The sequence below is a fragment of the Labeo rohita genome, chromosome 1 (assembly GCF_022985175.1).
Source record: "Labeo rohita strain BAU-BD-2019 chromosome 1, IGBB_LRoh.1.0, whole genome shotgun sequence".
Classification (NCBI taxonomy): Eukaryota; Metazoa; Chordata; class Actinopteri; order Cypriniformes; family Cyprinidae; genus Labeo; species Labeo rohita.
Genome location: NC_066869.1, coordinates 31,401,622 through 31,470,796, shown reverse-complemented (window position 1 = coordinate 31,470,796; position 69,175 = coordinate 31,401,622). Strand labels below are relative to the sequence as shown.

The 69,175-nt window shown below is 37.5% G+C and overlaps 2 protein-coding genes across 2 annotated transcripts; one reads left to right on the top strand and one right to left on the bottom strand.

Moving 5' to 3' along the window:
• Window positions 1-26,055: 26,055 nt before the first annotated feature.
• LOC127168747 (protocadherin-8) lies at window positions 26,056-30,212 on the top strand. Its single transcript, XM_051115808.1, has 3 exons — window positions 26,056-28,720; window positions 28,804-29,008; window positions 29,876-30,212. Exons 1-3 carry the CDS (start codon window positions 26,282-26,284, stop codon window positions 30,109-30,111), a joined length of 2,880 nt encoding a protein of 959 aa, XP_050971765.1. The 5' UTR covers window positions 26,056-26,281; the 3' UTR covers window positions 30,112-30,212.
• Window positions 30,213-34,287: 4,075 nt separating this feature from the next.
• Window positions 34,288-67,050, bottom strand: sugt1 (SGT1 homolog, MIS12 kinetochore complex assembly cochaperone). The gene is made up of 13 exons (XM_051115944.1): window positions 66,919-67,050; window positions 66,776-66,824; window positions 64,388-64,478; window positions 54,003-54,072; window positions 50,588-50,658; window positions 49,634-49,687; window positions 44,981-45,009; window positions 44,719-44,744; window positions 44,486-44,582; window positions 38,280-38,387; window positions 36,093-36,183; window positions 35,788-35,960; window positions 34,288-34,800 (listed from the first exon to the last, which is right to left on the bottom strand). Exons 1-13 carry the CDS (start codon window positions 66,930-66,932, stop codon window positions 34,699-34,701), a joined length of 975 nt encoding a protein of 324 aa, XP_050971901.1. The 5' UTR covers window positions 66,933-67,050; the 3' UTR covers window positions 34,288-34,698.
• Between the last annotated feature and the right edge of the window lie 2,125 nt (window positions 67,051-69,175).

Sequence of the window (69,175 nt, the reverse complement as noted above, 5' to 3'; positions counted from 1 at the left end):
GTGTAGCCCACATGCTTAAAAATGGCGATAGCCATTACAGGCAGCACAGTAGATGGTGGGATGCCTGCTGGTTTTGAGGGTGTGGATGCTGTTGACATCTGGCTTGGGAGTGTGGGCTCTGCATGGCTTGGGAGCGTGGGCTCTGCGTGGCTTGGGATGTCAGCTGATACGTGACGAAGCTCTGGGGGGTCAGCTGATATGTGACTAGGCTCTAGGATGTCAGCTGAGACGTGACGAGGCTCTAGGAGGTCAGCTGAGACGTGACGAGGCTCTAGGAGGTCAGCTGAGACACAATGAGGCTCTGGAAGATAAGCTGAGACACAACAAGGCTCTGTTAGGAGTGCAGCTGTTACTTGACTTGATTCAGGGAGGTCTGCCGTGACTTGACTTGACTCAGGGAGGTCTGCCGTGACTTGACTTGACTCAGGGAGGTCTGCCGTGACTTGACTTGACTCGTGAAGACCAGCTGTGACTTGACTTGGCTTGTGAAGGTCAGCTGTGGCTTGACTTGGCTTGTGAAGGTCAGCTGTGGCTTGACTTGGCTCGTGAAGGTCAGCTGTGGCTTGACTTGGCTCATGAAGGTCAACTGTGGCTGGACTTGGCTCGGGAACAACAGCAGTACCTTGACTTGGCTTATGAAGATCTTCTGTAACTTGGTTTGACTCATGGAGAACGGCTGTATCTTGGCTTGGCTCATGGAGAACAGCTGTATCTTGATTTGGCACAGAAAGTGTAGCCCCGACTTGACTTGACACCGGAGGATCAGGCATCACTTGATTTGATTTGGGTGCAGCAGACATGGCGAGATGAGATTTGAATGAGATGATTCTGACTTGATGAGGCTCAGACGGGGCAGCCATCTTGTGAACAGGCTTGGGGATGACGGCCATCTTGTGAACAGGCTCTGGGATGGCGGCCATCTTGTGGACTGGCTTGGAGATAGCAGCCATCTTGTGAGTTGGTTGTAGGAGGGCGGCCATGACAGATGCAGACTCTGGACGGGCAGGCATGGCGTGAGCAGGCCCTGGAGCGGCAGGCATGGCGTGAGCAGGCCCTGGAGCGGCAGGCATGGCGTGAGCAGGCCCTGGAGCGGCAGGCATGGCGTGAGCAGGCTGTGGCTTGGCAGACGTGACGTGAGCAGGCTGTGGCTTGGCAGACGTGACGTGAGCAGTCTGTGGCTTGGTAGACGTGACGTGAGCGGGATTTGGCTTGGTGGACGTGACTTGAGCGGGCTTTGGCTTGGCAGACTTGGTAGGGGAAGGCTCTGGCATGATCGTAACAATACCGGACATGACATGTGTGCACTTGGGTGTGGCTGGAACAGGAGGATGGTAGGGTTTATCGTTGGCGATCCCTACAGTATATGCCGATCCAGCCAGCAACAGAGCATAGTCAATGTAATGGATTAGGGACCAGTGGCGGTGATGACGTGGCATATTTACTGTAATGTCCTTGTTCAAACCAAAGAAGAAAATGTCCTTAAGAAAACTGTCTTGAAAGTCCACCAAGTGACAAAGCTCACAAAAATCCATAACATACTGCTCAATGTGCCGGTTACCTTGACGAAGTTGAACGAGGCGTGATGCTGGGTCCATGGTGATCTGTGTATGAAAGCCGCTGGATCTTTGGGAGGCGAAGTATTCTGTAATCAGGCGGGACTCGTAGGAAGTGTGTAAGATCCAAGTGCAGGCTTTATTCAAACAGATCGTGGTCAATACAGGCAGGGTCGATATCCAGACAGACAGTGGTGTCGAAGACAAAACAATATCGTGGTCCACAAAACAGGCACAGTCCAAAAACCAGAGAGAGCAGTCCAAAAGAAACAAACAAACAAGGCAAGGAACGAAAAAACTAGACAGAACTATGGCGAGAAACAAAAAGCAAAACTATGACAATAAAACTAAACCGTGGCAATGACAAAAACAGGGAAAAACGCTCGGTAGAGTCCGCAAGAGCAAAACAATACTTCGCAGCTTCCTGTTTGAAAATGGCCTCCTTTTATGGCCACCAAACAGGAAGTAACAAACGAAGCAGCAGAGGGAGCAGCAACAGTCAGTCAGTGGGTGAGGGCTCCCTCTGCTGGCGTGGCGTTACATCGTGTTGCATTGTGGTCTATGGAGAGGCCTGAAGTGTGCATATGAAGTAGACGATAATTTTGAAGTTGGTAGAGAAAATGAAATGGGAGTTTTTCGACCTACCCTAACTGTATTGACCCGGATTACACAGAGTGTGCATACCATCGCAGAGCTAGACAAGACGAGCATTTGAGGTTAAAAAGTATATCAATTGTAATTAAATAAATAAATCATTTCACTAGATAAGACCCTTCTTCCTGGGCTGGGATCGTTTAGAGCCCTTTGAAGCTGCATTCAAACTGCATTTTGAAAGTTCAAACAAAAACCAGGACTGTCCCGGAAAATGGGAATGTCTAGTCACCCTACCAATATGCAAATGATTGTCACGTCTTGTTTGTGTTCTAAGTTCAGTTGATCACTTCCAACTAAACTAAAAGCATGGAAGTGAAGTTACCAAATCAGTGTTCTTTGTTTCTAATGGCTGAATTTATCTCTTTAATGTCCAAATTGCAAACTAATATGCATTTTTTAAGAGCCCGTTGTTAGGTTTTAACCTGAGACCAAATTAATAAAATCTACCCATCTGCTCATCTTTTTACACTTCTTCAACACTCCTAACAAGCAGACTCACATCAGCACCCTAGTGTAAGGCAACTGATGCCTGCCAATCACCTTCATCAGGCCCGTGAGAAGAGTACGCACAGGTCACACATACGACTTGAATAGTTTTGCACCCATTAGTTTGTCCACAAGGTGGCAACACTGGCTCGGGCCATTGTTTCACAGCCGAAAAAGAAAAGGAAGAGCCACAACAACAATCTAAGGCTGTCTAAGATCCGAAATCTAAGATCTGAAATCTAAGATCCGAAATCACCCCCCTTTTTATCTTGTCAAAATCAGCCCTTTTTAAAGCAAGCTGTTTTGTTGCATGTTCCTTTAAATGCTAATGAGCTCTGCTCACCCCTCCCCTCTCCTCTGTGGAATGACAATCCATAATTTTTATTTTATTTTATTTTTATTTTTAAGTACCATTAATCCTCTGCGTCAGGCCATTCTCAGCTTCTTGTCGGTGTTTAACTTCACACCGACAAAAAGCTGAGAATGGCCTGATTTGAAAAAGGGATATTACTTATAAAGATTAAAAAATAGCACTGGGTGGATTTTTATCATTATAGGGTGGTTGTGTACACACACTGCCTACTCACATTTATGTTCAAACAACATGTAAAATTTAGTGGTGTCTGAAATTATAGTGGACGTTCTCGAGTGCTCTCATTCAATCCCACAATGCACCTCAAAAACAAGGGTACAAGCAATGTACACTCAACAGCTAGAGAATATCCATAATGCACTGTAAGTTTTGTAGCTTGAATAAAGATTAATCTATATAGTTTATGCATATATTATATTTTATGCGAAGATTGTTTTAAGTTCTCTTAAATTACAAGTTGTTATATTTTTTAGAGCCTGTTAAATATTAAAACAATACCTTTTGTCACTAATCCGGTCCGTGGCTGTAACGTGGACGCTGAGGCGGAAGTTGAAACCATGTGCGGAAGTTTATTAACAGAAGCAGCGTACAAATAAACAGGCAGAGGGTCAATAACCGGAAGGCAGTCCGATAGCATACAATACACAATCGTAATCCAAGCAGCAGTGAGTTTAAGCAGGCAGTGGGTCAGATAACGAGAGAACAGTCCAGTATAGCAAACGTAACAATGGGGGTAATCCAGAGAGCGATAGTCAAAAGGCAGATTGGGGTCAAACCTTGAAAACAGTCCACACAGGCAAACAATCCAAACAAGGGTGATCCGTAAACTCAGTAATCCAGAGACAAAGCAAAACAGCAACAGGTAATCCAACAGAGTAATATACACGCTCAGTAAGGCAGGTTAACTGGCAATACTTCGCAAGTGAGTGAGCACATGGTGAGTCCTTAAATACTGCCAAACAGGAAGTAGCAGTAGAAGCAGCAGAGGGAGCGTGCAGGCAGTCCTGGGGTGAGGGCTCCCTCTGCTGGCTTGGCGTTACAGTGGCTTTCCATCCACTTGCCACCAGATGTCATTACATTCACTCTCGCACTACACAAACTGTTGCATGTCACCCTAGACTACATTTTCCATCATCCATTGCGCTGATTACACACACACGGCTGCAACCAATCAGACACACTATATAAGCCTTGGACTTCCTTTTCCTATTGCTGAGTATTGTATTGCGTTAACACTCACCTAGTGTTAGCATCTTTACGAAGCCATCTCCTAGTTATCCTGTATCTAGTTTATTCTTGTTCTTGCCTTGTTTTTTTTTTAAGTTTTGTTTCCTAGCCTATTATCTCGTCTTGTCTGTTTCGCTGCCTGCCCTGGAACTCTTGCATATTTATCGGAACACCCTTTTGCCTAGCCCCCTGGATTACGTTCAACATTGATCGACCATCGCCTGTTCGTGGATTATTGTGTCCTGCCCTCTGTATACCTGTTTGCCGGTGTTCGACCCTGCCTGTATATGACCATGCCTCTGTCTCCGCACAATAAAAGCTTGCGTTTGGATCCGCCCGTTTCACGTGTCTGTCACTCTGTAACACCTTTAAATTATACTGTAATGTTGAGTGGCTATAATTAATGGCTAAAAATGAGGGAAAATTCATTTATAGTTTTTCTCAATCAATTTGACGTTATTCTCCAAACTCAGGGCACTGTTCTCAAAACTGTTAACACAGTGAGCTGAACACTCTGTAATTGTCCTAAACAGACGTTTTCATTAATTTATACAAATTACAAATCATGCAAATAATTTTCTCAAACAATGTGCACAAAACTCTAAAATGTTTCACAATGGTTAAAGGAGAACCAAAAAATACAGATAATGTACTCACCCCCTTGCCATCCAAGATGTTCATGTCTTTCCTTCTTCAGCTATAAAGAAATTGTGTTTTTGAGGGAAACATTTCAGGATTTTTCTCCATATAATGGACTGGTATGGTGCCAAAATGCAGTTTAAATGCGGTTTCAAACGATCCGAGATGCGGTTGTAAAACGATCCCAACCGAGGAAGAAGGGTCTTATCTAGCAAAAAGATTCAAAAAAATCTTTCAAAAAAAATACAATTTAAATACTTTCTAATCTCAAACACTCGTCTTGTCTTGCTCTCCTTGTTCAAGACAGTTATGTCAAAAAACTCCAATTGTATTTTCTCCCTCAACTTCAAAAATCATTTCAAAATCATCCTACATCGCTGCAGAAGCACCGACCCAGTCTTTGCAAAGTGAACATGCAAAGAAGATCAAACACCCCTAACAAAAAAGGTTAACCAGCGATATAAGACGATTTTGAAGTTGAGGGAGAACATGAGATGGGAATTTTTTGACATGCCCTAACTGTCATGAACTGGAAAAAAAGCAGTTTAGGCAGAGCAAGACAAGCGTTTGACATTAAAAAGTATAGAAATTGTATTATTTTTATGAAAATAACGATCGTTTCACTAGATAAGACCCTTCTTCCTTGGCTGGGATTGTTTGAAGCCGCCTTTAAACTGTATTTTGGAAGTTCTAAATCGGGGCATCATATCAGTCCATTATATGGAGAAAAATCCTGAAATGTGTCACAAATCTGGCCGGTGACCTTCAGTCCCCCCACCACCAGATGACACCCTCTCATTACATTCACATTACACAAACTGTTGCGGCACACCCCGGACTACATTCCGCATCTTCCATTGCGCTCATCACATGCATTCAATCAGACACTGTATATAAGCCGTGGACTTCCCTTTGCCTTTTGCCGAGTATTGTATTGTGTTTACATTCGTACGCAGCCTTTCCCTAGTTACCTGTGTTCTGTGTAGTTCTCTGAGTTTTGGTATTCTCGCCTGGTTATCTCGTCTTGTCTGTTTTGCTGCCTGCCCTACGGATCCCTGCCTGTTTTATGACCATGCCTCTGTCTCGCTCTAATAAAGTTATGCAGATAGATCCGCCCGCTTCACGTCTCCCTCATTCCGTAACAGAAATGTTTCCCTCAAAAAAACATAGTTTCTTTACAGCTGAGGAAAGTAAGACATGAACATCTTGGATGACAAGGGGTGAGTACATTATGTGCCAATTTTTGTTCTGAAAGTGGACTTCTCCTTTAATGCAACCAACCAATACTTTAAAATATCTGAAAAAAAGGTTTAACACAAGTCACAAACATTTATGTACCATTTGTCCAAACACAACAAACAAAATTCTGTCATTTGTCATTCTATCATTCTATCAATTATATTTTCAGCTGGCCCTAAACTGATAACCTTTCGATTAATCAGAAACTTAACACAGTAAATGCAGTTTTACTAATCATTTACACATTTATCACACTTGCTTTAGAATAATAATAAGGGAACATATACAAAGAGCAAGAACAGGTGTTTTGAGAAATTTGGTAAAAATTGGACCAATGGTCTAGGAGGAGTTCGAACAAGTAGGTTTTGTACATTAATCAAAATGACGGAAAGAAAGTTCTTACAATAGGCTTATGCAATCAGAAGTTATTAGCATTTTTGTAAATGTCATTATTAATATTTAATGAATGGTGTATTACTTCTGACCAATAGGTGGCGCTGTTACTGAATTGATGTGGCGTGGTCAGTGTGAGGCGACAACAGCACACATAAACTTTGGTGTCAATATGTCAAAGCTTTCCAGAGATACAGCCTCAGATGTAGTTTGGCATCTTTCCATCAAATTCGTTGATGCGCTAAACAAAAACCGTTTTGTATATCAACACAAAATCCATAACTTTTTGCCAACAAGGTCTGAAGATGATCTGAGTCAAATTTGGTGAAAATTGGACTAACAGTCTAGGAGGAGTTCGAAAAAGTAGGTTTTTGACATTAATCAAAATGACAGACAGGATGTTTGGCCAAGTTTGGCATAATGGGTATCAATGTTCTCAGCATGACCCAAGGAATCTATTGAGATCAGATTTTATAACCTTTGGCCACAAGGTGGTGCTGCCAAACTGTCAGTACTGTCAGGGCATGGTGCCGACGAGACATACCGAGTTTCGTAACGATACGTAAATGCGTTTGTAAAATATAGAATTTTTTGACTATATTCAATATGGTCGACACCCAAAATGGCTGATATTGGAAAATTGAGTATGGTCTGACTCGGCATTATGCACCGAATCTAAAGAGACCAGTTTTGTGATTTGGCCAAACCATTTAGAAGTTATAAGCAAAAAAAGGCCATTTTTCATATCTCCTTGCCACTAGGTGGCACTGCGTTGAAACACTGCATATAGCCTCAGGTCATACTTGTTATAACGCACACCAAGTTTGGTCTCAATACGCCAAACCGTTGCAGAGGTATAGCCTCACATCCATTTTTGCATGCTTTTCGTAGAATTCGTTCGTGCGTTATTCGAGAATGGTTTGACTAATCAACTTGAATTCCATAACTTTTTGCCAGCATGGTCTGAAGATGATCTGAGCCAATTTTGGTGAAAATCAGACAAACGGTCTAGGACGAGTTCGAAAAAGTAGGTTTTGCAAATTTGCTATGGTTAATGTTGAGACTGTCTTCTATCAGTGTGCCAAATTTCACAACTTTCCGACAAGCAGTTCTATGGGCTACCATAGACTTAAGAGCGGAAGAAATGGAAGAAGAAGGAAGAAGAAGAATAATAAGAACGCCAACGGATACAATATGTGCCTTTGCACCTTCGGTGCTTGGCCCCTAGTAATATGTGATCCTGGACCACAAAAGCAGTCATAAGTGTCAATTTTCCGAAACTGAGCTTTATACATCATCTGAAAGCTGTATAAATAAGCTTTCCATCAATGTATAATTTGTTAGGATAGAACAATATTTGGCTGAGATACAACTATTTCAGTATATGGAATCTGAGGGTGCAAAAAAATCAAAATATTGGGAAAAATCGCCTTTAAAGTTGTCCAAATTAAGTTCTTTGCAATGTATATTACTAATCAAAAATTAAGTTTTGATATATTTACAGTAGGAAATTTACAAAATATCTTCATGGAACATGATCTTTACTTAATTTCCTAATGATTTTTGGCATATTTGACCCATGCAATGTATTTTTGGCTATTGCTACAAATATACCCCAGCAACTTAAGACTGGTTTTGTGATCCAGGGTCACATATAATATAAATATAAATATATATATAAATAAAATAAATAAAAATGGGGGGTGGGTGGTGGAGGGGGGTAAATGTTATCATTAAATCTATAGTTGTGTTCTCTGTTGATTATAAAACACTTTCAGCTGTAGATGCAGCTGAAAAAAACGTCTCGGTTACGTCTGTAACCCTCAGGGAACGGAGACGTTACGTCATGACTGACGTCTATAGGGTCTCCCTTGGGAGCCCGATCACCTCCGATCTTAGAAAAAAAGGCCAATGAAATTTGGCGAGCGGAATTTGCATGACTCGTTCAGGGAGTAAAACAGCTGGCAGTGGGAGGATTCTGGGGAAGCAAACAGGCCTACCTGAGCTTCCCCCGCAGCACCAGATGAAACCAGCGAAGAGCGAGAAACACTGCCAGCAACTCGAGGCAAATGATGTGCCACCACAGTCGAGGTCCTGTCCAGAAGCCTGAGGCTGCTTGCGGGTTGCATACAGCACCCCAGCCCATCTTGGAGGCATCTGTGTTGACAATCACATGCCTCGAGACCTGGCCTAAGGGCACTCCTGCCCGAAGAAAGGCAAGGTCTGACCATCTCTGGATCCGGCTGTGGAGCTGGAGCAGTCTCATATGAAGCAGAACGAGTGGCGTAACGGCTACGGCTACCATATGCCCCAGGCAAAATTTTTTAGAGGGACTGCTGTCTTGTGCCTGAACAGGTTCAGGCAGTTGAGCACTGACTGCGCATGCTCGTCCGTGAGGTGCGCCATCATGTTGACCGAATCCAGCTCCATACCAAGAAAAGAGATGCCCTGGGGAGACCTTGCTCTTTTCCTAGTTGACCTGAAGCACCAGGTCCCTGTGCTCGCACAACAGATCTTGCGAGTGAGCTATTATCAGCCAGTCATCGAGAGTATGCGGATACCCTGCTCCCAGAGCAGGGCGAGGGCACCCTCCGCGAGTTAGGTAAAGACCCGGGGAGACAGGGCCAGTCCAAAGGGGAGGACTTTGTACTGATATGTCCGACCCTTAAAAGCAAACTGAAGAAACGGTCTGTGTCGAGGAAGAATCGAGACATGAAAGTACGCGCCCTTCAGGTCGATGGCTGCGAACCAATCTCCCCCCACCAAATAATATAATAATATTATTATATTATTATAATTCTTCTTTTGTTTTGTTTTTTTGTTTTTTTGCATATGTGTTCTTGCTCTTTGTATACATCCCCTTTTATTATCACTCTAAAGCAGTGGTTCTCAACTCCAGCCCTCGGGGCCCACTGCTCTGCAAATTTTGTGTTTCTGAATCTGACACACTCAGTTAAGTTCATGGATCTCTCTCCTAACGACCTGATGATCTGAATCAGGTGTGTTAAATGAGGGAGACATATAAAATGTGCAGAGCAGTGGGCCTCGAGGACTGGAGTTGAGAACAACTGCTTCAAAATTGTGATGAATGTGTAAACTATAAGGAAAACTGCATTTCCTGTGTGGAGTGTCTGATTAACCGAATAGTTATCAGTTTAGGGACAGTCGAAAATATAGCATGTTGATAGAAATGACAGAATGACAGAATTTTGTTTGTTGTGTTTGGACAAATGGCACATAAATGTTTGTGATTTGTGTAAAACCTTTTTTCAGATATTTTAAAGTATTGGTTGGTTGCATTAACTATTGCAAAAACATTTTAGAGTTTTGTGCACATTACTTAATGCGCATACTTAACAATAAAATAACTCACAATTAGTGAAACTTGACACTGAAGGAGCAAAACCTCAGCCCAAATCTACACAACTAAATCTCAACAAAAATGAAAGGCAGTGTTGCAGTAAGAGGAAGAGAAATAGGTAGAAACATCTTTTGCTACAAAGCTATTTGAATGTCCCAGGCCAATGTGGTGGTAACATCACAATATAAGGTACTATCACGCAGAATATAAGGCCCTTACAACACAGACCATATACTCACATTTTTAGACAGACTAAGTATTGGACAGACTAGGTATTGGACTAATGCAGGGGTGCCCAACCCTGTTCCTGGAGATCGACTTTCCTGCAGAGTTTAGTTCTAACCCTAATCAAACACACCTGTCTGTAATTATCAAGTGCTAGGACCAGGGTTGAGCACCCCTGGACTAATGCAACAAGAAACTACTTTCATTCAGTACCTTCCACAACACTCTCCCTTCCTTTCCTTTTTCCTTTATATGGTTTAAGGAGGGAGACGTGGAAGGTGGGGTGAATGCGGTACCTGGGTGGGAGCTGAAGCTGGAATGTCACATCATTGATCTGCCTCAGGATTTTGAATGGACCTATGTAGCAGGGACTCAGCTTGCGGTAGGGCAGACGCAGACATAGGTCGCGGGTGGAAAGCCAGACTTGATCCCCTGGTTGGTAAGTGGGTGCTGCTCTCCTTCTGGCATCGGCGAAGCTCTTGTGCCGGCGAACTGCCCGCTAGAGATGGTGATGTGCTGAGTCCCACACTCTCTCGCTCTCTCGGAACCAGTGGTCGACAGCTGCAATATTAGAGGATTCCTCCGTCCAGAGAAAGAGCGGAGGCTGATAACGGAGTACGCACTGGAAGGGTGTTAAGCCAGTGGTATGTTGGCGGAGGGAGTTCTGTGCGTACTTGGCCCACGAGAGGAAACTGCTCCAGCTGTGTTGGTCCTCGTGACAGTATGACCAGTGGTAACGTCCCAGCTCTTGGATCTTTCTCTCTGTCTGGCCATCAGTCTGTGGATGGCAACCGGAAGAGAGGTTAACTGAAATACCAAGTAGCTTAAAGAAAGCTTTCCAGACATGAGAGATGAATTGAGGATCCCGGTCCAACACAATCTCCTCCGGGAGGCTGAAGTGACAGAACACATGCTGGAAAAGGTGTTCTGCAGTCTCCAGAGCTGTTGGTAGTCCTTTCAAAGGGATAAACTTGCATGATTTTGAGAATCAATTGACCAGAACACATGTGTTACCTTCAGAGTTAGGGAGGTCTGTTACAAAGTCCACTCCGATGTGGGACCAGGGCCTCTGTGGGATGGGTAGTGGTACCAGTTTTCCTGTGGGTAGTTGGCAAGGAGTGTTAGACATGGCACAGACAGAGCAGCTTTGGACATACCTGATGGTATCACAGTGCATACTGGGCCACCAGTAACTAGTTTGAAGGAGCGAGAGGGTCCGTCTGCTCTCTGGATGTCCAGAGCCCGGAGATTGGGGAGCTGCGCCCAGAAGGGGTTGACGCTGGGAGCGGGGTATGTAGATCTTCCCTTCTGGGCATTCCTTCGTAGCGGGCTCCTGGAGGGTGGCTTGCTGGATGTTCTGATCCTGGTTCCAAATGATGGGACTGATTATCAGGTTTGGTGGGATTATGGGTTCTGGTTCAGAGGGGGAGTCGGAGAGAGCATCAGCTGTAACGTTCTTGGAGCCAGGACGGTATGTGATCTTGAAGTTGAACTGTGTGAAAAAGAGAGCCCAACGGGCCCGTCTAGGGTTCAAACGTTTGGCTTCTCGTAGATCCTAGAGATTTTTGTGATCTGTGATGATGGTAAATTGGTTGGAGGGGGCAGCTCATCAGTGACGCCAGGAACTCCCGAAACACCTCGTTCATAAACGTTTGGAAGACGGAGAGACTGATGGATAAACCGTACGGCATGACCCGGTACTCATAGTGCCCCGTGGGTGTTACAAAGGCAGTCTTCCATTCGTCTCCCGCACAAATATGAACAGGTTATAAGCACTCCACAGGTCCAGCTTCGTGAAGATTCTGGCTCCACGAAGCTCTTCGAGGGCGGCAGCGACCAGGGGGAGAGGATAGGGTTGTTGGATGATTTGGGAATTGAGTTGCCTGTAGTCTATGCAGAGACGTAAACCTCCATCCTTCTTGCCCACGAAGAAGAAACTCGAAGCGGCCGGCGAGGTGGATAGTTGAATGAATCCTTGACTTAGAGCCTCCGCAATGTATTCCTCCATCGCCTGGCACTCTGGGATGGACAGAGGATAGATACGTCCCTTGGGTAGCTGGGCTCCAGGCAGCAGCTCAATAGCACAGTCCCATGGCCGATGAGGTGGAACATGGGTGGCTGCTTGCTTACTGAACACATCCTGGAACGTCACGTACTCCGCTGGGAATTCTGGAGTGAATGTTGGTTCGGGGCTTTCCACTTGGGTAGATGCTATATGAACAGGAACGCGTCGAGGATGAGGCAGGTTGGTTAGACATAGATATTATAACACTGTTCACTCCAATGAATTACGTCACAGGGGTCCCAGCGGAGCTCTGGAAGATGTCGACGAAGCCACGGGCATCCCAGGATTATGCTTACGGTGGAATCCTCCAGTACCAGAAACCAAATTTCCTCCTTGTGAAACAGTCTGACTTGCAGGGTGATGAAGGGTGAAGAATGACGTACCTTCACACGCCCGAGTGGTTTTCCTTGTATTGTCTTTACAGAGAAAATTTGGAAATCGTGACAACGGGAGAGTTGAAGTTGGTTTAAGCATTCCTGTGAGTTGCAGGAGGAGCCTGAATCAACCAGAGCAGAAACAGATAGAGAGTGTTCACTAGTATGCAGAGTTACAGGCAACAGAGTAAGACTAGTAGTTTCAACCTCGGATTGTATAGTACTCACCACCGGGCGTGGGGGTCTGATGGGGCAGGTACGGATGAGATGTCCTTGATTTCCACAGTATAACCATAAGCCCAACATGATGCGGCAATTTTGTTCTGCACGTGAGAGACGAGTGGTGTCAACTTGCATTGGTTCTGGTACTGGGTAGCTAGCAGCCACCAAGGCGGGCTGAGGAGCGGTTACCGGTGGCTGGCAGGCAGCTAGTCGCTGGGAAACTCTGGTTGTTCGCTGTAAGAAGGACTCCAGTCCAATGGTATCGTCGTACAGAGCTATAGCAGTGCGAATCTCTGGGTCGAGTCCTTGCCGGTAAGCGCCCAGCAGCGCGATCTCATTCCAGCCACTAGCCGCCACCAGCGTGCGGAAGTGGAACGTGTACTCGTTCACCGAAGAAGAACCTTGTTGAAGACGGAACAACTGATCGGAAGTAGTGAGTGTGCCGGTTGCCGTGCTGAAAACCTTGGAAAAGTGACTGGTGAACTGTTCAAAGGAGTTAATGATAGGATTATTTGAATTCCAAATTGCCTTTGCCCATTGCAGGGCCTTTTTAGTGAGGTGGGATATTAGAAAGGCGACCTTTGCGTTCCCTGACAGAAACTGTTGTGGTTGCATCTGGATGTATAGGTTGACTTGTAGAAGAAAACCGCTACACTCAGCCGCCTCGTCAGCGAATGTAGCTGGCATGGCCATGGGACATCCTGAGGCAGGTGGTGGAGTTGGTGCTGGTCGTAAAGCCACTTTAAAGGCATTCACCAATTCTGTAAGGGGGTTGGATGCAGTTGGTGTTTCGGTGCTCAGGTTCGGTTGTGGTCTGGTCTTCTGTCACGCACACACAGGGATGAGACCAGAAGCAGAGGTAAGTTGCAAACCAAACCAGAGTTTTATTTAGAGAGTTGAGAACAACAGAATGCAAGATGTATTGTAATTTAGATAACCTTAGCTGACTGTCTTTAGGTTGATGAGCAGGTGGTAGTCCGAGGGTGAAAGCAACGAGGAAACCAGAAAGCACCGGAGAGTCCAATGGAGGGAAATGCATAGGGTCAGGAGCTATCGTCAGGGAGGTGAGCAGTAGACCAGACAAAGAAGAACTGGAGAAAGGAGTCTTATATATGGGGCGTGGCAGGATTGGAAACAGGTGGATGCAATTAGAATTCCGGTGATGAGCAGAGTGGACGGTGCTACTGGTGGCATGGTAGGTGGAGGTGGCTGTGGTAAATGCCTGACAGTTTTAAAGCGATTGTTTGATTTTGCCAGAAGAGTCAGGGGTTCAGTGAATTAGTTTGAACATTTGGATTTGTGTTTTGAGAAAATGAGTGATGGTTTCAAAAAATGTGTTTTAGCATTTCAGAAAAACTGTAATTTAAAACTTTACAATAATTTGACAAAACCCAGTTTTGATACCGTATGGCACACACACGGTTCATACAGTTGGATTCTGTTTGAACCACTTATACACTGCTGTGCTTAATCTTAAACACATTTCTACCTTCCTAATGATACAGTCTGGTTTTGATTTTTCCCTTCTTTTGAGATATTGTTAAAGAATATGAATATAATGACCAAACACAACACACGAGACAAGTACTGCGTTCTCACCACATTGTAAAATCTTTCATTACTTCGTTGTGATTAGGATGCATTTTGCACTGAAAATCAGAACATATTCTAAATACAATATAGTACATAAACTTTTGTGGAGACAAAAAAAAAAAAAACATCATCTCTTTGTGTAGCTGGATATAGCCACTTCATCCACATTACAGGCAATGTCCTCCCTCACTAAGACAGCAAGGGAAGAATCTTCTCGAATGGCGACTTCATCCTTGCCCAGACTCGGCTTCTATTATGTCACACAGGCCTCCTCCATAGCTTGAATGAGGGGTATAGCATAGGGCCGGAGATCAAAAACCTTCCAGTGCCATGCGAAGCAAAAAAAGGAAAAGAAGGAGAGTGTTGTGGGAGGTAATTGGAATAATGGAAGCAGTTTCTGATTGCATTAGTCCAATACTTAGTCTGTCTAGAAATGTGAGTATGTGGTCTGTGTTGTAAGGACCTATTTTGGCATGCCAGTGGAGGACCCCATTCTGCATAATTGCAGCATATATTGTGATGTTATGACCATGTTGGCCTAGGACATTTAAAATAGGTTCTCCCTATTCCTCTTCATCTTACTGCAACACTGCCTTTCAGTTTTGTTGAAGACAAAAATTCACCTGTTTCCTTTTTATAGTGCTTAAACCTTGATTGTTGAGTTTACAGTTTGTTTACAGCACCTAAGTGTTTGCACACCAGATGGCAGTGTTTGATAATTGGTTCATATGTGTAGTATTTTGGAAAGCAGTGCCTTAAAATGGCAAAGAAGTGACCTTATGTTAGATTTCTGAGTCTAATGTAGAGAAGTGCGTTTAGTGAATTGCAAAACAATGCGTGTAGTGTTTTGTAAAAAGTGTGAGGCTGAGAATGTGCTTATAATTTTGTGGATTTGGGCTGAGGTTTTGCTCCTTGGGTGTCAGGTTTCACTAACTGTGTGTTATTTAAAATTTTAGTGTGTAAGCAATCGTAAAAAACTGTAAAGCTATGGAGGAGGCCTGTGTGACCTAATAGAAACTGAATCTGGGCAAGGATGGAGTTGCGAATTCGAAAAGATTCTTCCCTTGCAGTTTTGTGAGGGAGGACATTGCCTATAATGTAGATGAAGCCATATCCAGCTACACAAAGAAATCATGCTAAGGTGTTTTTTTTTCTGTCTCAACAAAAGTTTATGTACTATATTTACATTTACATTTAGACATTTAGCAGACGCTTTTATCCAAAGCGACTTACAAAAGAGGACAATGGAAGCAACCAAAATCAACAAAAGAACAATAACATGCAAGTGACAAGTCTCAGTTGGCCTAACGCAGTACACGTAGCAAGGTTGTTGTTTTTTTAATTATATAATAAAAGAAAACAGATTTAAAAAAAAAAGCAAGCTAGTGTTAGAGGCCTTACAAAAAGAACAGAGAAGCTAGTGTTATTTTTTTTAAGAAAACATGCAGTAAATAAATCAATAAGATTTTTTTTTTTTTTTTTTTTACTGTAAGCATTTGTGGTTGTGAATAATGTATTACACAGTACGAAAGAAAAGAAATAAACTCCCAGTCAAAAGTTTTTGAACAGTAAGATATTGTTTTTTTAAAGAATTCTCTTCTGCTCACCAAGCCTGCATTTATTTGATCCAAAGTAGAGCAAATACAGTATTTTTTTTATTATTATTTTTACTTTAAAATAATTGTTTTATATTTGAATACATTTTAAAATGTAATTTATTCCTGTGATTTCAAAGCTGAGTTTTTAGCATCATTACTCCAGTCACATGATCCTTCAGAAATTATTCAAATATTCTGATTTGCTGCTCAAAAAACATATATTATTATTATTATTATTATTATTATTATTATTATTATTATGTTGAAAACAGCTCAGTTGAATTTTTTTCAGGTTTCTTTGATGAATAGGAAGTTCAGAAGAACAGCACTGATCTGAAATAGAAATCTTTCGTAACAATATAAATCTTTGTATCGTTACTTTTGATCGAATTAAAGCATCATAAAATAAAATTATTTCTATAATTTCTTTCACCAGGAAATAAAAGTAAAAATACTGACTCCAAGCTTTTGAATGGTATAGTGTATAATGTTACAAAAGCTTTTTATTTCAGATCAATGCTGAACTTTACATCTTTTGATTCATCAAAGAATCCTGAAAAAAATGTACTCAACTGTTTTAAATATTTATAATAATAAATGTTTATTGAACAGCATACTAGAATGATTTCTGAAGCATCATGTGACACTGAAGACTGGAGTAATGATGCTGTAAAATGTAACTTTTTGTATATATTACAATATATTACTTTTAAAATATATTCAACTATAAAGCAGTTATTTTAAATAGTAAAAATATTTTACAGTATTACTGCTTTTGCTGTATTTTGATCATATAAATGCAGGCTTGGTGAGTAGAAAAGAAATACAAATAAAAATAATAATAATAATAATAATAAAAAACCTACTGCTCAAAATTTTTGACTGGTAGTGTAAATCAACCATGTGTAGTTGGATGGAAACCAAACTTTAAAATTTTTAAAAAAGGTGATTATTCCCAAGCATATTCCAAGGCCTATTCTAAAGCCATGACTGGTTGGTGTTAAGTAAAGCAATGAGTGTTTGCACAAGTGAGGTGTTAGTGTGAGGCACTAATGAATTAGTACAGCATTTTGATTGGTTGTGTTTGAAAAAGGAAATCAAGATAATTCCTGTTACATTTTTGTGTGTTACACAGAGAATTGTTTGTTGTATTTTGCAAAAAGAGTTTTATGAAATTGAAAACTAAGACAAAGGCAGAGAATTAACGTATGGTTTTGCAGATTTTGTGTGTGGTTCTGGTGTTTAAGTGTCAGGTTTCAGAAACTGTGTGACAAGAAAAGATTTTGTGTGTAAGCAGTTGAAAAAAACTGTAATAATTTTATTTAAAGACATTTTAAATTGATCAAAAGTAAGGATAAAGACATTTATAATGTTACAAAAGATTTCTATTTCAGATTAATGCTGTTTTTCTGAACTTTCTGTTCATCAAAGAAACCTGCAAAAAAAATTCTACTGAGCTGTTTTCAACACTGACTGGAGTAAAGATGCTAAAAAAATCACAGGAAATAATTAAAATTACATATTAAAATGTAAAAAAAAATTGCTTTCTTGTTAACTGTGAATTTTTCAACATCTCTCTGCCAATTACTTTCAATCTTGTACAGAAATGTACATAGGAGCTCATGAAAGAAGAGCTTTAAGTTTTGATTCACTGTGTGTATATGATATATCCAAAAATATAGTATTAAGGCAAAGGTGTTAGCAACCTAAGACAAATGTTTGCTTTTGAGATGTGTTTGTGATTTTTTAATGCAGTGCTTCATTTTGCAAGAGATGTAAGGCATTTTGCATTTTGTGTGTGCAATTCTTGGATTTGTGTGTAAAGATTGAGCACAGCAGTGTGTAAGTGGTTCAAACAGAATCCGACTGCATGAACAATGTGTACCAACAGTACCAAAACTGTGTTTTGTAAAATTATTGTAAAGTTTTGAAAGGAGTGTTTCATTCTGCAAAAGATCTGAGATGTTCTGCTGCTTGTGTGTGTAGATGTTTGAGTTATGTGTAGTGTTTTGACAAAAAGAGCCTTGTTTTTAAAAATGTACCTAAGCAACTGTAAAAAACTGTAGGACAAATACAAAGTGTTCAGCTTACTGTGTTAACTGTTCTGAGAACAGTGCACTGAGTTTGAAGAGATGTGTCAAATCGATTGAGAAAAACTGTAATGTATACAGCAAACACACACACGAATATATGCAAATATAGAGTGGTGGCCAAAATTAGGCTATTAGAACACTAGTATTTTCACCAGCTACAGGGGTGAGCGGGGCACATAGTTGTAACACGCGTGGTTTAAATATTTCCAAACACTCTAGCGTAACCAAATTTATGGCGTTTACTAGTTGCCATAGCAACACTATACAGAGAAAAAAGTGCGCCAAAATTCAAGTTGCGCTGCGCTCGCTTTTACTACAAGATAGGCTGCATTATTCGTGCTATCTAAACATAAAATGGATGATCAAAAGTTCGGAGACTATGCACATGATAAACAACGTTAGTCTGTTTGTGTAATGATGCAGTAGCGCTCCTAATTTGACAGACAGCTCTCGTTAAACCCGTAAAGTGAAAGTGAAATCCGTCTCCTTGGTTACGTTCAAGCTATGGACAAAATAAAAACAGTTTTGGAAAGGACTTGAATCCAGCTTTCATATTGTATCAAAACCTAAAAAAGGTCAAATTTCACCATGTGTTGGGTTTTCCTAGATCGCATATGTGTGTGTGTGTGTGTGTGTGTCCACACTGTGCTGTAAAAGACTGATCTGTAGTTATCAGAAAAGATTTTGCTGCTAAAGATGGCACAAACTAATTTTTAATTTAAAGGAGTGATTAGATTTGATGTTAAAATTTACTTTTAATAAATGAATTACTATAGAAAAAAAAACCACAATGCTTTATTTTGCAGTAAAGTTTAATTGTTTGGTTAATATAATTTTGTGTTTGGATGGCTGTGCTAATTGTTTTGAGAACAAGTACCCTGCATTGGAGAAAAGTGTCAAATCGATTGAGAAAAATCTGTAATCGAGACATCATCAGCAGTATTGGTATCAAAAATACTGGCCTTTGTGTGATTAATTGACAGACAACACTAACATTAACCTTTGTTAAATGTTTCTGTTTGTAATATTAATTCACTTTACTGCTGAAAATGCATTTAAATTTAATTTCTAATTTTTGAGAATCCCACTAGAAGAGATGGGATGGCCACCAACCCCTTTTCCCATCTTCAAGTTTTCAGTTCAATAATAAGGCCCTCAAATGAAATTAATTGAATAGCCCTGCCCTAGTTTATTGGAATAGTGTTGCATCTTACAAAACATAGCACTCTTCTGATTCTTCTGATTGGCAGAATAAATCCAATAAAATGATATTCCTGCCACAAATATTGTATCTACACTACTCGAAAAAGAAACTGCATTACCTCACCTATCTGTGATAAATGTGATAAACTCGTTTGATGCTGATCTGTCCCAAATTTTCTTCCGAATCCAAAATACAGATTGGTATGAAATGTTAAATATACTTTCAGGAATATTTAGCAAATCAAACCAGACCCTATATTCATTTTTCTGTAACTTTATTATCTCATGCACACACTATTTAGAGAGAAATCACACACTGCATACAGTTTAAATACAGCCAAGAAGTTGCTACTGCTTTTCTGCATGGAAGAAAACCAAGGCTTCTACGGTTAAATTATGAGGGATCATGCAAATCATGCAAATGTCATTTTTTATGTAGTACTGACCTGAACAAAATATTTTACATAAAAGACGTTTTTTACATATACGTCCCCAAGAGAAAATAATAATTGAATTTATAAAAATTACTCAGTTCAAAAGTTTACACTTGATTCTTAATACTGTGTTGTTACGAATGATCCACATTTGATCCTTTTTTTTTTTTTTTCTCGATAGTTAACATTTTGCAGATTATCTGCAAGGTGTATGTAAACTTTTGACAATATATGTGTTTGTGTGTGTAAACACAGAATGCTTTCCTCTGTCTAAACCATTTTATTCATTGAGAGATCATCCACAGAGCTGTTCATGAACTGTAATGTGGCACAGTGGAGCAGTTGTGAGATCCAGGGACAGCCTAAAGGGACAGTGACCGTGGAATAGGGGGAGTTTATAGCGACATATGGCCAGGGTGAGGGTCAGACAAATAAAATGTTGCCCAGCTGGAACAATAGTTAACAACAACTTGAATGAAATTCTAACACATCCAAACAGAGTCATAAAATAGATCTCAGGAGGGCGGGTCTCCTCCTCTTGTGTGTGTATGTGCAGGGATGCAGGGTGTGCGGACCATTGTGTGAGTGTGTGTGGTGAGTTTTGAAAAGAGACCAGACACACCTCTTTTCCTTCCAGCTCATTACTATCTTTGTTCATGAGCAGAATGTGGGGTTTGTCTCAGTCTACCCAGCAATCTGTGCCTTCAAACTGCGCCAGCCTTCTAATGGATTTCTAGTTGTTATTTAAAGCTGTTTTTTATGTGTGCCTATGCATTCATTTTCTTTCTCTTTACAGACACTTTTTTTGTTCCCATTCTGCACTCTCTTCCTGAGAATGTTTCTCTGACCTAAACCCAAAATTTAAATTTTATTTAGTGCATTCTGCTAAAGTGGTAACTTATACCTTTATTTATGTTATAAGAGTGTTATAACTTGTATGTCTAAATTTATCATACAAAGAATATTTGTATGCATAGACTATGCATTGAGTGAATGTGTCAGTATTTGGAGTTATGAACATGTTTGTATTACAGGCAAGTATTTAGTGTTGGGGCTTAGGTATGATGCTAGAATCAATACCTCAGGTAATAAATAACCAAACTAAAAAAGTGAACTGAAAACAGTCCATGAAACTGTTGCTTGTTTTCAAGTATAAATACACAAACAACATAGGAAATGAGGAAACATGAGGAAACAAGATTATAAGTCATACAGAATGATCTTTTTTGAAAATCTAAAATAGCAGAAACTTTTGTGTGATGGGTAGGTTCCCAGCAAGCAATAGCCATCATTTTACCGTCTCGGTTAACTATAGACCCGATATAGTCCGGCTATGTGTAACCCCCTTCTAGCCCAAAAACCTTGAATTTTGATACATTTTTTGTCAAAATAACTTGTGAGATCTATATTTCATGACGTAAGCAAAGTGAACAGTGTTTACAATGTGTTTGGTTTCATTTTTTTGACATGTTCTATGCGTAGCCTGTTTGTAGCCAAGATTTAGCTCTTAGTCAGACCGGCTAGCCCACTCATAGTCAAATCTGATGCATTGTAGTTTTTGGCCAGGCAGCGGATGAGATGGTTGATATACCATCATGTTTGCAGGGTCAATAATATCTACAAAGACGTAAGTGTCATTTCATGACATGGTATATATGTAGTCACGATTTAGCTCTGAGTTGGATGGGCTACGTGTAGTCTGCTTTTAGCCCAACCGGCGAAATCGAGGCAATCAGTGGTCTAATTTTAACGGCTAGGCTATAGCCCAATATCAGACCAGCGGTGAGCATGGCCAGAATAGTCTTAAAATTGTTTACATGTCATTTTTCCCACGCAGCTTATTATTAAATGCAAGTAAACTTTTGAAACATTTAAATGAGCATTATTTTATATTTTATTTAATTATTTTATAGCATTATTAAATATAGCATTATTAATTATGCCAAAATAATGCTAATTTAAATGTTTCAAAAGTTTAATTGCCTTTAATTATATGATGTCATGCATCCCACCAGCTGTTAAATGTAACATTCATACACATTATTATACGATATTATTTGACTGTCTTTCAATTTACAAACAAATATGCAATTACAATTCCCAACCGCTAGATGGCAAATGTAGCCCTACTGAGACATGACTACTGGCAACCCGAGACTTGAAAGTTAGTAAAGCTCACTGTTCACTAATTTTGACAACATCTTTGACAACAGTCAATCATTTATTTTAACTATTATATTGAATTTATGACTAAACAGTGGCTTGTTACATACAGAGAAAGCATGAGCTAATTGAATAAAATATCTTTGCAACTGTACAAGTACAATAAGATTTAGTTTGAAACTTCCAAATTGATACTAAAGCTCAAAAATAGAAATAATTTCAAATTGCAATATAAAATTTTCAGTTATAAAAAAGTTTGCAGCCGTATTAAAATAGTGCAAATAGCTAAGATGTGCAATGCAGCATTAAAACCTAACAGGTATAATCAGAAAACATAGTAATTAAAAGAAGGGGTGAATTTATTATTTCATGTACATTTGAGGTTAATGTGTGTACTGGGCTACATTTTAGTTACAGCAGCTATCACTGTGTTGTCATGAAATTAGTTGTGCCAGACAATTTTGGACACTTTTACACTGACGCATATAATACTACCTGCCTGACATTGGCATGTGTTATTCAGCTGTCAAAGTTGTGCAGAAATAAAGGAAGAAACCTCAAAGACAGTGCCAGAAGGATGCTGGAAAGGTAAAGTCTTCAAAATGTGCCACATTAATCAAACATTGTGGTGTCAATACATAATAAGTTACAGCGCAAATCAGAAATGTAAAAAATAATTCCTTTACTGGTCATTTTAAAATGTCAAACTTTGTCCGCAATTGTTAACCACTTCAATCTGTATTGTATTTTAAGGTTTTTAAAATTCCCTCATGTCCAAATTCAACATTAAGGAGGTGGTCAGATGTAGAAGGAGGCATTTGAAAAGACTGCACTGTTCTCTCTGTCACAATTAGTGAAATTAAAGTAAAAAATTGTGTCAAAAAAAGCTTTTCTTATGCTATTTTTTTTTTTTTTTTTTTTCTTATTTGGCAGATGCAGTGATGACCAACTTCCCGGCAACAACAGAGTTGTACTTGAGGAAAGCAATTGGGAAGCATTTTATACAAGAAAAAAAAAACAATAATTAATAATTTCCTTTGAGTTCACTGTTAGTTGTTTTATTTGTTACAATAAGTAAACCAACAAAATGATTAATCTTTTTTTTTTACGTTGTCATTTGTCCGCAATGTTTTAATGTTAAGTGTGATAACATGCTCTTGATTTGTATTATTTATTTATTTTAAATATCTTAAGGTATTTAATATATATATATATATATATATATATATTTCATTATCTTAAGTTGTTAAATTCCATATGTTTATCATAATATTTATATTTAAGTGTAATGTATATATAATATTTTATTTTGTCATTAATTCTTTTGCATTTTTATCATTTTGTATTGTCTTATGTTGTTGATGTTATTTTTCTTAATAAAAGCTGTATATGTAGTTTGTTTGGATGGATGGCCATTTTGTTGTGTTTTAGATGTATATATGTAGGCATTCATTAGCTGTCTATTTGATGGCTAGTCTATTCTCGGGCTATGGTTAGACGTCTATTAAATTTTCACTGTCAGCCCAAATTCAGTCTTGTTTTAGCCTAGACCCATATTCACTGTCTATTAGACGTATACATGTAGTCATTCAGTAGTGGTCTAACTGACGTCTTTTGAAGGCAAAATTGCTTGCTGGGTTTAGGGGTAGAGTTATGGTAAGGAGATAGAAAATAGTGTTTGTACTTCATAAAAACCATCTATGAAATGTCCCCATAAAACATGGAAACCAGTGTGTGTGTGTGCGTGTGTGTGTACTTGTTTTTGCTACATAGTGGGGACCAAATGTCCCCACAAGGATAGTAAATCCTGAAATTTTTTACATTGTGGGGACCAGCCTGCGGTCCCCCCACCCCACCTTCTCTCCCACCTTCTTTTTTTTTTGTTAAAAAATTATTAAAAATAGTAAATGATGTTTATCTGAAAGTGTAATGATGCAAACATGTTTTCTGTGAGGGCTAGGTTTAGGGTTAGGGTTGGGTTAGGGGATAGACAATATCGTTTGGTCAGTATAAAATCTATAGAAGTCTATGGAAAGTCCCCACAGTTCACTAAAACAAACGTGTGTGTGTGTGTGTGTGTGTGTGTAAATTTAAGCGATTAGTCATCACCCCCAAGCACCTTCATAAGTCTTCTCTAATGCTTTTATGCTTGATGAAAAGTCCAGATCTCCTAATTATCATACCAAAAGACTTATGCTCCCCCCACCCCACCTTCTCTCTCTCTCTCTCTCTCTCTCTCTCTAAAAAAAAAAAAAAAAAAAAAAAAAAAAAAAAGGTTCAGACAACAACTCTCATGAGTGCATGAGAACAAATGCCCTCACAATGGCACGGTCACTATGCCTTTCGAAAGTCTTTAAACATGCAAATAGACCTTGAATACGTGATTCTTTCAGAATCTAATACCGCTATTGTGAAACTCGTGAGCAGACACCAAGAATGACGTGTGAATCACGAGAGAGAATATTTATTAATACTTAAGTAGTTTAGAAGTAACTGAGTGTCAGAAGGTCTCACAGGCAGTTTTAAGAACAATTCAGCGTATAACGTTTTATTCCTAAAAACTATCACTAAGAGATTCATGTATTTGTTTATTGTGTGTATAGTACATTGCACGCCGTTTTGAAGAATGTAATTTTGGAATATCTATACCCTAATATTTCACACTCAAACTGTAAAACTGGACTTAATATTTGTGATTTTTAATCTATGCTTTAACTGACAAATAATAACTTGGTACATATATACCCTATATATAGTATACACTATAGTGAGCGGGGTACGGATGAAACACATTGTACCAGTTGTCCCGCAGCAGAATATTTTGTCAGATAGCCTACTGTCAAGTCCCACATGTGAAATGCATTTATAAACTCCACAACAACATCTGCCACTACAATTAGTAAAGTAAATTATTAAATTACGTTGATTAATGAGTATGTTATGTTATGTTAACCGTCAATTAATTTGAATTTATTTATTTTTCAGTGTTTCGCCAATGAACCATGGTTCGGCTATATGTTCAGCTATTGCATAGCAAATTATCGGAGCATATAATAAAGAACGTGATCAAAACGTAGAGCTACACTCTAAAAATAATGCTAAATAGCACTAAAATTGTTCTTTGGCTCATAATCATTTGGGAACCACTTAAAGTGCATAGCAGCTATATCTTTAAAGATGGTGCTATATAGCACCTTAACCACCCCAAAGAACTGCTGAAGAACAATTACAGGTTCTTTATAGGTGCTATATAGCACTTAAATTGGTTCCCCTATTATCAGTCCAAACATGATACATTTTAGATTCAATATTATCTTTAAAACAGACAAGAGCAAGAGGAAAAAATATCGCCCAATCATTTCGCATCTTGCATCTCGAGCGCACTGTGTGACAGATGGATACCAACTGATTCTTTGTGGCTCAGTTAAATAGCAAGTGTTCCCCAATGAAGGGGAAACCAACAAATAGAAAATCTCTTAAATAGCCGTGAAGATCTCAGTTGCGCTCTAAATGCGTTTTAATAGGGGCTTTAAGTCGGGGGCAATTCATTGGCCAGCTTCATTTAGTCAAAAGAGTGCACATGGCGCTGCCTTATTATGTATAGCTTAAGCGCAGACCTGAGAACTCCAGGAACTTCATCTCTCTCCGGCTGTCATTGCAAAATAAGACAGACGCTGACGTCGCCATTGGGATACCCCACTAAGCTATTGTATACTTGTGCTAACGAGGGGTTCATAAGTCTTTGATATAATCAGGCTATTGAAATCCCTTTAAATATCCTGCCGCTTCAAATAAATCCTATTTGAAAAGCACTTTTTACACCTGCCACAGCAGGCGAGATTGGTGAGAAAAAAGCTACAACCACACTGACATGCATGTTAAACCAGTTTTCGCACGTGAAGCATCTTATAATTTTAACATTTGACTTATCACCATTGATGAATGCTATGTAAGTATTTGGGAGGAATAATACAAAAGTGATCACTACAAAGTTGGGTTATTTTTAATCCAATGACATACAACTACTTTGCAATTAATAAGCCTACGTAATAATTTAGCTCAAGAATCATGTCTTGAATTAAAATCACTCTCCTTCTCCCTCCTCTCTCTTTATAAAATGTAGGTACTAGTGCCCATAGGAATCAAAGTGTCTGCTTTATGGCATTTCTTAACGAGTTTACTTTTAAAAGACCTTTTTTCAAAGCAGGGATTGGTCACACTTGATCTCATTTGCATGAAGATGTCTATAAATCACCCACTGCAGTTTTGTCGAACTGCGCGTAGAGCTTGGCATACATGACAGAGAAACAAAATACATTTTCACTGGAAAGCTGTTTGTTTTAAAATATTTTCCTTAATTAAAGTTACATATAGCTGTAAATCATTATGAGAAGGACTTCTAGCAGTCGAGTTTTGTGGCATTGGTGGGCAATGGCTGTTGCCTTTGTGTCACTGTCTTTTCTGTCTACTGTAGCAGCGGCAATGACCATGAAATATCAGACATATGAAGAGGCAGCTCTATCCACTGTCATCGGAAACCTGGCAAAGGATATGTCCTTAAATTTCTCCGATAGCTCTAAGACCAGTTTCAGAATGATGAAGCAGTTCAATGCATCTTTTATCAGACTCCGAGAAAGCGACGGACAGCTAACAATTGGAGAACGAATAGACAGAGAAAAAATATGTAAGCATACAATCAAGTGTCTCATTGCATTCGACGTTGTGAGTGTCTCGAATGAGCAATTTAAATTAATTCATATTGAAGTGGAAGTAAAGGACATCAACGACCACGCTCCCGAGTTCCCCAGAAAGGAATCCACTTTGGAAATTTCAGAAAACGCAGCACTCGGCACTAGAATTCTTTTGGATGTTGCTATGGACGAGGACGTGGGTTCGAACTACATTCAAAGTTATCAAGTATCAGTCAACAGTCACTTTACCATTGATGTGCTGACCAGAGCTGATGGAATTAAATACGCAGAGTTGGTACTAATGAAAGAATTAGACAGGGAGACACATGCCTCCTATGTTTTGGAGCTCGTCGCAACAGACGGAGGAAATCCAACAAGGTCCACCAGCACAAAAATCAATGTCAAAGTAAAAGACTTTAATGACAATAGCCCAGTGTTCGACCGGAACAGTTTTTCAGTTGATATACTGGAGGACGCGCCAGTGGGATTCTTGCTTGTGGACTTTAACGCGGTTGATCCAGACGAGGGTTTGAATGGGGAAGTTGTGTATGGGTTCGGAAAGCAGGTGCCCTCGGAGATCCGGCAGCGTTTCAATGTTGACCGAAAATCCGGTCAGCTGACGCTCGAGAGCCCGATTGATTTTGAGAGCAAGAAAACCTATGAGTTCGATATACAGGCATCCGACTTGGGTCCTAATCCGAGCTCATCCATCTGTAAAGTAGTTGTTCATGTGCAGGATGTGAATGACAACGCACCAGAAATCACCATTACCCCCATGACCTCAGTCACCGCGGGAATAGCGTACATCACAGAGGCTGCTGCTAAAGAAAGCTTTGTGGCTCTTGTCAGTATCGCGGACAAAGACTCGGGCGCCAACGGAGATATTCATTGTACCCTCTATGGACACAATCACTTCAAACTCCAGCAAGCCTACGAGGACAGCTTTATGATTGTAACGACATCTCCACTTGATAGAGAAAAAATCGCAGAGTATAACTTAACGGTTGTAGCCGAAGACTTAGGATCACCTCCGTTCAGAACAAGTAAGCAGTATACTATAAGGTTAAGTGATGAGAATGATAACGCCCCTGTGTTCAGTAAACCAGTCTTTGAAGTCTCCTTGATGGAGAACAACGCACCAGGCGCATATATCACAACTGTGGTGGCCAGAGACCTTGACCAAGGGCAAAACAGCAAAATTAGCTATAAACTCTCGGACACCTACATCATAGGCTCTCCGGTGTCAACTTTTGTCTCTCTAGATCCAGCTACAGGCTCGCTCTATGCGCTCAGAAGTTTCAACTTTGAGGTCCTTAAACAGCTACAGCTACGTATTCAGGCAAGTGACGGAGGCTCGCCACAACTCCAAGGCAGTGCGATCATTAATCTAAAGATAGTTGATCAGAACGACAACGCTCCTTCTATCACACAGCCTGCGCTCATCAATAATTCTGCTGAGGTTCTGCTGCCCAAAGACGCGCCTTCAGGTTACGTTATAACCCAGGTACATGCTAGGGATGCTGACGAAGGTGTCAACGCGGAATTGTCGTTCAGAATCTCCGAAGATGTCGCTTCTATGTTCTCTATTAACAGAGCCACAGGAGAAATTTATCTGAATCATGAACTAAATTACGAAGTTTATGAGAACTTGAGAATAACAGTAATAGTCAGTGACAACGGGAGACCTTCCCTAACTACAGCATTCGCTATCAATTTCATAATGGCAGGATCTCTCCCCAGTGACCGCAATGTATTCAGGCACAACATAGATGAGGAGACTCAGGAAGGGGATCATTCAATAATTATAATTGTCGTTCTGGCGGGGAGCTGCGCATTACTTCTTGTAGCCATTATTATAATAGCGACCACTTGTAATAAAGGAAAAGTGGATAATCGAGGCCACAGCCATTCTGGAAAGGAGGACAGAGTTCAGGAGAAGGGAAACCACAGTGACCCTCTAATTTCAATTCACAGTGACATCGTTTTTGATATTCACCCTTACTCAAACAAGACAACTTTTTCTGGCTTGATCCAGAGAGGCAGTGACATATCCTGCAGCTCTGAAGATGGTACGTGTGTCTCTGAAGGAAGTCCATGTGAACTAGGGGACAAAAGCCTCGGTGTCAAGTCAGAGGTAAGCCTGAGTCTAGAATGTGAATTCTGCATTTAATGTCTTTATATGGTTCTTCTCAAATATTGTTCTGTTTTTTTTTAAAGGGGTTTTCCACTGTACCTAGTTATAGTAAAGATGCAATGAGACAGATTCGAATTTGGAAAGGCACCTCGTACGCAACTATATCAGCACGAGAGCCTCATAGTGGAAAGGACAGCGGAATTGGAGACAGCGACTTCAATGACAGTGATTCAGATATAAGCTGCGATGGCATGAGAAAAGACGAGCATCAAAACAATACTCAAAACGGTAGGTCTAAGCATCAGTGGTGCCAAAACGTGTGTGTTCGTGTAAAGTTCTATACATAGTGACAAAACTAAATGTAAAAGACTAAGCTTTATAAATCTGTACAGTTGTGGAGATGTGCTTGAGCTTTATAACCTAGGAAAAGTTCCATGCTTTTATTTTAAAATATATTTTTAAAATGACCTTTAATATAACGGAAAGCGTTCTGGAGATTATGTAAACTGTAATTTGACATGAAGATATGATTAGCAGTAGTATATACTAAGGAAGCAATAAATGTAAAAGTAGTAAATAACATGGTAAATACTTTTTAATCTTTTTACAAAAATGTAAATTCAGTCTTGTGAAATTTGATTTGTGTGACCATTCACAAGCTCAGCAGAGCATGTGAGGATAGTTATTTCATAACTGCATTCTGTCCGAATATGAAAAAGCAAATGAAAAGTTATGTTAAAGTTATGCTTATGATAAAAGCCTGGAGATTCATCCCTTCAGAATTTACTGTCTGATTTACTTATTATGTTCTTTTTTGGATAGGCATGTTGTGGCTCTTTTGCAAGTAGGTGTTGCTGCTATAGGAATTTAGTAGGTCTGTATATAAGATGCCTGTTTTTTTGTTTTTTTCTTAGTGCAGGGTGAAAAAGCATCTTGGCAAAAAATATCAAGTCTTAAGAACACAGAAAATACAGTAACTTATATCAGACATGTGGTTTTATGGAAAGCCAAAAGAACAACTGGATATATTAATATTCATCTGACATAGATTATGAGGGTTCTACTAAGCATTTGCTATAACACCTCTACATTGGCATAACATCTGTATAGATAGGCTTATACGTATCAATAATGATATTCTTTTTCTTTCTCAAGGTCTGTGGGCATGCACAAGCGAGTGCAAGATTTTGGGGCATTCAGACCACTGCTGGAGTCCAACTGCTTCCAGGACAAACTGCAATTTAGCACATTCATTTACTAAGAAAGTTTCACTTTCACAAGACACTCTCAGGAGGGAAAACTACAACCAAGCCCACATTCCAAAAACGGTGGGATTGCAGAGTGTCTGTAAGAAAGTACTGGACAGAGAATACGACTATATAACCAGTTAATTCACCTCAAAAGGTTAGGGTGCATCAAACTGAAAATACTACATTCCAGGTGTTTTCAAAAACAGCAACACATTGTCTCAAAAATGAAGTGTAAAGAGCAGTTAAACAACCCTTTAGAATGAACAAAACCAGCCATACTGACAGCTGTTTACAAAAAAAAGTTTGTTGCTGTTATGCAGATTTTCAGTCAGCCGACCTAGTAAAGAATAATAATTTAAGTCCTTTTTTTGTAAATGTAAATGTAAATATTTTTTTTAAGATTAAAATTATATAGCCTACTTGATTTCAAAAGAATGTTGATTTTGCTTTTCACAGTTCAAAATGGTTGTTAATGAAGTAAACAAATGTGTTTATATATTTATTTGTATAATATGTTTGTAATGTTTGTGTTGCACTTAGTTATATGCCTCATTGTAATTATTAATGAACATTTTTAAATTTGCAAAAAGGAATTCAATTTTAGTGATGAAAATGTGCTGTACATTTCAAAGACAGATTATCTGTAAATAAATAATATTAATAATTGTCTGATGAATCAGTATTTTTTAAAGTCCTGATAATAAAATTTTGTAATTAGAGTAACAGTGCCGCAGAGCAGGGTGTCTGATATGCCACACTGATATGAATTTGTGCTTTAAAAATGCAACTGAGACTTAATACTATGGTAAGCCATTTTAACATTTAACCTATAACCCTTACTAGGGTCTATTTTGATGCTGCTAGTACTTTTTTTTTTTTTTTGGATACTAGTATTTTTTCCATTTACTAGAATTAATATAATAAAAACTCACCTACTTATAGCTTTCTAGTAACCCTTCAGACCTTGATTAGCTTGTTCAGGTGTGTTTGATTAGGGTTGAAGCAAAACTCTGAAGGGCTGCGGCTCTTCAGAACCGACGTTCACCACCCCTGTTCTAGTGCTTATTCTTTAGGTACTAGTGTCTTTTGTAATGTTACTATTCATTAGATACTAATTCTTATTTATTAGACACTAGTACTTATTCCAATAGTGACTAGTATTTAATTATACTTATTTTTAAAGAAAAAATAGAACTAGTAGCTGTTTATTTTTAATTACTTGTTACTTTTTAAAACAAAGATATCCTGAACTTAATAGATACTTTTTACATTTGCATTTCTGCCCAGTAGCTTTTGAAGCTATAAAGATTCAAATATGTAGTATTGTAACTACATGTTTGAAACAAATCCCACACTTCATAGGGAAGTGTTGCTTTCCCAACTCATTGTATTCACATCAATAAACTAAGATTAATTCAAGATCACTTGGATTAATTAAAGTTATTAGAATTGTTATAACATGTGAAGCATAGTTATAGAACAAGTAATGTCACCATTGGCATATAATGGACAAAGATGGCTAAAGTCAACAGATTTTAGTAGCAGACCTACCAATCACTGTTTAAAAATAACAATGATGCTGACATACAGTTATGTAAATCATTTTCCTCCTCCTGTAATTTGGCTCAGAATCTCAGGGGGAAATTGTCATTTTGACCCCTCTCTACAAAATAGTGTACTGCTCAGTAAATAAACCTCCATAAGATTTAATATTTATTTTGGTTCCATCACTATACATGTTCATCTATCTTCAGAAAAATATTAACAAAATAAAAAAATTGAGCCAGGGGAGTTTCTAAAATTTGGTTGATTGACACGGTATGACCCTGTCAGTTATGCTAAGTTATATGTTAATGACCCTGGGAATCACCAGGGTTTATGGTGTAGCCACAATCACCAGGTTCATTTTGCATCAGGCAAAACTATTTTATCATTACAAAATGTCCTTTAAATTAAAGACTATTGTTACGCTCTGAAAGCGTAAACCAATTGAGCACAATATAATAAAGCTTAAACGAGCCACTTTACCTAATGGGCCACTTTACCTTAATACTTCCTCTATAATGAATATATAGTAATATGAATATAAATGTGGATGATACCATTGCAATTACCTGAGCAGTTCAATGAAATATAGTACAGGCTGATTTATTGCACAGCCTGGTTTCTGTCTTCTGTGCAGTAAATACAGCCTATGCAACAGCCAGCCATAATGAAGAAACGTTGTTGTGTCTAACTTGCAGAGCGGTACATCAGACAAACATTTATTCTGCATGATGGGACAGACAGTAAAGTCAGGTTGAGTTGAAAAGTGGCTTTTCAGGGCCGCCCACGCACAAATATTAAAGCATAAGCTCTCTTTTTACCCATGATCAAAAATAGGAAAAATCTGGCTTAATTTTTTTTTTTCCATTTTCAAACAGAACGAAATCATCATCATCATCATCATCATCATCATCATCATCATCATAATACAATCAAACCGTTTGTCATTTTTCTTTTATTTTTTTCTGTTAGTATTTCGATTTGCTGTTAAATCAAACTTATGCCATCCAAATAATATCCCAAGTCCAGAGTCGATTATTCAGAAATAACAGCTTTTGATCATCTTAAATTATATCCTCTGGGTCTGAGTGCAGTTTGTAGACAGATTAATCCTAATAAATATACCGCTACAATTGAAACCATTACATTAAAATACTTAAAACAGTGTATTTCTATAACTTCAGCAACGTGGACGTCCTCCTTTATGTCAGGACTGTGGCGAAGGCAGCGCGGACAATCGCTTAGCTCGCTCACATAATGTAACCATATATCTTCTATAACGGGAAAATCATATCGTTTTTATGACATAATATGTCGTTTTAACGAGAAAAGATCTCGTTATTACGACATAGCTGAGTGGAAAAAAATATGTGTGTGGCAGCAATGCGTCACCGCGCTGTAAGAATCACGTCTCTGGTTTACTACGGTGCTTTGCCAGAAAGTGTCGCAAATGAAGAGAAACAAAAGTTAGAATTGCCTGTTATAAACTCACAGTTGCGAGTTATGAAGTCAGAATTGCGAGATATAAAGTCGCAATTGCGAGAAAAAAAGTCAGAATTGCGAGATAAAAAGTCGCAATTGCAAGAAAAAAAAAGTCAGAATTTTATCTCGCAATTGCGCGTTTATATCTCGCAATTCTGACTTTATATCTCGCAATTGCGATTTATATCTCACAATTCTAAGAAAAAAAGTCAGAATTGAGAGCTTGTATCTCGCAATTCGGAGAAAAAAAGTCGCAATATTTTATTATATATTTTTATTTAGTGGCGGAAACGGGCTTCCATAGCGCAGTGCTAATGCACAAACTGCTCCTTTTAAACTGAGGCCTGTAGTGCATGCGCCGCCCACTGACATCATAGGTTCCCTTCAGTGTTGGGGAGTAACTAGTTACATGTAACGGAATTACGTAATTTAATTACAAAATAAATGTAATTGTAATTAGTTACAGTTACTGAGAAAAAATGTGTAATTAGTTACTTTTGAAAAATGCCAGTGATTACAAAGGGGATTACATCTGAATGTTTTCACACACCCACCCACACTTACAGATTCAGTTGACTTCTTTCATAAATTGCATTGACTGCTCTAAAATGAGACACCAATGTTTCAGGAGTTTAGGACACAGAATAGGACACATGCTTGTTCGATAACTGTTTTATTTCCTATCTGGGTTTATGCATAAACTTTGTTTTTTAAGATTGTTTTTTCCAAGGCATTGTTAGATGCTAGTGTTTTCTGTCATAACTATTCAAACATTTGATTTCAAACCCAGTATCATAGCTATTAAACTATTTCTTGTTATGATTTCAAATCTTTATTTAACCTCTCAATGATCTCAAAATAAATAAGAGTCTGAATATAATAAGTCTGAATTTGTGGCATCGGTGCCAATAGCCTTGTGGTTAGCGCGCCGACATACAGTGCAACTGTGCTCACGGTGACCCGAGTTGGATTCCCGTCTCAAGGCCCATTCGCCGATCCCGCTCCCCTCTCTCCTCCCAGCTCTTTCCTGTCATCTCTCTACTGTCATATCACAATAAAAAGCATAACAAAAAAGCATATAAAAAAATCCTTAGGACCTCTAGATGGAACAGCAGTGGCTGAAACAAAGAAAGCCCACAAAGATCCAGAAATACATTTTTGTTATTAAAATTTAAGTTTCAGTGTATTTTCACCCTCTTTGTTAAAAACAGAAATAAATTACATTTCTATTTCTTTAACATGAAATCTGATGGACAAATATTGATATGGAAGAGACCAAGGGCACCCAACCAAAGAACAAGAAAAATTTATTTACAGCATACTGAAATCATATTTAGGAAAGCATAAAGTACATTAAAACCGTGGTCACCATTAATTGAAGCACAGATGTTTCACAGGTGGATACCTAACACAGTCAGTGTGGCCAAAGAGGTTTTTACTAAAGATACTCAACGCTTGGTTGTTTTAATGTGTAATGTTTTAAATATGCGTGACGCTTTAAAAATGTATGAGCCAGTTTGCTTCCAGAGTAAAACAAATTTTAGGCAGAGAAGATAATTTTAAAGAGGTCCCATTTTAAACTCCATTTTCACCCAGGACTATTATGGGACTGACAAAAGAGAAAGTGTGAAGGCAGAAAAGACCAAATGAAGGAGACCATAAAGACATAGAGGAATTGGCGCAAGATGTCATCTACTGCTTTTAATACTTTTTCCACTCTACATCGTCAGGTGGGTTCATCTCTACTTTCCGTTTACCAACATCCATCCAATTGGTGCTGAGGACTGTGCCTCCTGATTCCATCTATGGGAGAATATTGAAAATGTACAACTTTACCCATGTTGTAGTTGAAATGAAGACAAATGTGTCACCTGCATAAATTACAGCAGCTCAAATTTTTGTAGGCTAACATTCTTTGAAGTATAAACACATGGAATTTTGTTAATTGAGCAAGGACTGATAGAATTGGACCATTCAATTAAATTAATTTCCTTTTTCACATTTCACACAGTTATTAAACTTCTCACTGAGTTTATCAAATCTAATTTGGTCTTTTTTTCCCCCAGTTTACTTTCTAAATCTCACACAACTTAAAGGGTTACTCCACCCCAAAATGAAATTTTTGTCATTAATCACTTACCCCCATATCACTCCAAATCTGTAAAAGCTTTGTTCGTCTTCAAAATACAATTCAAGATATTTTGGATGAAAACCGGAAGGTTTGTGACTGTCCCACTGACTGCCAAGTAAATACCACTGTCAAGGCCCAGATAGTATGAAAGACATCGTCAAAATAGTTCATCTGCCATCAGTGGTTCAACCATAATTTTACGAAGCTACAAGAATACTTTTTGTACACAAAGAAAACAAAAATAACGACTTTATTTAACAATTCGTCTCCTCCGTGTCACCGTAGCGCCATTTTGGAGAGTATCCGCTGGATGCAAACTGCGTATGCTGTTCTGTGTCTTTCATACTTTTCATACAAATAAGTTTCATACAAAGCTTTCATACTTTTCTGGGTCTTGACAGTGGTATTTACTTGGCAGTCACAAACCTTGACAGTCACAAACCTTCCGGTTTTCATCCAAAATATCTTTAATCGTGTTCTGAAGATGAACAAAGCCTTTACGGGTTTTGAACGACATGGGGGTAAGTGATTAATGACAAAATTTTCATTTTGGGGTGGAGTAACCCTTTAATACCTTTTAAAAAATGTAGAGAGCTGATGTGACAACATCAAAAGAGATATAAAAATAATGCACACAAGAGCAACCCTCAAATACTTACGAAGGACTTGTTCATTGCCCGCTTGACTTCGTCTGAGCCATCTGAGTAGATTTGCTGGAACAGTTTGTTGAGAGCAGCATCTCCCTCCAACTTCTCGTTCTTTTCCTCCTCTTTTATTTCACCTACTACCTTGTCCCAGTTGCGTGTGTAGTGGGAGGATGATGGGTACTGGTCTAATAAATTTAGAGAGAGATAACTAGAGGTAAAATAGCAACAACAATAAACTGGCTCAACCCACTTTGGCATACGAATGAGGGAAAATGATTCTGCATTCTGCATGATTCTGTGTGCTTTTCAGTACTGACCGGGAGTAAAGTGCTTCACAGTAGAAAGTGTGCCTTCTCCCTGCAGTTTCTCCCACTGTATAGCTGCAGTCTTCTTCATCTTAATCTCTATCTGAAAAAGATAAAAGGGGGAAAAAGGATGTATTAGAGATCAAGTGCCTCTCTCAGAGAATGCACACCTTAGGAAATGCAAGATCCATGACAATCTGTTAGGGTATGTTGAATGGAAACAGCTAATATCTTAGCTTAATTAGAAAAAAGGAACACACAATAGAATAGACTGCTGTGGACATTAGTTCTTGTTCCTTTTACAAATTCCAATTCTGTAGAGGTTCCATTAAATATTTAGTACTTGTAAGGAATAAATATTTGAAATGAATGAATGAATAAATGAATGAATGAATGAATGAATGAATGAATGAATGAATGAATGAATAAATAAATAAATAAATAAATAAATAAATAAATAAATAAATAAATAATCGACAAATTAAATTATTTAAATGATAAATTACCTTAAAATTATATAATAGCATAATAGTTGGCTAAGCCTGCATATTAAACAACAATACTAAAACAAAAGAGACAACAAAAATGTGATAAACATCAGCAAGCGCTATAGATTCAGTAGCAGTGTTGTGGTGCTACTGAATAAGCAGTACAGGAAACTTATAGTACTGTACTTGGGTTTTCCACTTAGTTGCCAACCCTTACAGTCTCCCTACAATAATAATGGCACCCTGGTAAATATGACCAAAAAGGGCTGTGCATTTTATTTATTTATTATTATTATTATTTTTTTTTTTTTTGCCACTTCTCCTTAGTATTCAAGCATTCATAAAAGTCAAACCTTTAATTGGAGTAAAATTAAACAAAAAAAAAGTGGAATAATTTAAATGTTTTTTCCAATATGTGTGCCAGAAATGTATGCACCCTGTCAAATTGTAATTAGTAAAAATCTAACAAATATATTCCCATTCACACTGTGGGTTCATCTTAGTAATCAAGAACACTTGGTAAGTTATTGCTTTCCGTATGGCTATTGAATATATAAATATGAAGTGACACAGGAAAAATTCTATATTTATTTATCACTATGGTAAAAGACCCAAAAATTAAGGAAATGGCTAGAATAAAATACTTAAATGCTTGAAATGCTCATTTTCACATTATAAACAACATGTAGTTTAAACATCAAGCCTAAACAAATGTATTTGAATTAAAACTGTTGAATCAATACTTTGTTGGGCTTGTGCATCTCTCATTCTGTCTGACATTTTTATATTAGCCATGTAACATTTGGATGCTTAACTATCTATGAAAAGAAGGCTTTGTACTTTAGTCGGGTCTCAATAGACAAGTAAATCAGCATCCTACACATGCAAGGAAAAACACATATATATATATATATATATATAACACTATATAAATAACATGCACTTAAATACCACCATCATCATTAGGCCATTATTATTTTTCCCATAAGATTTTCAAAAGCGATGTTAATGTCAGCTTTCAAAGAATCTTAAAAATCCAATCCAAAATTAAAAAAACAACAACAACAAAAAAAAACATTATACCTGAAGACAAATCGGCTACAAACAATAGACACCATTAGGAATTCCCACTGGAGATCAGTCACAATGTAAATGTGTTTGACTAAAGACAACAAATACAAGCTTTCAATTCATTAAATTATTCTTTAGATATTTCAAAGAGCCTTTTAGCCAACTAAGCTAAAAGAACCAAACACCACAAAAACACTGACCATGCAAAACAATTTGAGAAACAATAGGATAAAAATGACAGACAATTTAAATTTTTTAATGAAATTACCTTCTGGTTTATGGAAAGCAGATACTTCTCAATTCATAGAAAAGATACTTAAACAAGCTTCATGAGTTTTTTAGTAGTAAATAGTTTAATTTGCTGAATATCTCTCTTAAAACGGCAGAACAGCAGCTCAAATCTTCTTTACTAGTTCTAAAATTGCACTGTGGAATTAGCGTCTGAGGCTTGGGATGTTTGGAAGAATGGAATATAGTTCTATAAATGTTTTAGAACTGCAAAAAAAAAAAAAAATTGGCCTGCAGTCAATTATTTCTTACATCAGTAACTTAGAACAGGCAACTATTAATGGAATAAGGATGTTAGTTTAAAAAAAGATGATATGTAGCAATCTAGAGAAGCTTATTTATTAAGGCATACCTTGGTTGAAAGAATCCTGTATGTGCTCTGTTGAGGGACAACAGGATGCAGAAGATGGACATTTAGGCAGTAATCTTCTCCTGATGGAAGCTTTACCGCAGCTGTCAGCTAAGACTCAGAAGAGAGAACAGACTCATTAGTTTCTAATTTTGGTAGGCAGAACTTTAGTTTGGGATGTCATTATTTTTGGAACAGATCTTGCATAATGCTGAATGGAATGGCATACAGTGACATTTACAGCTAAAATAGGAGGTTTCTAATTTTAGGCAGTTGTAGGCATATGTTGAAGTAGATACGTCTCTAAAAAAATATGGGCCGTTAATGCAGCATTAGAAAACTTCATCAGTTTCATCTGAAGTTAAGACGCTCACCGGTATAACTAATGTGCAAAGTTTTCATGTTTCTTGTGTGATATCCATTGACTCGCCTTCGTGGTTTAAAACAGAAATATTTCCAATATAGTGACGTAACCGCAAACCCCCATGCGTATGTATCTTAAAGAGAGACATGAAAGAGGAATCAAATCGGTATGCCGCGTTGTCTGAAACATGTCTCTATGCTTATGTGTGCTTTGGGTGTGTGCAAGAACAGAGCGCAAGTAACGAATTGAGTTCTGTTTCGTTTCTTCTTGTGGTTTTAAAAATCTTGACTGTGTAATCTGGCAAATTATTCTCCAAATCACATGCCGAACATTTGGGTCTGGACCTGGTTCATACCATCACAAATCAACTACGATCCGTTTAAGCCCTAATAGATTATATGACAGATCAGAGCAATCTTTTACTTACTAATTTAACATGAAATCATCAAATTGTTACTTCATATCAATCACATACAATGAAAGTTAGAACAATCATTTACGCACAATAAATAACAGAGCATCTTATCTATACAATTTTTTCCCCAGAACATTCTCACGACCTGGTAGAAATTCTTCCACTGCCCGGTAGTGGAAAAGTTCTTTAAGATAAAATGTTACAAAAACAAGACACATGCCTGAAATCAGAGACACTACTAATTAAATTAGCCATACTCATGAAAACCATTGAAGCCATACTCTATATTTCTTAACAATGTTGCTTTAATGACTTCTAATCTGAAAAATGTTAAACTCACATTAGACTCTTTGATAATTGGCTAGTTATCACCTAAGACAAATCAATATTGTATCTTCATTGAGGTTCTTAAAATTCTTTTGCCTGAAACAAAACCTAAAATCTTAAATCTAAATCTCATAATTACTTTCTCCAAGTGTATCCCTGAGAATCAGACTTTTTAATCTTATTTTCATTAATACTTTTTGATAATAAGTAGCTGTGTTTACATGAACACCTTTTGTATTATAATGAAAAGATTAGTGATGAAAAAGGTCAGGTGAAAATGCATGTTTATATGTTACAAGCTTCCAACTGGATTTTACTTTTGACATGTACACACTGCACAAATATAACCCTGATGGTTTAGGTCACACATACAAGGTTAGAGAGTCTGAGTCTCTGTACCGGGATTGGCAAAGATTGTAGGTGGGGGGAGTGAATGACCAGCGCTCTCTCCCACCTTTAATACCACGACTAAGGTGAGACCCTTGAGCAAGGCACCAAACCCCCAACTGCTTCCCGGGTGCTGCAGCAAAAATGGCTGCGCACTGCTCTGAGTCTGTGTTCACAACATGTGTATTTGTTTACCACTCACTGATTTGTATGTGTGCAACTGAATGGGTTAAATGCAGAGCACAGAGTAGAGCAGAGTACTTGGCCACACGTCATGTCCTTTCCTTTCCTTTCTTTTATGCGTGTATGTTACGTGCATCTCAGAGCAGCTCCAATCACAGTAAATGCTGCTCCACATAAACAGTAATCATTGTTCCTTATGACGTTTATCTGGGAATAATGTGCACCATTTTATCAGATTTATAAGTTAAATAATTTCTAAACCTACGCCAACACAGGAAAACACATCATCTTTCTAAATATGCTAACGGTTCATCACAACTTTAAAAGAATAGTTTAAACCCTTGCTCTGAGTTTCGTCAGACCATTGGCGCCTTCAACATTTGACATAATACATAAATTACATAAGCTATGATTATATTGTTTTACAACATTATGGCCCGGTTTCACAGACGGGGCTTAGTTTAAACTAGGACTAGGCCTAATGTTTAATTAATATATTTAAGCAGCTTTTATAAAAATGTCTTAAAACAGGGGTCACAGAGGGACAATCGCTGACACACGAGTAACAGGGAAAACTGCATACTGACATACATTTTGAGGTAATAACTTCTCATTGTCACACAGACTGTTAGAAGTTATAAATACTATTAAAGTTTAAAAATTAACTTGCGCTATTCTACAGATGCGCATGACTATGTGACGCTGTGCATACTAGGCACTTCAGATCAAAGCCTCAGCGGTCGAACAGCACTCAACGTCAAAATGACTGAGATGGCTAATCAAATCAAAGTAGACAGGGTTTACTGTTCACAGAAGCAGAGCACGAAGCGTCAGTTTAACACTGAAAGAGAGCGAGGTAAGATGAAGCTGCAATTAATCATTTAATATTAGTCACTGTTTTATGATAGAAATGTTAAATGACCGACAGCTATATCAAGCGATGCAAACAACTCGGCTTTTTGTGCTCTTTTGCACAAGCCCATTTTTACATTCTCTCCAAGTCCAAATTTCATATATGGCGAGTGTTTTGTAATGGATGTTCACAGAGAAAGTGTGTTTTGGTAGACTTTGTGAGGGTCAGTGGTGCACAGTAGTTCTGAATTATATGACCTTGGATTTCAGGTGTCCTTTGGGGTCTTCAAGTGTCCTTTTTAGAAAAAGACTTCTAAATTTACCTTGCAGAAAAGCTTGGAGATAGTGTATAGTTATTTTTTTTTTATCTTTAATACAAATGTATTTTAAACCTCTCAGATCCATGTCTTATTTTTTGCCCTTTTTGTGTCTGCTTTCAGACAAGACCAGGATTATGCCTGTAGACCAAAAGGTTTAAGAGCTGCAGCCATTTCATTTTGGGCATGTAATTTTCAGCTTGGGGGTGCTGGTTAAGCTAGTTAAACAAAAACTACCTTTATTATTTCTTTTCCAACAAAATGTGTTCCTTCATTAATTTTCATAAAAAGGGTGCATGCAAATATGCACCTTTTGAACCAGAGCCTTTCGAAGCTCTAGATAGAATTTTGTTTCACAAATCAAAGAAAAATGTGAATCAGAGGTCTTCAAGTTGTTTCATGTTTCCACCTAATTATTTATTATTTTTTAAATTTCTAGATATTTTAAAACTGACTTGTTAGTCTTAAGCAAAGACCTGGTTGGTGTTGCTGTGTTGACATGACTTCCAACAAAATGAGACTATAAGAGCTGTATTTGATTCTAGTGTTTAAAACAGAAATGCTTTCATTGTATAATAATTTATACCATTTATTTAACATATATTGTGGACATTATACCACTTATGGTTATGGACTACATATTTATACACATACATTTAAAAATTAAAAAGCTGAACTTAAACAAGAAATATGAAATAGGAAAATAAGTCTCAAGTTATATCTCTCTCTAACCGGAAATGTCGCCCACATTTTAAAACAGTTCAAAATATTGTGGATAGCTCAGTTTTTTAAACTGAGGTTGTACAGTAGGACAGATTCCATGTTAGATTCATAGAATATGGTACAGATGAGGAAAGGAGGTCTTAGTAAGGTACTTCTCATTACATTCCACACTTCTCACTTTCTCCCAAAGCTAATGTCTTAAAGACGACACTGATCTGCCTTCCTCCCTCATTAATGCTGCATGTTAATACTGGATTAGCTAGATAGCCCAGACAGTGACATATCTTGCTAACTCATTTGCAACCAAATTACTGCACAACTCATTTACTGTTTATTATTATTTATTTAATTAATAAACAAAATCACCCAGAAATTAATATTTGCTGTTAATTTACTCAACCTCTCTACAGTAGAACAGTAAAGAAGATTTTTAGCAGAAACCATGAGACTTAGTGACAATAAAATGCAAGTCAACAGGTACCATCATATTTAGGGGCAAAAAAGCATGTGAGAAAACAGTAAATTAATACCTACAGCTCCTGACACTATATTGAGGTCTTAAGTAAAACAATGAACCAGTTCACTAAAACAGACTGAACCATCTGTGCTGGTTTGTGTCTCAAGCCAGCACAGATCTAAAAGTTACTTAATCAAAACTCAGTTTTGGACGTATCCAACAGTCACTCTGACTTGAAATGTGCCACTATACTGGCGTATATGATACTAAGATGCTGGTTTTTTCAATTTTTTTCAATTTTCAATGAAGTTGAAGCTGATTTGGTTTGATTTAGTAGTTTAATCACTAGTTATATTAATTACATTATATGTGTTAGACATGTAAAACATCCATTCCACATCACAATATACTAATATAACTGCATATACATTGTGTGATTTTGTAATTGAAACCAGTTAACCTAAAACAAACTGTCTGAATGAACCAGTTTGCCAAAAAGAATCTTGAGGCTATGGATTACTACAAAGCCCCTTAGGGGACTTTCGCAAAACAAACAAACAAACAAACAAACAAAAAAAAAAAACGTGTACACGTGAAACAACTGAGCGCTCACAAGAAACTTTACGTGTGGACACATTAAGTTAACCTATTTTCTTTTGTCCATCACTGTAATTTTACTGTGATAACAGTCTGGATGTATATGACATAATAAAGACCTATTTCTACCTATATCATGGCCTTATGTCCGTTTTAAAGCATCCTAAGATGACAGAGAATCCACGCCTTGAAATGAGCTAATGACGCAATATTGCATTTGCCAAATTCAAGGTAGGTCCATAAAGCCAAGTTCAAGGGGTCAAGGGTGCAAGGAAACCTTGCTGTGAAATGGGCTGATGGCACAGTACGGCTGTGTAAATTGAGCCATAATTTTGGAATTCATTACAGCAGTTTGTGGGGTGTGAAGCTGAATTCAGCTTCTTATTCGTTTGTCATTTACTGAAGCCCCTTTATATAACAAGACGCTTTGTCCATATATAGTGCTGCTTGCAATAAGCGCAGTTAGAACTAGATTAAGAAACTCAGCATTTCTCTGCAATCTGCAAAAATGCTTTAAAACTGACAAAGTGGCTTAAAGTATTTTTGATCTTGTGAATTACTGTGCCAATCGCTTCTAGACCTCAAAATTGATTTTAAATGTCAGAATCAGAAAGAGCTTTACTGCCAAGTTTGTTTACACACACAAGGACCTCAATTAATTAATGTGCATCCATGCTCTCGTTTTCTTCACTGTATGATGGCAGAAGTGACACAACCCGAAACTAGCGTGTGAGCTTACTAAAAGTTTCTCGTGAGCATGCGAAAGTTTCTTGTGCACACGCAAAGCATTTCTTGTGAGCATGCAAAAATCTGTGTATTTTTAGGGGCTTCACCTTTATTTAAACCTTTTAAATTAGTTTAAACCTTTATATTAGTTACGTTTAAAATTACGGATAATAATGTTGAAAATAACATTCAGTGTCTTGCACAGACCAATCGTTTCGCTTCACAGCACCTCAGTATATCATCAAGAGCCACAGTAACACTGATTTTGTGTTGCCTGATATGCTTTTTTCTGACTCTCAAAATGACGGTAGCCATTGACTTGGCATTTTATGTATGACCAGAACTATGGTTTCGGCTAAACATCATCTTTACTGTTCTACTAAAGAAAAAAGTTACCTACATATTGGATGGCCCAAGCGTAAGTAAATAAACAGCAAATTTTCATTTTTGGGTGAACTATCCGTTTAAATCCTCTTCAAACAAAGAGACATTTAGATTTTTTCCCCTCTGTTATCTAAATGAGAAGAATATATTGTATTGAATAATTTATGATTGATGAATAACTGCTGTCATATTTTCGCACTCTTGTTCCATTAATTTTGGATGTGGACTTGAAATTCAATGCCACTATACTAGGCAACTCATTATTGTGTTGCTGTGAGTAAAAGGCACATTGTTCCCTCTCATCAGTGAGAGTTCCAGAGTTCTTCATATACATCATTTATATAAATAATTTAGAAATAAATTTAAATAATTTTATTGTAGGGCTTTTTAAGCATTTAGTACAAAGTAATCTGTGTCACTGCTAAAAACATGATGAACACATTAGTGAAACGAAGAAAAGATAAGGAGGAACATTACCTCTCTCTCACCAAAGATGACAGTTACATCCTCCTCCTTTGCATTTTTTACCATGATGGTCACTACAACTTGAGACTCTGTCTGGTACCAGTCATGTCTAAAGTGGAGTAGGAACTTGAGTGTGACATGATTTTTGCTTTTCTTATTGTATTGGATCATAATTAGTGTAACAAATAAAAGTTAAAGAGTAAGTGGGTTTGGAATAAAACAATAAGCATCATCACCATACTTACTTGACAAACAAGGTTGTAGTTTGCTTCTGTTTAAACATTCATTTGTTTGTGCATTTCAGGGAAACCAAGGAGAAAAAGACAAGAAAGACAGAATCATTGTTCACTACAAATACTTTAGACTTCTCTTCCCTTATGTTTCTAAAGACTCTGTTTAATGAAACAATGAACAGCACCTCAAGTACAAAGCAAGAAAAAGCAAGCTCTAACAAATTGTTCTTTAAGAATTCAGTTAAACACAGAAAAATATGGCAAACATGCTTACCAAATCTGAGGTTTGGTTTGGAATGTGAGCTGAAATCCAGAGAACAAGAAGGTATTAGTTCTAGCAAAATACGCACACCAAAAAAGAAAAACAAAAAAAAAAAAACACCCTTCAGAGCTAAACTCTGCCGGGACACTGGCCCTCCAGGATCAACGTTCCCCACCCCTGGTTTAGGTTGACCTGGTTTCCACAGCTTTTGACTATTACATTTCCATGACTTTAACAGTCATTTATGACTACTGCATTCATAGCAGATGAAATAACATTTTTAATAATATTTTATTTCTACTTACTATACAGTGCCCTCCATTAATATTGGCAACCAGATGGTAAACATGAGCAAAGGTGGCTGTGAAAATATCTCGTAACGGCATTGTTTGTCCTTTTGATCTTTCATTTAAAGAGGAAAAAAAAAAAAAAAAAAAAAAAAAATCACAAAATTCTACACTTTTATTCAAGTAAAACAAGTGAAAGTGAGGGGTAACTCACATTATGAAATAAACATTTTTCTCCAATGCATGTTGGCCACAATTATTGGCACCCCTAGAAATTCTTCTGAGTAAAATATCTCTTAAGTATTTTTCCATTCATATTTAATTTTTTTTTAAAGTGAACAGCCATAACTTTCTGTTCCATAGGATTGTAAATATGAGAAACACAAAGGCCAAATTCCCTTAATAATCCATCACAAGCAATAAAACCAAACAATTTAGTTCTGATGTGCAGAATAAGATTGTTGAGCTTCACAAAATAGAAAGTGGCTGTAAAAAAATGATACATGTTAGATGTTACAAATCTGCTTGTAAGAGGATGTGTGTCTATCCACCTTATTTTTCCCATAAGAGTGGGTGCAGCCATTTGTAAATTTTTTGTGTCTGGCTTCCGGTCTCATTCACTTCCAGCTATTTTTAGTTGCACAAAAGCTCGTTTTGCTGCTTGATATTGCAAACGGGCGTGTCTTACCATATTATTTTAATGTAGTATCTTAATTATGAACACGCTGGTTTGTAGTGCAAACTGTTTTACCGTTTATTGCACTTTGATATTCTTCTCGTTATTTCTTTATGGCGGATTACGAACCGGACGTCTAACACATTACCAGAAAACAGCTTCCTTCCGCATTGAAAAATAAGGTGGATATCCTCCTAATGCACAGTGAGGGGGAGTGTTTGAGTGGCCAAAAACTCTCCAAGGATCACTGCCATGGCCATTCCAGACCTGAACCCTAAAAGAAATGAGTGGGGTGAAAGGGTTAGTTCACCTAAAAATGAAAATTAGCCCATTGTTTACCCTCCAGGATTCCTAGGTGTATATTAGGTGTGCACAATTAATTGAATGTGATTTCCATGTGCATTTTGTCAGTAAAGCCGGTTCTGTAATAAGCAGTAAATCTACATCACCTGCATTCAGATGGAGCAGCATTTACTACACAGAGCCGTAGTTCACTGATAGGTTACTCCAAAAACAAAACAAAACAAAAAAAAACACAGACAATTTAATTGCACAATTATGGAATAGAAAGAAATCGTTCACAATAATGACAGCTGTTTGCGTAGCTTCTCAGTGAACTATGGCTCTGTGCAGTACATCTGAAAGCATGTGAAAATACCACATTTAATAACGTTTTTACTCCAAACTCACTTCATAACATCTGTCGACTGTTTAAAATAAATCCTTCTGTGAGATGATGTGGCTTCTTACACAGAATAAGGCACAGAACATATTTCTAAGCAGTGATAAAGGCATTGCATTATAAATATGCTTTATTATAATGAAAATTATAATAAGAAGAACTCAGATAAACCATATATGTGACCCTGGACCACAAAACCAATCTTATGTTGCATGGGTATATTTGTAGCAATAGCCAAAAATACATTCGGATGAAGATTTACTGCTGATTACTGAACCGTGCTTCACTGAAAGATACGCATGACAATCACAGCTTCTGCCTAATTGCAAAATTGCGATTTAATTGCGATTTATCGTTCAGCCCTGGTGTATATGACTTCCTTCTTTCAGACAAATGCAATCGAAGTTATATTCAAAATTATCCTGGCACTATCAAGCTCTATCATGGCAATGGGCAGTTGTTTCTCTTCAACAGTCCAAAACAAGTCCAGTAATGTGCATCCATACATAATAAAACTTGCCTCACACGGCTCCGAGGGGTGAATAAAGGCCTCCTGTAGCGAATCGATGCATTTTTGTAAGAAAAATATCCATATCTGAAAAGTAATAATCACTTTAATCTAGCTTGCACTAAGAGTCAGACACGGAAGCAGCTCCGGGCAGATGGCGTAATACCTCGGCATTGCGCATGTGCCGCTCACACGTGGTGAATGCAGACACGCCATGGAGAAACCAAAACAAAGGTCACTAATTAGAAGTTAAAAAAACGAGGATTTGTAAAGAAAAATTTTGGAGGATTTTGATATAAACGAAACGAAAGAGGAGACTGTTTTCCCTTTGCTCCTGCAAACAAACGTTGGCTTTCACAAGACTCACATGCGCAATGCCAACATCTTATATCATCCGCCTGGAGCTGCTTCCGTGCAGGACTGTTTGCGCAAGCTAGATTAAAGTGATTATTACGTTTTAGATATGGATATTTTTCTTACAAAAATGCATTGATTCATTACAGGAGGCCTTTATTCACCCCCCGGAGCCATGTGGAGCACTTTTTATTATGGATGGATGCACTTTATTGGACTTGTTTTGGACTGTTAAAGAGAAACACCCACCCATTGCCATGATAGAGCTTGGAAGTGTCAGGTAGGGCTGGGAATCGATTCCAAAAAGAATTGATTCCTTGATTCCGACAGGAATCGAGAGTCGATTCCAAAGGTCGGAATCGATTCCATCAGGGGGAATTAACTCCCCATTCAGAGCCGTTTTTAGTTTTAAAAAAAAAAAGTGTATATATGGGAGCCTCTCAAACGAACGGCTGCATCATACAAAGGCTGCATATCTCGGCTGCTGTCATCAAACGTCGATTCATGAAAATAAACTGAATGAAAAGAGTTGGTACTGAGCATATCTGAGTTTGAGAGTGCAGTCTTCCGTTAAGTACTTATTAATTTGCCTCTTGCTCACTAATAGTGATTAGAAGTCTGATTTGTTTCCACAAAAAGGTTCTTTTGGATAGATCATTTTAATGAACCAGTTCAAAAATGATTCAGAAGTTATTTTACGGTGTAACTGGCTTATATTGTCCACATGAGAACACAACAGAATTTATCATGACGTGATCGAGGTTCTTGGTCCTATTTAATGCTATTTTTAATCTTTTTATCAGCCTGTGAAAATTCTGAAAGAAAGCGCTGAGCGCACAGATAAGTGGCCGAGAGCGTGCCTGACTGACAGATAAAGCACAAGCTCTTATATCAGTGTTGTTGTTAATGTTCTCGTTATTTTGTTTTAGTGTACAGTTTGTTAATTTTGTGCAAGGCATACGGTTGAAGTAAACATCATTCAGCTGAACTGTACACGTCTTGTTTCATTCATGCAATAAACGCACATCCACTGCTCAGCTATGGGCTATGACCAATTTCATGGACGATGCAGATAAAAAAAAAAAAAAATTTAAATACAGAAATGTATCATAATTTTTAAAAACAAAGCTTCATATTATGATAAGGTTACTTTCTAAGACCTTTATATCCTACAGTCATGGCGAAATTAGGTTCCTTCAACCTAAAAAAAAAAAATAAATAAAAAAAAAAAAAAAAAAAATGAATCAAAAAAAGAGTCAAAAACAACAGTGAGGAATCGAATCCCATCAATTCCAGAACCAGGAATCGGAATCGGACTTGATTCCAAAATTTTCGGAATCGAACAGCCCTAGTGTCACGATAATTATTTATATAACTCCAATTGCATTCATCTGAGGGTGAGTAAACAACGAGCTAGTTTTCATTTTTGGGTGAACTAACCCTTGAAGGATCTGGAGTGATTCTGTATGAAGGAATGGTCTCTGTTCTCTTGTCAGGTTTCCTGTCAAACTCATCAGGCATTATAGGAGAAAACTCTGCTAAGCTTTTCTTGGGAAAAGGATGTTGCAATAATTGGGTGGCAATAATTGTGGCCATTGTGAACTAGAGAAAAACATTTTTCATAATGAGATTTTCCCCCCCTACTTTCCACTGTTTTACTTCAAAGATAGGTTAGAACTTTGTGATTTTTCTTTTTTTATGAAAGATCAAAAGGACAAACAATGCAGACTTATTTTCACAACCACCTTTGCTCATATTTAGCAAGGGTGCCAATCTTAGTGGAGGCCATGTATATTATAATATTTTAATCTCTATTATTTTTCCCATCCCTGAAAATCAAAATTTAAAAGTATTGTTTTCTATAACCATGGAAAACCAGTTGATTTAACAACATACAGCAGGCTATAGATGGTTGCTGCTAATTAAAGAACACTTAAAGCTATGCCATAGTAATGCCATTTTTGTAAGTAATCTAACACTCAAAACCTTATATGTGAATGTAAAGCTACATTTTTTTTTAGTGTTAACCATTATACCCTAAATTGTGTTCTGTAGGTGACTGCAATTTAGTAACTTTAATTTTAGTCAAAGATTTCTCAATAGTTGACCAAAAATTGTGTCATAAATCAAATGATGTGCTTGGTGAATTTACACATACTTGCAATTTTATTCTCACAGTCCTGAATCCATGTTTGAAATCCTTCAATAGAGCCTTTAAAAGACAAACACATATAAACATACTTCATATGCAAAATTAATAAAGCACACACTATGTGAAATGACAGATCTTTCAACTACAATTTATTCCCATTTAGACCTGGGTCCTTTATACAAAATGTAATTCAAATTTGTGTATGATTCTAAGGCGACATCACACTAGATGATTTTACAGCCAATTCCCTGTCGAAAGCCACATTCAGATAATCACCGGTAGGTGATATGGAAGGAGCCTGTGGAAATGGCTGCATCTCTTCAGAGACGTGTTAACAGCCACAGTGACTCAACTCCTTGCTTAATGAATCCTTTACTCAACAAGAAATCTACTATCTTCCATTCTCAGCCAGTGGGGTAAGACACATGACTGAAAGACCAAAGAGCTTGTGATGATCTGACCAGTGGGTGTCCTGCCTGTGTCTGATTCTTTTCCATTTAATAATATATTAATATTAATAACAATGAGATGATGGGATATTCATAAACAGCATATTGCTGCAAAGGTATTTCAAACCTCTTTTTAACCCCAAACAAAGATTGAAAAAGAACTTCAGCTTGAGCATAATGGGCCCAGGCCTAAACTGCAGAATGCATTTACTACCAGTTACACAACATAAAAAATATAAAATCTGCTTGTAAGTGAACTGAAAACAATATTATATTAAATTATAATATAAAAACAAATTATAAATTATAATTGAAAAAAATGCCACATTTAGCTATGTGTTTTATATATCTCTATGGTTGATGCTGTATCTTGATGCCACAATATATGTATGTAGACTCAAATTGCCCAGTCTCACCCTTGACCACAACAGAGTAATTCTAAATCATGTAGTGTCACGCCACCTTCGAATTGTACACTTTTAGGAACATACATAAACTCAGTGACACTCACAATCAAGTTCTTTTCCAGCTGTGAGGGCCTGATGAGCAGCATTGAAGTTATGAAGGTGATACTCTGCAATTCTTTAAAAAGAATAAGAAAAACACATTAGGACTGTTATTTATAGTTTTCTTTCTTTCTTTTTGAATTGAAAGTAAACTGCAGTAAACATCCCAATTACCTGAAAGTAGGAGTGGGCGATATGAACAAAATCTTTTATCACGACATGAGTAATTTTAATAACAATATATCAAAATACAGTTATTTTTTTCTTTATGATATCAACATTTAAAACAAAACACATTTCATAATTTGTCACCAGTGTCATTATCAAAAAAAAAAAAAAAAAAAAAAAAAAACAATACTAGCCTAAAATAAATAAATAATAATAAGAAGAATTAAAAAAAAGAAAAAGAAAACGCTCATTAGAAACAAAGTACAGATGTGTGAAGGACATATTCATTTCACACTGAAATCAGCTTCAGTGATTGTAATAGGATTTTCTGAGAGTGTTTGAACTTTGGCTAGATTGAAGTCAATGATAACGTAAATGTTCTGAAACTGTAAATTAAATGTTTTTAACAACAAAACTCAAATCCAGTTATTATTTATTTTTAACTACAATAATCAACACAAATTAAAATGTATGCAAACACAGAAATTGTTTTAAAATTAACTTCTAAATTTTACAATTTCTATTTATTATTGAAATATAATAATTTACGGAGTCATATAGCTTTTTTCATAAAATATTTATTTAAACACGCATTAAATAATTAAGACATCACTGAGAAGTAAAGTAAATATAATGAAGTATAGTCTAATATTTCACAAAATGCTCCTCACTAGATTTCATTTCTCTAGGAAATAACAAGCTGTAGACACTGATCACTTGCCTGAGGTAAATGAAATGCTACGTCACATTTTGTTTACAAGCTGTTTTAATGACATCTTTTCATGGTTGAAACACTAATTGAGCAATTACATGATGGGTGAGATGTTCATTTAAGTTTATTTCATGTTAAAACTAGTAATAAAGATGAAGGGATGATCACACTCGCACACAGGTGTGTTTTTGTATTAAAATACTGGTGCATCTGACGTCCAGTTTGCACAATAAATTTGATGAAAAATCATGAATCATGATTAAAAATGGAAAAAAATTGTGAATCAAATTGTGACCCCAAGAATCAATATAAATTGAATGATGAGGTATCGAAAGATTCCCACCCTTATTAAAAAGGCATGCAAACGATACATTTTTGTGACGACGTAGCACAGCAACACAACGTAAGCCTGTGTAGCCATGATAGAGAAGAGAGTCCAAAATCTCCACGGGCTGACAAATCTCACGATTTGTTACTTGTGCCTACCAGTATATTGCCCACCCCTACCTGAAAGATATCACTTAAGTCCTAAAACATCACACTTGTTTTTGTGACAGCCCTAGGCTCTGTAAAAAGAAAACAAAATTGACAATGACCTGTGGTCAGATTTTCTGTTCAACCAATGACTTTGATTCAGAAAGCTTGGATTTAACACTCAGATTTAAGCAAAAATCAAACCATACAGTGTACTTCCACAGCACCCCTAAACAAGAGGAGAATCTAAGAAAATACTTCTCAACTAAATTGTTTTACTATTAGGTAGTATTTTTTAAAGGGCTCTTATGGTTTTTTGCTTTAGGTAGTGTGTAATGTTCTATTTAACCAAAAACACTTTTCAAGAACTACAACAAATGGCTCATTCAGACTACAACGTGCCTGGTTGAACTGCATGAGAGAACATTAGTAGCGTGTTGTCACCATGGCACCCCGGTTCCAAAACCTGTTTATTTGGCCTTCCTAAGGCATACAAAGTTATTTTTAACACTGTTCCTGATCATTAGAACTCCAAGGTTTGTCTGTGTGCTGCATATTTCATGGAGGACAGCTTCCAGAACCTAAGAGAGCACAGTGCCAGCTATACATGAAAGTTTCCCCTGCAGCTGTATAACAGTTTTACTGCAGTTTATGTAATAGCCTATTGTTTTAATAAAATAATACTACATTGAATATGTATTATCTAGGGCCTCGATTCAATTCAAGTACCCGATTATAAAAAAAGTCCTTGATTGCATTTTACCCTTGTTGATTAAGTGGAAGAAATGACGCATTGCACAGACAAGAATCCATAAAATAAAAAAAAATAAAAAAATAAACGTCCCGCAAAATCAGTGTTTCCAAAGGTTCTGCATGGCCCTTTTGTTTGTAAGTATTCTCAGGGTCTGAATTAGACTCAAACTGGGATGAAACTAGCGGTTATGGTATTTCCAGAATATGTTCTACGCCAAGGAACCTCAAATCTGGCCCGCGAGATCCACTGTCCTGCAGAGCTTAGCTCTAACCCTAATCAAACACACCTGAGCATGCTAATCAATGTCTTCAGGATCATTAGAAAATCGCAGGTAGGTGAGTTTGATCAGGGTTGGGGCTTAACTCTGCAGCGCATTGGCTTTCCAGGGCATGATCTAAGGAACTCTGCTTTAAGTGGTTCGCCAATCACAATGCATTGGTCCAACTAACCAATCAGAGCACATTTAGTATTTTCAGAAGGGTTTCATCAAAACATGAACTAAACCAGAGCATTTGAGACAAACTGTGAAGAGGGGTGCTCCAATAATGTAAAATATTTGAAAAAATTTTTGGATTTTTGTTTTTGGAATAATGAAAAACTATTTTAGTACAAACACCAAATCAAGACTTCAGAAAAGGGCATTACAGGGCCCCTTCAGTATGGTGCACTGATAACTTTTTATCTGAAAGCTTCCGTTACTGTGCACATTAAAAATTATTTATAGTTTTTTCTATTTTCATGTTTTGTTCTAATAGACACCCAGTAGCAAGTAACAATTTCGATACAACAATAAACTCCAGCAAGATTAAGTCCTTACATGCAAAATCATAGACATTTATCTAGAAATCATGTATAACAATAGGAACACTGAATGATCTTGGAGAGAGTTAACCGAGCTGACTGTCATAACTGAATGCAACACAGAGATTGAATGCTGAATGGCAAATGACTGACAGCCACACCGGAAAAAAGAGTTTATGTAAACTTTAATGTGAGGACTTCAATATTCATACGTACCTCACATCAAGCTATCGTATGGCTTCAGAAGACTTGGAATATAGTGCACGAAAACATGCTCTGTTTTTCTATGTGGCAACGTTCAATTCTGACAACACTAAGGTGATGTATGCTGTCAATCTTTTGCTTCACATCTGATTACAATGGTCTCACTGTTACAACAGTATACTTTAAGGGAGTTTGAGCTACAGAATGTAAAGAATGCAAAACATTTCAATGACTTCTGAATGATGCTGGGAGATATAAATATATAGGTCTGTGTTTTATGTTAGGAAACACTGTATTGTGAACTTACCCTATTCTCAAGAAGGCAAGTGCCAGATCTGGTTGCAATTCGCGGGCTTTCTTAGCGTCTTCAATTGCTTCTAAAACACGAAAAGGTTTTTCATCATTTAATTTATATATTTCACATATATAATTAATACGGTATATATGCAATATAATATAATACATTAAAAATCTACAGTCTTAATTATATAATCAAGTTTGTTTAAAAAAAAAAAAAAAAAAAAGGCAAAAGAAATGGAAGATACAGATACAACAGATACAATTCGTGAACCCTTTGGACTTAACTGATGCAAAATTAATCATAAAACATTTATTACTTTTCAGCGACTGGTACATAAGTGCATGGCATGATAGCTTAACAACAACAATTTATGAGATTAACACCATGTTCTGCTCCAAAATGAAACTATACAACATCAGTCGAGTGTTTAAAATAATCTTCTGTGATTATTGATGACTAATAATCATAGAATAAAGGCCCGTTCACACCAAGAGCAATAACAAAAACTATAAATACAATAACTATTCTTTATCTTTATAGTTATAGTCATCATTCTTGGTGTGAACGGGCCTTAAAATATATTATTTTTTTACTACGGGCTAAATGCAGGTCCTGACATTACAGGTCTCACATTACAGTTCCATATGACTTCGCCAAATGATTTTTTTTTTTTTTTCAAAGGTCCTTAGGTCCACCTTAAAACAGCAAAAGAGACAAAACAAACAAATAAACCAAGCCAATAAAGAAAGAAAACATAAATACAACAAAACACAGGATAAAAATTAAAAAACTATTTCCGTTTTTTCCCTTTTCTCTTCCTTACAAACGCACACACAGAGTACAGACACTTGCTAAAAACATAACCTGTTGTCAGTGTCCCATGACTTTATAAATAAAGCAGTTTTACAGTAGAAATGCTACCTGACAATGCTTAGTAGCAAGGCGGTGACACTGCTGTTCTTGAAGCAGTTAAAGCTACATTAATATTAAAGACCGAACACTTGAGATGAACAGATTTAGGTAATTCGCAATGTCAATTAGCATTGCATTATAAATAGGGCTGCACGATTTGGGAAAATTTTCATATTGTGATTATTGATGTCAATATTGCAATACGCGATTGCGATTATAATAAATGGTATTGTGAATCAACTTGATGGGTTTTTAAGGAAAATGCACACACAGATTAGTGATAATGCTGAAATGTGTATTTGTAAAACTAGATATGGTTTCAAATAAATTATTTTTACAAAATGAAATAGCATTTGCATTAATGTAAACTTATTTTCTCAAAAGTAAAGCTAAATAAAATAAAAAAATAAATAAAAACATACACATTTTCACAAAAATAAGATATTTTAAACACTTTGTCCAAACAAACGGATATTTATGAAGAATATAACATATACTCTGTGTAAACTGAAAGGAAACTGGATATGTTTTTGGTCGATCGGATCACAAGTGGACAATGGAGACACAGTCGTTTACACCTGACGTTTTAATCCGTCTCTTCTGTCCACTTTCGACCACTTTCGACCACTTCTGACCACATTCCTGCATTTACATACATTACAAACTCAACTGACTGGCATCTCTCCTGTATGATTTCATGTCAGACATTAGTATGTCTGTATGATTCTTTTCAGACATTAGAACTGCACATGAATTATGAGCTTCTAAAACGTTTGACCTCCTTTTTTTACAAATATAAATAAAAACAGTATAAATAAAAATAGTCTAAACAAAAAATAGCTGTATTAAGTGCAAACAATAGTGCAGCCATAATCAAAGTAGGCTAGGCTACTCTCTCAATATTCAAAGTGCAAATAGAGACCAATTTTTTCAAGCATGATACAGAGCTATGGACAACTACACAACCTATTATAGGATACATACAATTAACAACATATATATGTTTTGTAGCCTAATTTGCGCGCACTGTGGAACCGCTCTCTAAAAGCCCGTATTAAAATTGCTTTTGAAGGCGCGTGCGCGTTTTACTTTCGGTTTCGTTTTAAGGATCGTGCGAATTCTCAGCGGCGCTGAGCGTGCTTTCTACAATACAAGACATTAATTTAACAAACGAATTTGAAAGTGAGGGGGACACAAACGGGATTCTGAAAAGTGGATATGGTCAAAAGTGGACAAGCTGAAAACGTTTTACACCCCTATTTACACCTGTACTTAGCATTGTCCACTTGTGATCAGATCGACGCATCAGAAAACGCATGTTCATACCAGGTGTAAACAGGGCCTCTAATTCTTGCACAGTACCTCTCTCTGGTCAGTGGCAGTAATCTCAAATCCAAAATATCGCCATATAACAGGTAGTTTTTTTTTTTTTTTTTTTTGGCTACCAGATCAGTGTCGATCTCCTCGGCATCCATCCAAGCTGCGCACACAAGTGAACACGCACGCACACGCGCACGCCACACGTGCACTGCCTATGCTGAGAGACTGTCAGATTTTGTTTTAATCTTTTTTGTTTGTTTGTTTGTTTGTTTTTGTTGTTAGCGGTACGGAAAATCAGCAAACTGTCTCAGAAAGTATGTGTTCTCAAGTCCACACTTAAATATAATCGCAACATTTTGCCGTCACATAATCGCACAGGCTGACATCGCGATTGCGATACGATTAATCGTGCAGCACTAATTATAAATATACCGTATTCTTATGAAAATACACAAAATGGCTTGAACACAGACATCCATAAATTGTCACAATAATGTGTTTATTGTCTTCATGTTTTATCAGTCAAACACCTCTATCTGCTGTTTATTTAGCTACTGTGATAGCTGGATGTTTTTTTTTTTATCTATATTACGGATTTACTGAATTTGCATAGTAAGTTTAAACTTCCATGAGTCTTACAGTGCATCAGGACAGTATTCACAGCGCTTCACTTTTTTCCACATTGTGTTATGTTATAGCCTTATTGTTATAGCCTACATGTTATAGCCTTATCCTGCGAAGGTGGAGCGTCTCATGCACTTCGGAGGCGTGGCCTTCGAAGTCCATGCACTTCGAAGCGCGTTCACTCCACTTTGGGACACAGCTATTGTCCAACAGCGACATCAGCAGGTAAAATGTTTGATTATATGCGTTCATGCCATAAATCCCCCCCTCGTGTTTGTGTGAGTTTGTAAATCAGTCTGAATGAACAATATTAGGGGTGCTCCGATCAGGATTTTTGAGGCCGATCGCCGATCACAGGAAGCTGTATCTGCCGATCCGATCACCGATAGCGATCTTTTTAAAGCCTCCTATTAATCATGTAGAATTATTTATAGAGATACTCCAATCAGGATTTTTAGACACTTATTCAGGGCCTGATGTTTTTTTTTTAATTAGCACAATAGCTTACACGCAGCACAAGTCTGATTTCCACAAACACATTTATACATTATTTTGATTTCAAATCCAAACATTGTTATTGAAAATACCTTTTCAGCGTATTTACCGTCTCCGAGAGAGACTTCAAAAGAAATGCAGTGTACAAACTTTAGCGATGATGCGACACTGATTCTGTTGTGCAAGTAACAATTCCTGTGTCAGGTCGCTTATAGTCAGACGAGATGTGGTGATTGGAAGCCATTTGCGCACTTCGATTGAGAAAGAGAGACAAATATGATCAAACGTAGTTGTTAAAATAAATCTGCATTGTTTATCCTTTTGATCTTTCATTTAAAAAAAATTAAATAAATAAAAAATTCGAACCTATCATTTATGTAAAACTATGGAAACTATGTTATCTTTTCCCAAGATAACAGCATAATAGGCTTTTCACACTGCGCTTAACCTTGGGCTATCATTGTTTTAAACACTGCTTTTAACCTCGGGTAATGAAACATTTCACACCTGTAATGTGAAAGCGGTGTTAGCACTGCTTTTTACACGGGGTTATGAAACCCTGCTCCGTAGCAGGATCAGCACCGCATTTGCGGTGTTTGCATGGGCAAGGCTCATGTCATGTCAGTAACAGGAAACTTGTGTCACGTAAACAGCAGCCAGTGAGAGAAAAGTAAGAAATGTCAAAAGACGGAAAGTGTGTGAACTGGAGTGATGAGAAAACGGTATTATTCTTACAGTCATGGGCAGAAAAGTCTGTTCAAGATAAATTGGGTGGCATGGTCAGAAATAACAGTATTTAAGGAACTGACTGATAAATTAGCTGAGGCTGGGCATCATTTCACATTTTTTTTAAATAACTGGCAAGACGCAGGAAAAGCTTTGTAAACAGGTTGCCTGCTGTTTGTCCAATCAGTGACAGTGACACCACAAATATGCAATTAAGAACGTTAACCTGGGGTTTAGATATACAGTGTGAAACGTCTGACCCAGGATTAACAGTTAACCCTAGGTATAGTATGAGCAGTGTGAAACGTGATTACAGATAACCCAGGATTCCTTTTATCCAGGGTTTAGGATGACCTAAAGTTAACAATTTTAAGTGTGAAAAGCCTATAAGTTTTTTCCTATAATGCCTGATGAGTTTGGAGAACACCTGACAAGAGATCAAAGACCATTCCTTTATACAGAACCTCTCCAGATCCTTCAGATTCCCAGCTCCATGCTGGTGCTGCTTCTCTTTAGTTCACCCCACTCATTTTCTATAGGGTTCAGTTCAGGGAACTGGGACAGCCATGGCAAAAGCTTCATTTTGTGCTCAGTGACAAATTTTTGTGTTGATTTTGATGTTTATGTTGAATCACTGTCCTGATGGAAGATCCAACCATGGCCCATTATAAGATTTATAAACAGAGGCAGTCATGTTTAGTAGGGATGAGCGAGTACAGCATTATCTGTATCTGTATCTGTATCTGTTAACCATATGAATTATCTGTATCTGTATCTGTACTCGGAGTGGGCGGGGCCTAACCCGGAAGTGGGTGGGATTTAACCTGGAAGTGGGTCATGTTGTATTGAAATGGGCGGGGCTTTAACCGGTATGTTATTTTAAGCATGCAATTGATATGGGTTGATCAGAAATTGTTATATTTATTGCTGATTAGAAAACTATTTACATGACAGCATCAGCATTGAGCTTCAGATCAGTGGTTTTGATTATGATAACAAACGAACTATATACAGAATAAGTTTTGCAACAATGAATACAACACATGCGGTTGCAATTATGAAGTAAAATGTAATGAACAAGAGTTTTCATTTCAACATAACTTTCTTTTTTTAACCTTGAGCAGTGTGTTTTTTTTTATTTATTTATTTATTTATGAAATACAGAAAGAAAGTGTCAGACACTCAGTGCGTGAAGTAAAAAAACTGGTCAGAGCCAGCTGACGGTTTAAAAAAGAAAAATAAATTCTCCGACAGGCAGAGACGCGAGTCGCTTTTACCAAGCACCACGTCTGAACAAACCCCACGTTTACCAAAACTCTACTGGTTAAAAAGTAAGTACTACAAACAAACCAAAGTAAAAAACAAAAGTGATGCTGAAGAAACCCTAAACGTTAACGGAAAAAAACCCGCAAACCTGAGTGACTGAGGGAGAGAACAGAGAGAGAGCGCTGTTCTCTTCTCTTCTCAGTGTTCTGTGTGTGTGTGTGAGCAGAGCGGGACACAGCAACACAATAAATCTGTATGTGTTAGTGATGCGCGGATGGCGGTTATATCCGCGGGCGCTGCGGACAATCCGCGGGTCGGGTGGGTCGGGTAATAAAAAATTGCATTCTGATTATTTGCGGGTGGTTCGCGGGTGGATGAGAAAAATCAATAATGACGCAAATATTAACTGTATTTTCTAACATATGTTTTAAATACTCGAGTAGGTTAATATGCAGTGGTGTGTATAACCCGCGTATACCCATTTCTTTATCAGTCGGCTCTGCGCACCCACTTCTAAATCCCCTCTGATGCGCATCATTCAGTAGTGTCCTGCATTAGCCAAAATCATGACAGGCCACCATTTGTAACTAAATCGTATGTGAATAAATGCAAATATTCGCTCAAAACACCCAGCAAAGACGGTAAGGACCCTAGCGCCGGCTTCCTTTGAAATATGTTTTATCATTGCACCTGATGCGCCTGATGCGCCCGCGCCGTCCGCGCCAGCACCACATTTGCTGCCTGTTCATACGCGAGAGCATGTCAAGAGAGGCACGCCGAGTATTAAAATAAAAATTATTATTGATTACTAATTTGAATCAGTACATTATACCGAAAACAATACGTCACGTCCAGATATCAGTTAACGTTATTCTTTTTAGCGTGGATTTGGCTTAAAAGCACGAGTGATTAAGCTTATAAGTGTTCATCACATTCATCATATCATCATGCAAAACTAAGAATTAGAATAATTGTAAATGACGATCGGGTGCGGGTCGGGTGCGGTTATCTAAATCAGAGAAAAATACAGGTGCGGGTGGGTGGCGGGCGGATCATTTATTTGGAGCTGCGGATTCCGGTGACGTTTAAGCTCATCCGCGCATCTCTAGTATGTGTGTAGGGGAGGGGCCCTGTGACTAGCCTATCACAGAACGCAGACACAGTAAACTACCCAATGAGAATTTTTATTCAATCCGAGCACAGATATTGACTCGTATTACTCGTATGATACTCGTACTCGGCAAAAGTGCTTTATCCGTGCCGGATACTCGTTTCAGCCGAGTATCCGGCTCAACTCTAATGTTTAGATTTTTATCTGTTGGTATTTGATAGAATCCATGATGACACTTATCTGAACAAGATGTCCAGGACCTCCGGCAGAAAAAAATAGGCCCACAATATTAAAGATCCAGCAGCATATTTAACCATGGGCATAGGGTAATTTTTATCCCTGGTTGCACCAAACCCATCTGTGGTTTTGCTGCCAAAAAGCTTTTAGATGAGCGAAGAGGATTTTTCTTGACACCCTCCCAAAAATGCAGTGATATAGGGGGCTGTTTGCTTTTTTTAAAATATTTTACTCAAAAACTTCTGGCGTAGCAATAATTATGGCCAACATGCATTGGGGGGAAAAAAAATCATAATGTGAGTTTCCCCACACTTTCAATTGTATTACTTCAATGCAAGGTTAGAATTTTGTGAATTTTTTTAATAAAACATAAAAAAAAACAAAAAAAACAATTTAGATTTATGTTAATAAAAATATTAGTGGAGGACACTGATTTAGTTAATAAAGCTCAAAATTTGTTCTGATTCTGCTTGCAGATCTTAAACAATTCCTGATCTTGCTACATGCTCCAGGGCTCTAAACTAACTTTTTGCACTGGTTGCACTGGTGCGCCTAACTTTTTTTTAGAGCCCGGCCGATTTATCGGCAGGCCGATATTATCGGCTGATATTAGGCATTTTCCAAACCATCGGTATCGGCATTTATAATGGCCGATAAATGAATATTTCAAATATTTCAAATATTTCATCCTGCAACCTGCTGATCCAGCCAGAGTCGGGCAGAGAGAACCAGTTATCCGCGAGTGAGATCATCGGTAAAGTGTGTTCATGGTGAGTTGGTCACGAGACATACATTGCTTGAATAACAATTGAAAGAACATCCCCATCAGTTCTCTTAACTCAAATAAGCATGACAAAATTCGTGACTATCATGTCCAGTTTTGCTGCTGTTAAATAAGCCGAGAGTGAAGCGGAATTAGATAGTAATTACATTACGTTGTTACAGTGTAGTTGACTGACTGTCCTTTTAACTTGACAATGAGACTGAAGTATTTCTTTAATAGCGTGACAGTTATAGCAATGAGACGTATCATCTCTCCTTGGCCTGTTATATTGAAAATGTATGTTTTACAATTTGCAGTATGACGTTATCCATTGCTAAATTATGGCTCATCATAGACTAGCTAACCACAAAGCTAGCTAATGCCACGATCAGTGGAAGACCGCTAACGTTAACATTAATGAGCTTGGAAACCACAACGAACTTATTCTGCCTAAATAAAGTAATGATTACTGTATTTATAACTAGCATATCTCTAGTTACAGTCCCTGCATTGTAAAATGTAAGTTAGACTTGCGAGGAGTGAACATTTAGACATAGAGAAAAAGTATCAAACGTAGCTTGTGCATAAAAGTTAGCTTTTCTTTTACATGTGTGTGAAATCCAATGACGCCAAGTGTGCGTTGCAGACTGTCGTTCAGCCGCAGCATTAACGAGTCACATAATGGATTTAGATCGCTAAATAGTAGGTTTTAAAAGGCAGGCAGCAACTGATGATTGAAAATGGTTTGATGTAGCTTGGTGGAAAGAATTTAAAAAGTGCAGGTAAAGGGATAAGCAAGCTGACATTGTAATTGTGACAATAAAAGAAACAAGTTTCTTTTTAAAATGCATTATCATATTATGTTAGTTAAAACTCATAAATAACTACAAATAACTAATGTTAGGGAAATCTGTTAATGTTTTGTTGCGCGTTTCCTAAATTAAAAATAAAAAATAAAAAAAATATCGGCCGATATATCGGAATATTGGATTTTAAAACCAATAAATATTTGTATCGGTATCGGCCTTCAAAATCCTTTATTGGTCGGGCTCTACTTTTTTTCTTAGGTGCACCAGCACAAAAGTTAGGTGCACCCAAATTTTCAATGGCATCGCATTTAATCACCATTTTCAATTATTCTAATTCTTATTTTTGCATGATAATATGATGAATGGATGGTTCATTTTTAACAGCAGATTCAGCTGATCTGCACATCCCTGCACACTTATATAAGCTTATAATCACTCGTGCTTTTAAGTCAAATCCACGCTAAAATGAATAACGTTAACTGACATCTGGACGTGACTCTCCACAATCTCTGATGAAATCAGTTGGGTGTTTGAACGCCTAGGACAAAAGTTTACAGGGGTTCATCCAGTTTAAGAAATTTATGATGGTAAAAATCTACTTTAATATTCGGTGTGCCTCCCATGACATGCTCAGGCAGCAAATGTGGTGCTGGCACGGACGGAGAGGGCGCATCAGGCGCAATCATCAAACATATTTCAAAAGAAGCCAGCGCCACGGTCCTTACCGTCTTTACTGGGTGTTTTGAGCGAATACTTGCATTTATTCACATTCGATTTAATTAGAAATGGTGGCCTGTCATGATTTTGGCTAATGCAGGACACTACTGAATGATGCGCATCAGAGGGGATTTAGAAGTGGGTATACGCAAAGCCGACTGATAAAGAAATGGGTATACGCAGGTTCTGCAATACACCACTGCATATTACCCTACTCAGTAGCATTAACACAGGCGTAACTCCCTTCAAACTTTATCTGGAATGTTTCTGTCACAACTTTTTGAACAGGCGAACAGACACACACACACAAAAATAAAATAGTTTTCCTGATGAAAAAAAGTATTTAAAACGGGTTCACATTTTAGAAAATGTAGTTAATATTTGCGTCATTATTGATTTATCTCATCCACCCGCGACCCACCTGCAAATAATAAGAATGCATTTTTTATTACCTGCCCCACCCAACCCGCGGATTATCCGCAGTGTCCGCGGATATAACCGCCATCTGTGCATCACTATTTGCCGGCCATGGTCTTGCCACACTCCCTTCACTATCCCTGATTGGTTTAGACCACAATATGAGCCTAATGTGTGTTTGCCCTCGAACGGCTGGTCGCACCGGTGCGACCTCAGATTTTTTTTAGTCGCACCATTGAGAAATTTGGTCGCACTCTTAGAGCCCTGTGCTCTAATGCATTAATAATGTAAAAAAAAAGAAAAGTTCTGTGACCACAAAGACAACCTTTTTTTTTTAGAGATGATAGGATAATACAATGAATGTTCGCTGGATGAACAGATTAGTTGACTGTAATATTAATTCCGCTACAGTTACTATTACAACTGGCAGCTGATACAAATAACTATAATTAATTATAATTAATTATAATTAATTGTAATTATTTATATACATTTCCCTTTTGAGCTAATTTGCTTATATATATATATATATATATATACACACATACACACACACACAGTGCACAGCATAAATGAATCCAGCCCCTCTAAAACTTAAATTCAGCAATTACTCTTTACTTAGAAGAGATGTTAGGGTTCTTTGGCGATATAATGTTCCAACAAGCCTGCTTGATCAATTACCAAAGAAGAATGTCAAAATTATCAAAGTGTCAATACCCAATATACAAATCTTAATACCCAGTCTTCTCTTTAAGAAAAACTGACTATACCAGACATACATCCAAATAAATCTCGTATTGAGATCGGAACCTAATAGAATAAAGAACATGTAAATGTAAATCTGAATCAAATAGATTCATGAAACACCCAGCCTTAATCAACAATAGGTTTTTGGTGATAATTCTTAAAAATACTGCAAATGACAATAGTTTACAGGTAACTAAGTGCTTAATGCTGTAGTTCTTCTGTAGCATGCAAGTAAATGAGTACTTACTTGTGTACTCTTTCAATAGTATACAGGCATAAGCTCGCTGACAAAGCCATTCGGCATTATCAGCTTTCTCTCCCAATGCCGCATTTAGCTCCTATGACAAGACAGAAATACATCATTACTCATGAGAAATCACATACACAAACACACTGATCCACATTTATTTTCTTCAGCATTTTGAATCATAGTATGTACGATGATAATGAGTCAGATGATGAACCACAGATATGCAAAATATCAAAGAGATGAGCTTATCACTCTTACAAACATACGATTTTACAAATTTTATAGTTACAAACATACAAGTTTAGACACAAAAGGGTCCTTAACCCCCTATTGTGTTTGTTTTACTACTGGACATTTCACGTCCAATTCGTTTACATGGAGAGGGCACCCTATACAGCAGCGAGTGACAATAGCGGCATATTTAATTTTTGTTAAAGGTTGTGAGGGACAGAAGTACAGTGTGTTTAATAGTAAAAAGTCAATAAAACAGGTACACGCTTTCATTTTATATCCTAAATATATTTATATCCTCTAGACTGCGATCAAAATAGTTGCATTTGTGACAAGTTTTTGAGAATGTGCGAGTTCAAATTTGACGCGTTTGCATTTGTGCCAGTACGTGGTCTGCGCTGCTCCAAAGCGTCTGCTCCATGAAGCACATGTTGCAGATCTGAGGCACATTTTAGGAGTCAGATTTCACTGATCACAAGAATAGAGGGACTTTCAGTGTGAGCGGTTCAGGTGTAGAGCCTGGTTTGTACTTGCCGCATCAGCATGAGCACAAAGGTGCATGTAGTGCATGCCAAAAATGACACGAATATTGAGGAAACAATGGCAGATGGAGGATTTGGTTTTCAAGCTAAGTAAAAGACCGCTTCTTAAACCAGAGAAGGTGAACATAATTGCAAGCAATGTCACCAACAGCCAATTTAGTTTTACTTTTCTTTTTGTTTTCCTCACGTTATGCCATGGAGGCTTTCTTTTAATTTTTTTTTTTACTTTTTTTTTATTTTTTATTTGATTCCTCAGTATTTGCTAAACATTCTGAAATTTATTAGTGGGTATATAACAGGCCTACAGCATGTTGTGCATGCCATGCCTCATCTTATTCGTTTGGGTTAATAAACGTTATGTAAGCTAATTTGTCATTGTAGCCTACTGTTTTATTGACGACACTAATTAATTCAAGTCTCCCAAAAAGACTGGTCTTCCACGTAAGACAAATGCACAAGAAGACAGATTAATGCTAAGATTCTCAATAGGGAATGGGTTCAACACCACAGCTGGAACAGCTTGCCAATTCATAGCTGAACATTGTAAGAATCTGTCTCGGCATGTTTAAAAGAAGTCGGACTGAAAGTGGACTCTCATCAGCAGAAATAAAGGCCAATAAAGGCACCTTTGCTGAGGAACATGTTGTGCGGACAGAGAACTGTTCCAATGTTCACTGAACAGAACACATCCCTCAAACCATGACATTTCATTCTCTACCTTTTACTTATTTCTTTATGCACTTGGACTTCAGTCTTTCCCCATTTTGACGTTGAACAAAATAATTTATATAAGTTATATAAATAAAACAAAATAATTTATATCTCATAGTGTAATATGAGAAACCAGTGATGTCCTGTGGCTGCAGATGTGCTGAGGTTATTCAAAGCAAGGGCCTCTACACTCACTTCTACTTCATGGCAGCTGTAACCCTCTAAAAATGTAGTTATAATCTTCTTTTGTGATAGAGTGGTTACTGTTCTCTAATTTTAATCACTGTGTTTTCCACAAAATCAAGGTTTTTGTTGAAATGTCTTGTTATTTTGTCAAACATGTTAGTACAACAGTAGCATGCCTACAACTAATATTTTTACAAATTTTAAGCGATGAACACAAAACAAATCAAGTATTTAAAGACTGTTCTCTAATTTTGATCTCCACTCTATGTATGTACGTCTGTCTGTCTGTATGTCTGTCTGTCTGTATGTCTGTATTGTATTGTATGGAGCTTTTGACTGCTAGTGTTCATCGATATAACTATAACAGGAAATGGCAATAATACCAAAACCACAGCTTATTATCAAACTGGACTAAATGCTTCCACAGTCAGATTATCAAACTGGACTAAACACATCCACAGTCAGAAATATTTCCTCAACAAACAAACAAACAAACAAACCAAAGTAAAAACAAAAACAAAAAACACACTTATCTATAATATAAATAACTTATATAGATCAGTGATTCTAACATGTAAATGGAAAGTGTTCCACAGACAGCCCACTGCGAGATATTACATTTCAAATTATTTTAAGTCAGGTAAACACGTTTAAAGTTCTATGTGTAAACTGCGATAAGAGGGGAGAATAGAAGTAACCAAAAGTTAACACCTACCTCAAGGGCTGTCTGCGGATCCTCGTGTATGAAACTGTCAGAGAAACGCCTGCAATGAAACCATATATATAATATATTCAAATTATATAAAATATTATTATTATGTAACGCACTTTACTAAAAAAAGACCTTAAATTACTCACCCGCTGGATGCCATGGATCCACTCTCCGTACTTTCCCTCTGAAGCTCTAGAAAGTTCTGAAGGAAAGAGAGACGCTAAAGGAAGTAAACATCAAGCGGGCCTGTCAATCGCGCTACTTCCGGAATGAAGAACTATGGGAAAAGACCTGACAAAATACACTGCGCACAAGAATTTGTGGTGAAAACAGATTTTTTTTTAATTACTTCTTTACATAAAAAAAAAAAACGTACCATGTACACATTTTGTACACTATAGTACAATTACTAAACTGAAGGATGTAAAAAGCATGGAGGACCTTGGATAGCTGTCGAGCTTTTGTTTATTTATTAATTTATGAATGAATGAATACATTAATAATTGTATTAATAATCAAATTGCTATTACCAATAATAAAAAATACATTTATTAGACCATTTACATTTATGAGTAAAGACTTTTCATAAATTAGCAGTAAATTTATAGGCTAACATTCGATATATTGTTCATATATCATAAAACATAAAACACCATTCTCTCCTAAATACACTAAGGTACTCATCTTAAAGGGACATTACAACCAAAAAATAAAATTCTATTATCCTTTACCTACGCTCACTATGTTGTCTTATGGACTATATACACCTGTTACCTGTTATGTACAAATAGCTTCTTCAGGACAGTACCACATTAAACGAAAAAAAATGCATTTTAAAATCTCTATTATTATTATTATTATTATTATTATTATTATTATTATTATTATTATGCAGATTCTGAAAGCTGTATGTCAATTTATGACCTCAACTATATATAAAGATTATTTAGAAAAAATAAAACTGCTAATCATTTTTAAAGGCTTTATTATTTATTATTTGTATTTATTTTATTTATGTACATATTATATACTATTTATATTATTTTTCAAAGGCTACTGTAATATTATTTGATATTTCCAGGTTTTCCACCATGTATCAACTAAGTATGTCCCAAAAACATTGTCCCTTTGTGGCTAGCTGCACGTGAGCCAAACCCCCAAAAAAAACAAATAAAAAAACCCCGCCATTTTTGGTAGTTTTTAATCACTCTGAGGTATGTTTGCTTTTAGTTATATTTTAGTTATATTTGCTTTTTAACGTTATATGTTTTAGATTCCTTTAAGTTTAAAGGGTTTGACATTCTCAAACGAGACAAAAAGATATTTTACATCAGTGAAAAACATTCTAAAACAGGCCCGGCTCCAGAAATGACATGAAGGGTGGGCCAAGTGAAATCCGAAGGGTGGGCCGGGGGGTTGTAGTGGTAAATGCATACATTATTTTAATACATATATAGTGTGTTATATGAACATTTTAGGTTATAGGGCCTATCAATAGTGCCTTGAAAATAGCACAGCTGAGTACACTATAGATGTTCTTAAGAATACCTTACTAAAGAATAGTTTTTAGTATATTAAGTACAAAATTAGTGTGTGAAAATAGAGCACTATTGTCACGAATCTGGTCGGTGTCCCGCTGTCCGCCCGCCACCAGATGTCACTCTCACCCCATCATTACACGCTGACTCTTGTACCACTCCCCGGACTACATCTCCCGCCATGCATCACGCTGATTTCGTCTATTCATGTGACCAATCAGCAGCTCTATAAATACCCCGGACTTTCCCCATGCAAACCACGGAGTATTGTGAGTTGTTATTGTGTTCTTTTGTTTAGCGTTTCCTAGTTCCCGTGTTCCTAGTTCCCGTGTTCCTAGTTCCCGTGTTCCTAGTTCCCGTGTTCCTAGTTCCCGTGTTCCTAGTTCCCAGTGTTTATTCCCCTCGCCTGGCTTCCCGTTCTCGACTGTACTGCCGCCTGCCTTTTAGGACTATCGCTCTTGTTTTTTGGTTTATTCTCCTAGCCCAGCCCCTTACGGATTACGTTTGCCACGGATCGACCCTCGCCTGTTTCACGGACTTCTATTGTGCATCGCCTACGTTAAACCTGTCTGCTATTGTTGTTTGACCCTGCCTGTACGACCATGTCTTTGTCTCGTCCCAATAAAAGCTCGCAAGTGGATCCGCTCGCCTCTCGCCTCTCTCTCCCCGTAACAACTATACATTATGGAATTTTGCTTTTTTTTTTTTTTTTTTTTTACAAGGGGTAGTTGGTGTTATACACAGTGTATGGTTATACACTGATTAGTTACTTGACTATCTTCACTGACGTTTAGCATTTTTATAGAAATAAAAATAATTTAGTTGAGTTGGAAAACATACGCTACAATTCTAAACTGAGAGCATC

What these genes read in the sequence shown, in the direction of transcription:
- LOC127168747 (XM_051115808.1), top strand. Translation starts at nt 26,282, where the DNA reads ATGAGAAGGACTTCTAGCAGTCGAGTTTTGTGGCATTGGTGGGCAATG. An exon ending in GCCTCGGTGTCAAGTCAGAG is followed by an intron (nt 28,721 to 28,803) that starts GTAAGCCTGAGT and finishes TTTTTTTTAAAG; the next exon opens with GGGTTTTCCACTGTACCTAG. An exon ending in TCAAAACAATACTCAAAACG is followed by an intron (nt 29,009 to 29,875) that starts GTAGGTCTAAGC and finishes TTCTTTCTCAAG; the next exon opens with GTCTGTGGGCATGCACAAGC.
- sugt1 (XM_051115944.1), bottom strand. An exon ending in CTTGCCTTCTTGAGAATAGG is followed by an intron (nt 50,659 to 54,002) that starts GTAAGTTCACAA and finishes TTCTTTTTAAAG; the next exon opens with AATTGCAGAGTATCACCTTC. An exon ending in ACAGGATTCTTTCAACCAAG is followed by an intron (nt 36,184 to 38,279) that starts GTATGCCTTAAT and finishes TATCTTTTTCAG; the next exon opens with ATAGAGATTAAGATGAAGAA.